The sequence below is a fragment of the Ovis canadensis genome, chromosome X (assembly GCF_042477335.2).
Source record: "Ovis canadensis isolate MfBH-ARS-UI-01 breed Bighorn chromosome X, ARS-UI_OviCan_v2, whole genome shotgun sequence".
Lineage (NCBI taxonomy): Eukaryota > Metazoa > Chordata > Mammalia > Artiodactyla > Bovidae > Ovis > Ovis canadensis.
The window spans coordinates 120642284-120714372 of NC_091727.1; the positions used below are offsets into that span (position 1 = coordinate 120642284).

Genomic DNA, 72089 nt, shown 5'->3' on the forward strand with positions numbered 1-72089 from the left:
TATACAGAGTGAAGTAAGCCAGAAAGAAAAACACCAATACAGTATACTAACACATATATATGGAATTTAGGAAGATGGCAATGACGACCCTGTATGCAAGACAGGGAAAGAGACACAGATGTGTATAACGGACTTTTGGATTCAGAGGGAGAGGGAGAGGGTGGGATGATTTGGGAGAATGACATTCTAACATGTATACTATCATGTGAATTGAATCGCCAGTCTATGTCTGACGCAGGATGCAGCATGCTTGGGGCTGGTGCATGGGGATGACCCAGAAAGATGTTCTGGGGAGGGAGGTGGGAGGGGGGTTCATGTTTGGGAATGCATGTAAGAATTAAAGATTTTAAAATTTAAAAAATAAAAAACTAAAATTAAAAAAAAAAAGAAAGAAACAAGGAAAATCTCAAATAAGCAACCTAACCTACCACCTAAATGAATTTGAAAAAAAAAAAAAAGACCAAAAATTTCCAGAGTCAGCAGAAGGAAGGAAATATTAAAACTCAGAGAGGAAATAAATAAAGTAGAAATTAAAAAAATAGAAAGGATCAATAAAATCAAGAACTGGTTTGTTTGTTTGCATAAAATACACATAATTGACAAACCTCCAGCCAGGTTCACCAAGAACATAAGAGAGAGGACCAAAACAAAACAAACAAACAAATAAGAAACAAATTAATAAATAAAAACAAACAAACAAATAAAAAGAGGATAAATAACCAATAACATGAATATGCCAAACGAGGGTAGAGCATGAATATCAATATTTTGTAGAATTGAATAATTAAAATTCAATGAGGAAAATGTGTCCAAATGGATCAGTGGACACTGAAAAACTACTAAAAACATTTTTTTTTTTAGTGTTGGTATTAACATAGGTGTTAGTTTCCTAGGGTTTCCATAACAAATTACCACACACTCTGTGGCTTAAACAGAGAAATTTATTTTCTCACAGTCCTGGAGCCCAGAAGTCTAAAATCAATGTGTCAGCACATGTCTCCCTCTCAGGGAACTAGGAAAGAAATATATATAAGAATGCTTTCTTATAGCAGCATAAATACAGTCCTAGCATGATATTCTCCCCATGTACTGTCTGTGTTCAAATTTCTCCTTTTTATAAGGACACCAGTGTTAGATTAAGGGTTCTCTCTAGTACAATGCAACCTCATAACTAATTATGGACAGGGAGGCCTGGTGTGCTGCGATTCATGGGGCCACAAAGAGTCGGACACGACTGAGAGACTGAACTGAACCAAACCAATATATCTTAGTTGCATATAGTTAGATATGTATCTTAACTAATTATATCTGCAACGACCTTATTTTCAAATAAGATCATATTCTGGGACACTGGGTGTTAGAACTTGTGAATTTTGGGTTTCACATTTCACTCTGTAACAGGAAGCATCAAGTAAGAAGGGGAATGTCTTTCAGACTCTAAGAGAAAAAGAATACAGAAATAATAGTTTGTTGCAAGAGCAGTAGTTTGTATAAATGTCAGAGGGAAGTGGCCAAACAATGGTTTAAAGTCATTTATTCATACTGAAATACTAAATACTTAATAATTGTTTTATCCATTAATACTTGAATCCTTGGAAAATGTGCCACAGTGGATGATCCAAATCTTCTCTAGTTTCATTAAATTTCAAACCTTCCCCAGAGCTATCATGATCAATGATCTGATTTCCTAGTCCACTGTGAAGATGTCAGCTTGTTCAACTTCACTTCAGTTGAGTCCAACTCTCTGTGAACCTATGGACCATAGCCAGGCTCCTCTGCCCATGGGACTCCCCAGGCAAGAATACCGGAGTGGGTTGCCATGCTCTCCTCCAGGGAATCTTTCCAACCCAGGGATCAAACCTGCGTCTCTTAGGTTTACCTGCACTGGCAGGCAGGTTCTTTACCACAAGCACCACCCTGTTCAATTTTACTACTATTAATGTCATGATTTCTCTGAATCCACATTCCCAGCTCCCCTCCTGAAATTAGCTTCTCCCCTGGGCCTCTTGAGCATAGCGTCTACACAAGCACACTGTCCACAACTTTCTAATGTAAACGTTTCATCGCTACCTTTGCAGAGAAGCACACAATCGTTCTGCTTGCAATTTAAAACTAACCACACATAGAATCACACAAGCCTGAAATATGTAAGTGGGAAGAGGTCTTCTTAGAAGTCCACTAATCTTGTCCTCCACATTTAATGATGAAGAAGCTAAGATCTAAGGAGTGTGACTTACTTAAAGCCAAGTCAATTAGTAACATTGCTGAGATCAGATCTTACTGCTTGTCATTCTGTAACTATTACTATCGCTACTTCTTTTGCTTTTTACTGCTTCTTTAAATTATTCAGGACAATAAAGGGGTACAAATAATCTCTGGGAGAACATAGATGGTTTCACTCTAAATATTGGTGAAGAGAATAAAGCATCAAACACTGTAATAACTTTGCTATTATTTTTAAGTGCTCCTTTCCCCAAAATATATCCTTACAGAAGCTTTGGGAGACACAGTCACAATTTACTCCAGTCTTTGTGACTGGTCAAATTGCCTAAAATTAAGCAGATTCTAATATTCTCAAAGTGAGTGTTGAATGTGCTACTTAAAATAAATGCTGGAGAGGGTGTGGAGAAAAGGGAACCCTCCTACACTGTTGGTGGGAATGCAAACTAGTACAGCCACTATGGAGAACAGTGTGGAGATTCCTTAAAAAATTGCAAATAGAACTCCCTTATGACCCAGCAATCCCACTTCTGGGCATACACACCGAGGAAACCAGAATTGAAAGAGACACATGTACCCCAATGTTCATCGCAGCACTGTTTATAATAGCCAGGACATGGAAACAACCTAGATGTCCATCAGCAGATGAATGGATAAGAAAGCTGTGGTACATATACACAATGGAGTATTACTCAGCGGTTAAAAAGAATTCATTTGAATCAGTTCTGATGAGATGGATGAAACTGGAGCCGATTATACAGAGTGAAGTAAGCCAGAAAGAAAAACACCAATACAGTATACTAACACATGTATATGGAATTTAGGAAGATGGCAATGACGACCCTGTATGCAAGACAGGGAAAGAGACACAGATGTGTATAACGGACTTTTGGACTCAGAGGGAGAGGGAGAGGGTGGGATGATTTGGGAGAATGACATTCTAACATGTATACTATCATGTGAATTGAATCGCCAGTCTATGTCTGACGCAGGATGCAGCATGCTTGGGGCTGGTGCATGGGGATGACCCAGAAAGATGTTATGGGGAGGGAGGTGGGAGGGGGGTTCATGTTTGGGAATGCATGTAAGAATTAAAGATTTTAAAATGTAAAAAATAAAAAACTAAAAATAAAAAAAAAAATAAACAGACCTTAAAAAAAAAAAGAACAATAGATACATAAAGGTCTATTAATCTGAAAGCTTGCATTTTTTATCACCAATAAAACTGACAGCTTCATGCAAACATGTGATGCTCAAGTTGTTAGAATTTATTCTCATGACAGAAAAATCAAAGACATTTTCTTCAGAAACCCTTAAGTAACTTTTGCGGGGCTCTGTAATGTCTTGAGTGATAGAGGAAAAGTGATCATTTAATCTCCATGAAAAGTAAAATTTGAAGAAATAGCAAGATGAAAGCACTTTAGTCAGACAGATGAAAGCTAGAGTTTTTGGCTTCTGCTTCAATCCTTTTCCCTTCCACCAACAGGAAAGAAATATTATATTAAAGATTCATAGTATATAGAAAGAAAAGGCATGAAACTTTCAGTAGGATCTAATATAACTGTAGCTATGCTTTCATGAAACAAGCAAAAGACAATCTGGGTATTTACAAAGCTGGCAAATACTCAAAAGCATTTGTGTAAGACATTAACATTTACAAGAAAAGACAACCTCAAATTTCACCAAGCCTTATGAACTAGGAATATCATTTTGAAATGTGCAGTAGAAAATCCGAAGAAGCTGAATAAGCTCACTCTAAGAAGAGGGGGTGGGGGGACTTGGCTTTCATTGCTATCAAGAAGAAGACCACAGAACATAGAACTAGACAGTCATCTCTCAGATCTCCAAGGATCTACCCACTGTAAGCAAGTGAAAGCTGAAGGAATGCAATAGGGATGTATTGAGGTTGATTGCTTCTAATCATATCCTTTCGACAACCTACTTTTATTTCATTTCATTATTACTTTAATACGGCTAGTGTTTGTCTTTTGTAAGTATTGAAGGTGAAGAGGAAGGTATATAGATTACAGTAAGTTTAATTTATAGGGAAAAGAAATTTCAGAGGTTATATTTTGGGTCCAGAAGTATAAAGTACTGCATAACTGAAACAATATTTAAAAGGTCTTGCAAAAGAGAAAGGAGAAGAGGTGTGATAAAATTTAGACTATCTTAATCTAACATTTAATAATTCTTATCATTTTTTAAAATGTTTATTTCCTTCAAATTTTGACTAGTCCAAAAAAGAATTCATTAAAATTAAACAAAAGTGATTAGAAATTATAACATTAAATCCTACCCCTTAGGTGGCTGCCACCATCCTATATATCATTTGTTTTACTGTGGTAAAGTATATTGATGGGAGTTTAGGACATGATATCCTAAAATACGACACACTGACAATATTGAATATTTTAAGTTGAAGAGGTTTGAGAAAAGGTAGAAACAAAATGGCCTCTTTGACCTCTCTGACATGCTTTTCTCCCCTGAAACAGGTAATAAAACCTTTATGTGACAGGTACCCTTCTTATACTTAGAGGAAGTGTTAGTCAGTTGTGGCTGACTCTCTGTGACCCCATGGACTGTAAACTCCTCTGTTCAGGAGGAATTCTCCAGGCAAGAATACTGGAGTGGGTAGCCAATCCCTTCTCCAGAGGATCTTCCCAAACCAGGGATCGAACCTGGGTCTCCTGAATTGCAGGTGGATTCTTTACCATCTGAGCCACCAGGGAAGCCCATACCTGGAGGAAAGGAGCATCTTTATCCCAATTAGAAGGGACACCAAGAAGAATCCAAACAAAGAGGCCTTGATGAAACAACCCCCATTTACTAGAGTTACCTCATTTTCCTTAACCTATTATATTCCTCCATGATTTTCCATTCTTTCTCATACCCAGCATAAACTGCACAAATCTAACCATTTCCTCAGGTCTTCATTTTCTTATGAAGACTCTCATCTCACATAAACCTTCTGCCAAATAAATCTGTATGCTTTTCTCCTGTCCATCTATCTTTATCAGTTTCATTTTCAGACCTAGCCAGGGACCCTAAGAAGGTTGAAAAAAACTTTTTTATTTTCCAACAATACATGACATAAAATTGACTGTTTTGTAGATGATCATGTTATATCTATTGCCATTAAAGAGAAATGGTCCTATGCCACACACAAATCATAAGCTACCACATACTCTTTCCTTAGCCAACTTGTTGAATTCAACTTTAGGCTTGTTGAGGACCATAAACAAGCATCCATAAATATATTTTAAGCACATTTTACCATTTTAAAATGATTAAGTATTTTTCAACTTTTATGAACACAAAATTCTATACAATTTCTTTTAAGATTTATTATGGGTAGAAATATGCCAGGGACTCCAAACTTACTAGGATTAACATTCAAAATACCTAAAATGAAAGCATTGATAGGAGAATATATCATAACACTCATTAATATGAGAATCCTACAAAAGATTTTACTTGAGTAATATTTGATCTGGGGTGTAAAGTATCAAAAACATAAGAAAGAAATTTCTCAGACATATTCAAATAAACCAGGATCAAGTTTTTTCCCAACATATGTAATTTTCATAACAATAAAGTATCCCTAGTTCAGCATGAAACAAAGAACTAGAGAACCTCTCTGTAGGAAAATTTAGTTCTCTTTACATTTATACCAAGGGAAGCAAAAAGTTTTTTGGGGTGTTTTGGATGTGTTTATTATTCTTAGGGTGGTAGTCACATCTCAGGTGAAATGTGTCAATAGTTATCAAATTCTACAGTTCAAACAGGACACTTTATCTTCTGTCAATTATACTCCTACTAATAAAGCCCAAAAGGAACAAACCTGTGTGTCCAGGGCAAAGTAACCAAGAAGGAAAGAGGTTAAGTAATCAGGGCAAAGAGTAGCCAAATGTTGTTCATTGCTGGCCATGCTTGGTAAATATTTTCATTCTCATTTCAGTGAGAAGTTATTGGGGAGTTCCAGGCATGGGTCGGATATGACTTGAATTATGGAAGGCACTAAAATGACAGATGTGTGAAACTGGAAAAGACAGTGACCTCCCTAAGTCCAGGTGCTCTTAAGAGAGGGCCATAGGTCCTTCAAATTCCTAAAGTAGCTGCTAATTGTATACATATGTACAGATACACATTTTTAAAAATTAATTTCCATACTATTCATCAGCTTCTCAAAAAGGAATTTGACCACAAAACGTAGGAATTTTTCATTTACTTACTCATAAATTAGGTGAAGATATCGAAACCTGGAGAAGTAAAAGGATTTGTTCAAAATCTGAGGTCACAGGTTGATGAGGTCATAAGGGGTTTATGAAGCTGACCACCTTCTCTCTCCTCCCCTCATCTCTCCCAACTGCTGATTCACAGAACATAGATGTCATATAAAGCTAGGATACAACATATGAAGTCAAAGTCTGCTGAATGCTCACCCTCACCCACATCAACAGGAGAGTGTGCCTATGATATGGTCCATAAGAGGTGATAGGCCAGTACAACTACTGGAAAACAGTCCCTTAAGACTCCCCCATTAAATGAGTATAACTTTCTAAATCACCTGTGAGTGTAGTACTATTAGAATCACAAACAGTACATCATAAATAAAACCTATTCCTCTTTCAATAATACTGAGCATGCCCTAAGCTATAAACCAGAAGAATAATACAGAACAGGCATTTGACAATTCTAGTTTCTTCCTATAGGAAAAGGAAAAGTGAAGTTGCTCAGTCGTGTCTGACTCTTTGCAACGCCATGGACTGTAGCCTACCAGACTCCTCAGTCCATGGAATTTTCCAGGCAAGAGTACTGGAGTGGGTTGCCATTTCCTTCTCCAGGGGATCTTCCCAATCCACTAATCGAACCCGGGTCTCCCGCACTGCAGGCAGATGTTTTACCATCCGAGCTACCAGGGAAGCCCTGTTTCTTCCTATAAGGAAACAACAAATGAATTTCTGTTGTATCCTTCCTAGTAGAGATTTCAATAATATATAAACAATGCTTCTTAACTAGGAGGCACTACAGCAAAGTACATTTTACATGTGAAATTTCACAACATCCTTCAGAGATTCCAACATAGAATGACAGGTCCTTTCTTCAGCAACCCAGGGAACAAACAGCTTAACCTCTAATTTCTTACTAACTCTAGGATTTGTGAAACTATCAGGGTATTTTGACAGCTTTAAAAGGTCTCAGGTTACTGAAATAACCCTGCCTTTGTTCAGTCTAAGCATTAAGAATGCACCACCATGGAACCAGTATAAATTGGATTAAAACACTTCAGAAAGTCATCTTTGGAAAAAGCATGGGAATAAAACAAAAAGTACACCTGGGAGTTCGTTTCCATACCTATCAGATGTGTGAAATTGGCTACAGTAAAATAATGGCCTTTTCTGGGCTTTGAGTTGAAACTGAGTTCAAGGGTGTTGGAACTTACAAATAGGCTGATATTTGAACCACACAGGTAGAAAGAACTCTTCTGATCATTACAATGAATAATTACAGCCACTAAGTATACATGAATACCCCTGGAGAAGGAAATGGCAACACACTCCAGTATTCTTGCCTGGAGAATCCCATGGACGGGGGAGCCTGGTGGGCTACAGTCCATGTGGTCACAAAGAGTCAGACACGACTGAAGTAACTTAGCACATACATGAACACACTACTAACCAGACACTAACCGAGGAAATTTGGTTAGAGACCTACCTTAAGACAGGAGCCTACTATAGAGAAGGGGGAAACAGAATCGAAGCACAACTGAGGCCTGTATTACATACCTATCAGAAGTGTAAAGTCAGTGTCTGCTCTTCATCTGTGCTTGCACTGAGTCCAAACCAAGGCAATGTATGAGCTGTTGATCAAGCCCTTTGATTTTCTTAACTGCACCTGAAAAGAAAGAAAATACTGTGGAATACCTTTGCAACAGATACAAATTAATTTCCCTCAGTAGGAATTCAGCAAGAAAAACATAACAAAAACAAAATAAAAACACACCAGTCTTCTAGTTCCATTAAAAATAATCCAACTGGAAACTACCTACCGTTAGGAGAAATAAGCCTAAATGTACAGATGGTCTGGACTTTATACTACAAACTCATTGTGATATAACCCACTGTGACCATTTAGTCACTCCATAGAGTAATTTTCTGGGATTGAGTTTGCGGTCATACTGATGAACCTTTCTGCTTACCTAAACTACTGGCCCTGAGGTTCCTGAAATGAATAACCTGTTAGTCCTGCATCCACAGATACACAAACATTCTCCTGCTTATAACTTATTGATTCCCATGAGGGATGACTGTCCTCACACAAGGGACAAATGACTGAGGTTTGTGCAGCACTCTCAGTCATTTAGCTAGAAACAAGTTATAAAACTGGAAGAAGTCACTTAAGTAAGATGCTCTGTAGAGACCAATCTCTACACCTGGTTCAAAAGGATCCATATTACAGGAGTATACACATTGTATGCATGGCTAGAACCTGGATTCATTTAAAGTGGCAAAGATCTTCAACCATACCCTAATTAAGTGAATCATCAAGATAATTCAGGCCCTAACCCTGACCAATAACAAACTGACAGAATACATCATAGCTCCTCTTGCTTCAAAACTGGAGGGTAAATGACTATTTGTATTCATAACTATCTAAATGATTTAACAGCATAACTTCATAAGCGGCACACAGGATATGATCCTCACAGGATGATGCCCCAGATTTCCACAGGGACATCCCCACACCACCTGGTCACTTCCTCAGGCCTTTATGTCTCCTTCTCAGGGAGGCCCTGGCCAAACAACCTACCTGCAAGTGCAGGTCCCTCCCCCTCCTCATGCCCAATTCCCCTGCTCTGCTTTTCTGTGGTGACAGCAGGCATCATTATCTATCAGAATACACCTGTATCTCATTGAGCTTACTTTTCAGTATCCCCCACTAGAATGTGAGCCCCATGTGAGCAGGCATATATGTCTCTTTTGTGTCTGTATTTCCAGCATGAGGAAGAGTAGCTGGCCCATAGTAGGTACTCAGCAAATGATGAAGGTTACCTTTGGCCACCAGCCCTAAAAGTTCATGCCATTCTCAGAGCTGACCCTGTTAAATGTACAGTATGTATTCTCCAGAATTTCTTCTCCATATTTACATTCTCACACAGGGATAATTAGAAATAGATACTCTACACTATAATTAAGCAGTTGAATAATTCTACTCTATTTAAAAATCACCTGTTTCCAGTCCTAACTGGAGATACAGCCAACTACATCTTGGTAATGCAACCAGAATCAACTCTTTCAGGTTGGTATTTTCACCCATATTACTCAATAGCATACTCAAAACACAATGACTTATCAGTTTTGTTTGCATAGTTGCTTTTGGATAGTTTTAGCTCTTTATCATGAATCATTTCAAACAAAAAATATATGAATTCTATATGTCAGTCAAGCAGTTTTAACAATCAACATTTGGTCAAGTTTTTTTTTTCTTGCATATTCCAAAGCATATTCCCAGTATTTTATGATACCATGTCTAAACCTAAAGAAGTTATTTCCTCCACATGTGGTGGTGGTGGCTTAGTCACTAAGTTGTGTCCGACTTTTGTGACCCCATGGACTGTAGCCTGCCAGTCTCCTCTGTCCATGGGATTCTCTAGACAAGAATACTGGAGTGGGTTGCCATTTCCTTTTCCAGGGAATGTTTCCGACCCAGGAATCGAACCAGGGTCTCCTGCATTGCAGGCATATTCTTTACCAACTAAGTACGAGAGAAGCCCTTCCTCCACATACTCTACTGTAACATAAATTACAACAAATAGGACTTTAAAATATATAACCAAAATACTATTACTACATCTAAGAAAAATTACAATTATTCCCTAATGCTACATGAAACTATCCATGTCCAATATAGCTATTTCACCTAAATATCTCTCTTAAATTCTATTTGTTCTTAGGATCTGAACAGGTAACTTACATAGCACTAACTGAAATAGGACTTAGTCTTCTTTTCACCAATAACAGCCCCTGCTCCTCTTTTTTTTGCTATCCTTTTGATGAAAAGACTGAATTATTTGTCCAATAGAATTACTCACATTCTGTATTTATATGCATCCTATCCTGAACGGGTTCCATTAGAAACAGAACATCCTGTTGTAAGATCTATGAACTTGGTAAAATTCAGGCTCAGTTATTTTAGCAAGAACATTTTAGATGATGCTTCGTATCCCTATTGTATCATATCTGAACACCCACGTTGTACCCCACACTTTGATGTAAAGGTTGATCAGTGGGTTGTAGTATTCTAACCTTAATTCACTCACATTATAAAATTTCCCATCGATCTTTTACTGAAATTTTATTAAATGTACACATTGATTTACTATGTAAATTTTTGATACGCTCGTCACATACCATATGGACTTCCCTGGTGGCTCAGATGGTAAAGCATCTGCCTATAATGCAGGAGGCCCAGGTTCAATCGCTGGGTCGGGAAGATCCTCTGGAGAAGGAAATGGCAACCCACTCCAGTATTCTTGCCTGGAAAATCCCATGGATGGAAGAGCCTGGTAGGCTACAGTCCATGGGGTTGCTAGGAGTCAGACACGACTGAGCGACTGAGCGACTTCACTTTCACATACCATATAATTCACAATATTAAAATGTACTGGTTACTAATTTTTAGTATTTTCAGAAAATTGTGGATCCATGACCACAGTAAAGTTTAGGGCATTTTCAACATCCCCCAAAGAAAGTCTATGAGTGGGTGGGTTAGACACCTAGTCTATGAGTGGGTGGGTTAGACACCTAGTCGTGTCTGACTCTTTGCAACCCCACGAACTGTAGCCCGTCAGGCTCCTCTATCCGTGGGATTCTCCAGGCAAGAATACTGAAGTGGATTGCCAGTCCCTTCTCCAGAGGATCTTCCTGACCCAGGGATCAAACCCAGGTCTCCTGCATTGCAGGCAGATTCTTTACCATCTGAGCTACAGGGAAGATCTCTGCCAGGGTGAAAGTGAAAGTGAAGTTGCTCAGCCAGGGTGAAAGTGAAAGTGAAGTTGTTCAGCCGTGCCTGACTCTTTGCGAGCCCATGGACTGTAGGCTACCAGGTTCCTCCATCCATGGGATTTTCTAGGCAAGAATACTGGAGTGGGTTGTCATTTTCTTCTCCAAAGAAAGTCTATACTTATTATGAATGACTGCCTATTCTCCTGATGGGACTGATAACCCACTGAATAATACAAAGATTAAGTTCAAATTGAAAACATCTGAGCTACAAGAGAGCCAGTGAAGTGAAGTGAAAGTTGCTCAGTTGTGTCTGACTCTTTGTGACCCCGTGGACTATACAGTCCATGGAATCCTCTATGCCAGAATGGAATGGGTAGCCTTTCCCTTCTCCAACCCAGGGATTTAACCCAGGTCTCCCACATTGCAGGCAGATTCTTTACCAGCTGAGCCACAAGGGAAGCCCAAGAATACTGAAATGGGTAGACTATCCCTTCTCCAGCAGATCTTCCCGACCCAGGAATCGAACCGGGGTCTCCTGAATTGCATTCAGATTCTTTACCAACTGAGCTATCAGGAAGCCCTTGAGAGAGGCAGAAATAGTGTGTTGCCATCTCCTTCTCCAAGGGATCTTTCTGACCCAGGGATCAGACTCAGGTTTCTTGCATTGAAGGTGGAGTCTTTACCGACTGAGCCACGAGGGAACATTTCAAGATTGCATAAATAAGCCTCATCAGATGCTTCCATCCTTTGAAGTTCTAATCCACCAAGCCCCTTGAGAACTTGGTATATAAATTCCTAACTCTAGCCCATTAGGGAGCCTCTTCATCTGAAAGTTCCTACATACTTAATAAATGTTTCTCCTATTACTTTACTGTTAATTAATTTTCAGGCCCCAAGCCAGTTGAGTCTAAGATGGTAGAGAAAATGTTTTCTTCCCAACAGTCCCTCTCACAAGCCCCTGAAAACCACAAGTTGATTTTTTAATTTCTGTAGATGCGTCTGTTCTGGATATTTTAAGTGAATGAAATCTTACAAAATGTGTTCTTTGCAGTCTAGCTTTTTTCATCTATCATTCATATTTCAGTATGTATCACTACTTCATTTCATATTATAGCTAAATAAAAATCCATGGTAAGGGTATATAGCACATTTTGCATAAAAATTCAACAGTCAGTGGACATGTGGGTTATTTCCATTTTGCCTTTGTGAATAATGCAGCCATAAACATTCACATACAAGTTTCTGTTTGAACATTTGTTTTAAATTCTCTGGGATATATATCTAGGAGTGAAATTGCTGTTGATGTGGTCACTCTAGGTTGAAATTTTGGTGGAAGTGCCAAACTACTTTCTATAGTGTCCCCATCATTTTACATTCTCCTATGGTGGTGTATGAGGGTTTCAATTTCTGCATATCCTTATTTCACTTATTTCCATCTTTAAAATTAGAGCTGCCCTGAATATAAAATTAACACACAGAAATCCTTTGCATTCCTATACACTAACAATGAGAAAACAGGAAGAGCAATTAAGGAAACAATTCCATTCACCATTGCAATGAAAAGAATAAAATACTTAGGAATAAATCTACCTAATGAAACAAACGACCTATATATAGAAAACTATAAAACAATGATGAAAGAAATCAACATGACACAAATAGATGGAGAAATATACCATGATCATGGATCGGAAAAATCAATATAGTGAAAATGAATATACTACCCAAAGCAATCCATAGATTCAATGCAATCCCTATCAAGCTATCAATGGCATTTTTCACAGAACTAGAACAAATAATTTCACAATTTGTATGGAAATACAACAAACCTCGAATAGCCAAAGCAATCTTGAGAAAGAAGAATGGAAGTTGGAGGAATCAACCTGCCTGACTTCAGACTATACCACAAAGCTACAGTCATCAAGACAATATGGTACTGGCACAAAGACAGAAATCTAGATCAGTGGAACAAAATAGAAAGCCCAGAGATAAATCCATGCACCTATGGACACTTTATCTTTGACTAAGGAGGCAAGAGTATACAATGGAGAAAAGACAATCTCTTTAACAAGTGGTGCTGGGAAAACTGGTCAACCACTTATAAAAGAATGAAACTAGAACAGTTTCTAACACCATACACAAAAATAAACTCAAAATGGATTAAAGATCTCAACATAAGACCAGAAACCATAAAGCTCTTGGAGGAAAACACAGGCAAAACACCCTCTGACATAAATCACAGCAGGATCCTCTATGATCCACCTCCCAGAGTAATGGAAATAAAAGTAAAAATAAACAAATGAGACCTAATTAAACATAAAACCTTTTGCACAATGAAGGGAACTATAAGCAAAGTGAAAAGACAGTCTTCACAATGGGAGAAAATAATAGCAAATGAAGCAACTGAAAAAGAATTAATCTCAAAAATATACAAGCAGCTCCTGCAGCTCAATTCCAGAAAAATAAATGACCCAATCAAAAAATGGGCTAAAGAACTAAACAGACATTTCTCTAAAGAAGACATAGAGATGGCTAACAAACACATGAAAAGATGCTCAACATCACTCACTATCAGAGAAGTGCAAATCAAAACCACAATGAGGTACCATCTCAAGCCAGTCAAAATGGCTGCTATCAAAAAGTCTACAAACAATAAATGCTGGAGAGGGTGTGGAGAAAAGAAACCCTCTTACACTGTTGGTGGGAATGCAAACTAGTACAGCCACTATGGAGAAGAGGGTGGAGATTCCTTAAAAACTGGAAATAGAACTGCCATACGACCCAGCAATCCCACTGCTGGGCATCCACACCAAGGAAACCAAAATTGAAAGAGACACATGTGTCCAAATGCTCATCGCAGCACTGTTTACAATAGCCATGACATGGAAGCAACCTAGATATGCATCAGTAGATGAATGGATAAGGAAATTGTGATACATATACACAATGGAATATTACTCAGCCATTAAAAAGAATGCATTTGAATCAGTTCTAATGAGGTGGATGAAACAGGAGCCTATTATACAGAGTGAAGTAAGCCAGAAACAAAAACACCAATACAGTGTAATAATGCATATATATGGAATTTAGAAAGATGGTAAAGATGACCCTATATGTGAGACAGCAAAAGAGACACAGATGTAAAGATCAGTCTTTTGGACTCTGTGGGAGAAGGTGAGGGTGGGATGATTTGAGAGGGTAGTGTTGAAACATCTATATTATCATATGTGAAGGAGATCACCGCTCCAAGTTTGAGGCATGAGACAGGGTGCTGAGGGCTGGTGCACTGGGATGACCCTGGGGGATGAGATGGGGAGGGAGGTGGGAGGGGGGTTCTGGATGGGGAACACATGTGCGCCCATGGCTGATTCATGCCGATGTTTGGTAAAAACCACTACAGTATTGTAAAGTAATTAGCCTCCATATAAAATAAATTAATTAATTTTCTAAAAAAAGAAAAAATAATAACATGAAAGAAGCCTGAAAAAAAATAATTAGAGCTGCCCTGGTAGATATGAAGTTGTATCTCTTGGGATTTTCATGTTGATTTCTCCAATGATTATTGATGTTGAACATCTTCTCTTGCACTCAGTGGCCATTTGTGTGGAGAGAGCAGTGGATCTGCATCATGAGAGACCCCCGTGTGTGAACTAGGTGGCAAAGCCACATAGCCTCTTTGGACCTCGATTTCCAGGCACAATGAGTAGTTATTTAATCTGTGTTTATGCAGGGAAGGGACACAGAAAAAAAGAATTTGACTTGGATTTCCGTGTGGAGAAACAGCCACTTCTACCTAGAGTGAAGGAAAAAAAAACTCACAGAGGAATCCAGAGGGGCAGCTGAGATCCAGAGCTCAGAGGCTGGTCAGGTAATTCCACCTGGAGAGGACGTGGACACTTCCTTCCCTTTCCACCCTCATCAAGGTGGGTAAATTGAAGAAGGGCATGAACCCCTCCCTTCACTCCTTAGGAGTTGAAAGTGGCTGGGTTTTGTGAAATTTCCTTTGTTGACCTGAAACGCAAGGAGGAAGCTGCCTGGGCAGAACTAAGCACCTCAGGGTCCTCATTGTCCTTCTCCTTTCTGCCCTGGAAATTCCCACCACCTCTGCCCAAAAAACAGGGAATGGGGGCGTAAAGGGGCCAAGAGTCAGATCCTGAGCTAAGATTGGGACTAGCCAGACAGCAGGTGGTCTTGGGGACCCTGAGCCTGTGCAGGTCCTGTGTGGGGAGCAGAATGGGGGCAGGAAATCCTGAGGCATTAGGGGTAGGCAGCAGGTCAGTTGTGCTGCCCTGCAGTGGGTGCAGAGCTCATGGGTTTACTTCGATTGTTTCTTTGAAGGGTGGTTACACTGGGGAATAGATCTGGGTAAGGATGACTTCAGTTCTCCCTTGAAAAACTTCTGAATTTGTTAAGATGTTTTTCCTTAAAGAATAATCAAGCTTGAATTACATTTGTCGATGGAATGAACCTTTTAATAAGACCGTCTTCACAGTCTTGATCATTTTAGCCACCAAAATGCTGCAGGCTACTCAAGCTCCAAGAGACCATTGTTTCTAAAGACAATCTTTATTTGTATCAATCTCCCGCTTTCTAAACCCCATTAACACCTCTGTAAGGAACAAGGTACCAGGTGGACACAAGCCCAAATTTAATATCTGTCATCTCTGAGTGGAGGCATTATCTGTTACCTTCCTTTTCTTATCTGTGCTACTTGTGTTTCCTCTGCCTTGCTTAAGTCGCTTCAGTCGTGTGGGACTCTGTGCAACACCATGGACTGTAGCCCGCCAGGCTCCTCTGTCCATGGGATTCTTCAGAAAAGGAGGCTGGAGTGGGTCGCCACTTCCTTCTCCAAGTGATCTTCCCAACTCAGGGATCGAACTCCCGTCTCCTGCACTGAAGGCGAATTGTATACCGCTGAGCCACCGGGAAGCCCATGTCTCCTTTATTTGAAAGTTATTTCGCTAGAGGAGAATGTAACTTTGCACCACAGGAAAAATTAGTCAAGGCACCCGTCAGGCAGGAATAACCTGTTTGTCTCTGCGATTCTCAGACACAAAACATCCCCCGCACCAAGCCGGTGTGGACACCACCTGAGGTAACCCTGGGAAAAGGCGCTTAAGAGGTAGTGGCTCCCTAACAGGCCCTTGACAAAGAGCAGGAGGTGACCGGGCACAAGGAGCGTCTCCTCTTGGGACTCTGCCTCTCACTTGAGGAGGGATAATTCAAGTAATAACCTCAAGCATATGAAGTATACAAACTTTTAACATCATTTGATATTGTACTTACTTAAACTTTTTTCCTCTAAATAGTTTTGCGACTGTCGAACGGTAAAATTTCCGTTTTTACCATTCCTTCACTTTCGTCGCTGGCGGCATGGACCCTACAAGGGAGACAAATGGGCTCTCGTGAGGTTTCCTGTCACCTTCCTAATCTCACCTCTCGCACTCGCACTCCTGGGACCAACTGAGGCTGTCTCAGCCCTCCCCTGGGCGGGGTCAACAGCTAGGAATCGGATTCCCAACCCCTCCTTCTTCAGCGCCCCACCTCCAGTGCGCCGCCAAGGAGATGCCCACGACTAGGGGCGAGGATGAACCCATCCCACCTCAGCACTCTACCTCCGTTGCGTCTCCTCGGAGACGCCCACGACGGTGGTGGTGGGGGGATGGGGTCATATTGACGAGGTAACGCGGGCGACACTTTACGGCAGGGGTGAGCTGGGTCGCAGTCGAACCTCACCAGCTATCGCGCGAAGGTCAGAGGGGACCGGTTCTTTCCCGCCGAAGCGTGGCCTTAGCCACTTTGGTCCACTCAGCCTCCTTTGTGTCCTTTCCCTGGGGCGACGCGGGGCGACGCGGGGCCGGGACCAGCAGCCTTTCTGGCTGGAGGGACCCTCCCCATCTTCTAACGTCTGAGCAGCCTGTACCCTGCATGCAAGGTAGGCCAGTGTTGGCTGCAGCCCGGCCGGCCGGGGGAAGCGGAGACGGGCAGGGGGGCGCCGCATGGGCCGGGCCGTGGTTTGGCGTTTAGGCTGGGCTGGGTGAGCGTGAGCACCGGGATTGTATTGCCGTGTGTGTTCTGTGCCCTCGCGCCAGTAGGGACAGGGTCCAAGTAGAGCCCCTCGGGCCTCCCGGTCGGTGGGCCTGGAAGCGGTCCCCAGTGGGCAGAGGGCGGGGCGGGCCGGAGGAGTGTGGGAGGCTCGCCAGCTGCTACTCCCTCCCCATTTATGTGGCTGCCCTGGAGTCCCCTTCATCGAGTGAGATTGACGTGCTGACCACGGGGACTGGGCATCTCGAATACAACCCTAGAGAAGTAACATTTCCTTTCATGAGTTTTTGACCTAAAAAAAAAAAAATGTAGCTCCATTCTCACGTATCATTGAACCACGTGGAAGAATGTGCTGTGCTTAGTCGCTCAGTCGTGTCCGACTCTTTGTGACCCCATGGACTGTGCCTGCTAGTCTCCTCTGTCCATGGGATTCTACAGACAAGAATACTGTAGTGGGTTGCCATGCCTTCCTCCAGGGGATCCTCCCAACCCAGGGATCGAACCGGGTCTCCCGCATTGCAGGCAGATTCTTTACCGACTGAGCCACCAGGGAAGGAGGGCAATCGAAATAAAAGGGTCAGGGATTTTCTTGTAAAGGACTGTACATTGTTTACAGTGGGATTATAAGCATTTCATGGGTAAAAAGGTTTTGGGGCCACTTGAGACAGTTCTAGAGGTGAGGGAATGTCTGGTAATACAGGCGGAACATGGACCTGGATCCCCTCGCTGGTTGCGGATGGTGACGCCCAACTCAGCATACCGCTCAGGGGCCAGTTTCTTCCCACTGTGAGTGGGTATGGATACCGTGTCATACAGTACAGGAAGGGCCTCACGGGATCCTGTAGGGCATGGGACCCAGACTTTCTTTGGCAGTAGCAAAAGTAAACAAAAACTCAACTCCAAGCCGGATATAAAGTGCATGTGCATTTGTCTGGGTCTGGGACCAAGCCTTCATCAGGCAAAATTACACATCCTGTCTGCTGGATGTTCACCCTTATCAGGGTGGCCACCTCTTCCCGTTAACGGCTTTGTGCATGGTGGCGAGGCACTGTGCCTCCACCGGGGCAATAGATCCTGGATCCCCAGTAGCCCTGAGACCCCAAGGTCTACACTGGGGGACCTTGCTCCTGCAGGACAGGTGAGAATCCCCTGACCAGAGGCCCTGGGGCAGTAGCTTCAGCTCCTTGTTCCTGAAAATAGCAGCTGCCTAGGCCACGCCCCTGAGGGCCTGCTGCCTTGGTATCCTTGGTGGGCCTGCGAGCCCACACTCAACACCACTGCCTGTCCCTTCCACACCTGCTCTAGAGGGGTGCACCATGGCCAGGTTCTCCCAGAATCCTCTGTGTGCTCCAAACCCTCCCTTCTTATCATCACAGGCCTTCCCCAGTGGGATCCAGAGGCAGGACCCAGGAGTTCAGTTTACTTCAGTTGCTCTTCGAGACTCCATGAACTGTAGCACACCAGGCCTCCCTGTCCATCACCAACTCCTGGAGACTGCCCAAACTCATGTCCATTGAGCTGGTGATGCCATCCAACCATCGCATCCTCTGTTTTCCCCTTCTCCTCCTGCCTTTATATTTCTCAGCATCAGGGTCTTTTCCAGTGAGTCAGTTCTTCGAATCAAGTGGCCAAAGTATTAGAGTTTCAGCTTCAGCATCAATCCTTCCAATGAATATTCAGGACTGATTTCCTGTAAGACTGACCAAAGGACTAGGAGGCCAGGCTCAAAAAGTTTCCGCTTGATGACACTCTTGCCCCAGAAATGCTATCCACACTCTGGAGCCTGGCCTCTCCCTCCACACTTTGCAGGTGAAAAAAGGCCCATGGGGGCCAAGAGTCTTCCAAGCCATCCACTGGAGTGTTGTGGGAAGAGATGTCTCCTCTTCTGCTCTGCAGTAAGAATGTACAGATAAGGAAAAGCAAAGGAAGCCATCCATCTCTGGGTCCATGTCCATAGCATTCTAAGAGATTCTGAGTCCAAATGGCCAGATCCCCATTTCCTGGTGACTGGGATGTGATGTATTCTGTCACTTTGTTATTACTGGTCAGGGTTAGGGCCAGAATTAACCTTGATGATTTACATAAGTAGTGGCTGGTTGAAGACCTATGCTACTTGGAATAAATCCAGGTTCTAGCCAGACATACAAAGGCTGTGTTCCTGTAATATGGATCCTTATGGAATAGGTATAGAGATTGGTCCCTACACAACATTCTTACTTAAGTGGCTCCATTCTAACTTCTTTCTAGCTAGGTGACTGAGTGCTGAACAAACCCCAAACTGTCATTTCTCCCTTGTGCCAGGACACTCATCCCTCGTGGTAATCAAACAGTTGAATGTGGGAGAAGGTTTGTATATCTGTGGATTCAGGGCTAACAGGTTATTTATTTCAGGAGCCTCGGGGCCAATAGTTTAGGTAAGCAGAAAGGCTCATCACTGTGTTAAACCAAAAGCTTCAGTCCCAGCAAATTACTGTATGGTGTAACTAAATGGTCACAGTGGGTTACATCACAGATGGTTTGCAGTGAAAAGTCCAGACAATCTGTATGTTTAGGCTTATTTCTTTTAAGAATAGGTAGTGACTGGCTGGATTTTTTTGTTTTTAATGGAACTAGAAAAAGACTGAAGTGTTTTTTGTCTTATTTCTCATATTTTTCATGCTGAATTCTTACTGAGGGAAAGTAATTTGCATTGAGGGAAAGGTATTCAACATATTTTCTTTCCTTTGCAGGTCGTGGTAAGAAAATCAAAGGGCTTGATCAACGGCTCATATATTGCCTTGTTGTGGACCCAGAGTGCAAGGACAGACGAAGCCAGACACTGACTTTACATTTTTGATAGGTAGGTAATACAGCCCTCAGTTGTACTTTGATTCTTCTACCCACTTCTGTACAGTAGGCTTCTCTCTCAAGGAACAACTCTCACAGAAATTCCTTGGGTCAGTGTCTGGTACTAGCACGTTCAGGTATACTTAGTTGCTACAGTTGTTCATCGTAATGACCAGAAGAGTTCTGCCTGGGGGATGCAAATATCAACAACCTTGATCCAAGAACCTTGAATTCAGTTTAAACTCAAACCCGAAAAAGACCAGTATTTTACTGGAGCCAATTTCACACCTCTGATAGGTATGGAATAGAACTCTCAGGTATACGTTGTGTTTTAATCCTTTGTCTTCTGCAAATATTACTTTCTGAACTGTTTTAATCCAGTGTATACTGGTGCCATGGAGATGTGTTCTTAATGCCAAGACTGAGCAAAGGAAGCGTTATTTCAGTAACCTGAGACCTCTTAAACCTATCAAACCAGCCTTCCTGCATAAGGGCAAGGATCCCCAGGCAAGAGGCTCTGGAGCAGGAGATTCAGCACCTTGTTCCTGAACATAGCCACTGCCTACACCACGCCCCCGAGGGCCTGACAGCCAGGGGCTCCTTGGTGGGGAAGCCAGGCCCCAGAACCTGTTGCTCCCACACCTGCTCTGGTGAGGTGGCAGGCTGCCAGGTTCTCTCAGGATCTTCGGAGTGCTGGAAACTCTCACTTCCTCCCGTCACAGGCCTTCCCCCCTCCTTCTCCCGTCGGCAGGATCCACAGGAAGGGCCTGCACGCCATGCACAAAAGGTTTCCGCTTGATGGCACTGTTGCTCCAGAAATGCCAACCACCCTCTGTAGCTGGGCCTCTCGCTCCACCCTTTGCATGTTGAAAAAGGCACACGGTAGCCAAAAAAGCCTTCCAAACCCTCACAGCTAGGTTGGCTCCACTGGAATGTTGGGGGAAGAGGTGTTTCCTGTTTGAGGGCCTCTCCTGGGCAGTAAGCCCCTAGGAAAAAGGACATCCAGAGGAGCCGTCCAGCTCTGGGTCCAGGTCCACAGCAGTCTCTGAGACTCTGAGCTGTGTGGCTTGGCCACTGCTTCCTCGGAGGACCGGGATGTGATGGATTCTGTCACTTTGTTGTTACTGATCTGGATTAGGACCAGAATTACCTCAATGATTCACATATTAGGGTTTGGTTGAAAACCCTTGCCACTTGGAATAAATCCAGGTTCTAGCCGAGCATCATAGTGTGCACTCCTGTAATAATGGATCCTTCTGGAACAGGTGTAGAGATTGGTCCCCACAGAACATTCTTACTTAAGTGGCTCCGTCCACTTTGGTAACTTGTTTCTAGCTAGGTGACTGAGAGTGCTGAACAAACCCTAGATACATCATATGTCCCTTGTGCCAGGACACTCGTCCCACATGGGAATCAGTAGGTGGTAAGTGGGAGAACGTTTGTGTATCTGTGGAGGCAGGGCTAACAGGTTATTCATTTCACACACCTCAGGGCTGGTAGTTTAGGTAAGCAGGAAAGGTCATCAGCATGTTAAACCACAACCTCAGTCCCAGCAAGTGACTATACAGGCGACTAAATGGTCACAGTGAGTTACATCACAGTGGGTTTGCAGTATAAAGTCCAGACCATCTGGACGTTTAGGCTGACTTCTCCTAAGGGTACGTAGTGCGGTTTGACCGGGTTTTTTTGTTTGTTTGTTTTCTGTTAATGGAACTAGGAAGTGCCTGGTGTGTGTTTTGTTTTGTTTCTTATATTTTTCAAGCTAAATTCTTACTGAAGGATGTTGATCTGCATCTGTGGCAAAGGAATTCAACGGTATTTTCTTTCCTTTCCAGGTCGCGGCTTGCTAAAATAATAAAAGAGTGTGATGAACGGCTCGTACGTTGCCTTAGTGTGGAGCCAGCATTGAGGCATAGACGCAGAACAGACACTGATTCCACACTTCTCGTAGGTACATAATACATCCCTGAGTGGTGCTTTGGTTCTGTTACCTGCTTCTGTAGAGTAGGCACCTCTCTCAAGGCAGGTCCCTCACCGAATTTCTCGGGTTACTGTCTGGTGAGTAGCGTGTTCAGGTAGACTTAGTCACTACAAGCTGTATCATTGTAATGATCAGAAAAGTTTTCCCTGCTTGATTCAACTAAAACTGGAGCCCGGCAAGGGCCATTATTTTCCTGGAGCCTATTTCATACGTCTGATGGGTGTCGAAGAAAACTCCCCGGTGTACTTTGTCTTTTACTCCTTTGCCTTTCAGAAAGATGATTTTCTGAAGTGTTTTAATCCAGTTTATACTGGTTCTGTGGAGGTATGTCCTTAATGCTAAGACTGAGCAAAGGCAGGATTAGTTCAGCGACCTGAGTCCTTCTGAATCTATCAAAAGTAGCCTTCTTGCAGGATGGGCCAGGTGGCCGGGGGCAGGAGCTTCAGCGCCTTGTTCCTGAACATGGCCGCTCCTGACGCCATGCCCCCGAGGGCCTGACAGCAAGGGGCTCCTTGGTGGGGTAGCCAGGCCCTGGAACACCACTACCTGTTGCTCCCACACCTGCTCTGGTGAGGTGGCAGGCCGCCAGGTTCGCTCAGGATATTCGGAGTGCTGGAAACCCTCACTTCCTCCCGTCACAGGCCTTCCCCCAGCAGGATCCACAGGAAGGGCCTGCACGCCATGCTGAAAAAGTTTCCCCTTCATGGCACTGTTTTCCCAGAAATGCTATTGCCCTCTCCTGCTGGGCCATTCCCTCTGCCCTATGTTGGTGAAAAAAGGCTCTGGTTGTGCCCGAGAGCCTTCTAAGTGCTATAACGGGGCATTGCTCTGGATTGTTAAAGAGGTGTCTCCTCATTAGGGGGCTGCTTCTTGGCAGTAAGGTCATACCTTTGTGTATATCTAAAGCATCCTGTCCACCTGTAGTTCATGTTCATAGCAGTCTAGGAGATTCTGAGTCCACACGGCCTGGATCCTCCGTTTTCTGGCGATCACTATGTGATATGTTCTGTCAGTTTGTTATTGGTCAAGTTTCAGGCCAGAATTCCCTTGATGATATAATAATTAGGTTTTGGTTGAAGGCCTTTGCCACTTGGAATAAATCCAGGTTGTAACCATGCATACAAAGTGTGTACTTGTGTTACATGAATCCTTTTGGAATAGGTGTAGAGATGCCGTAATTATCATCACTATAAATGTCTGCATAGTTTTAGGAAATTTTTAAATATACTATATATTCAATAAGTACCCATTTTTACCTCCCAAGGTTTCTGACAGTCTTAATTTCAAAGAGTTGCTGGTTATTTTTATGAAAGTACCCCTGTGGAGGTGTCGGTAGAGGACTCTTGGTGGTAGTCATAGTAAAGTGAAATATGCCCCTGACTTCATGGTAAAAATGACATCAACCCCAAATGTTAATGAAGTTGTTAATCAAGATGAACTCATTCATTGCCAGTAGGAATACAAAATATTCTAACCACTCTGTGTAATAAATGAAAACTTAATGTGGTCTATTTTGAAGGGTAGCTATCTTTGAGGAAAAAAGAAAATTTACTAGCACGCAAACAAAGGGAAAGTGGGATGCTCAGGGTTTCACGCTGGCTCCTTCTGGTGGTGAATTCAAAACATAAGGACAGTAATAAATGTGAGCAAAAGTGGAAATAAGTTGTTAGGAAAGGTCCAGCCCATAAAGAAGGAAATATACTTAGGCAACCTCTGGAAAGATTATTTATCTACCCTATAGTACTCAGCCATTGAGCAACTGGGGAAGGGACTCGAGTGCTAGAAAATAAATTGCTTGTTGTAACTGCCCTGGGTGTGCCTGCCCACCAGACACATCTTGCAAGACCTTCGCTAAAGCCTTGCTTCCCATTGCACCTTGTGTCTCCAAGTCCATTCTTTTGGTTTGGGCCAGTGGGCTTTATTTCCCACACTTTGGAAGTTTGGCAATCACAGAGAAACATGTACACAAATGTTTATAGTTTTTTTCATAATTTCCAAACCTTGTAAGCAACCAAGATGTCCTTGAGTCGGTGAATAGATGAACAAATATAGTGTGGAATAAAAGAAAGGAGCTATCAAGCTGCAAACGTACTTGGAGGAATCCTAAATCCACATTGCTAAGTGTAAGAAGCCAACCTGGGGGAAAAAAGAGTTTACTGATAAGGTTCCAACTGTATGACATTCAAGAAAAGGCAAAAACTGGGGACAGTTAAAAGATAAGTGGTTATCAAGGATTCCACGGAGGGATGGAGAGATGAATAGGTGGGACACAGGATTTTTTTTTTTAGGACAATAAGAGTCTATCTAATGTACTATAATGGTGGACACATATCATTATGTATTTGTCAAAACCTATAGAAGTGTGACACAAATATTGAACCCCAATGTAAACTAGAGTTCATTACAGACTAGAGTTGTAACAAATGTGTAACACTGTCAGAAGCTGTTAAGAGGGAAAGCTGGAGTGCAGAGTAGGCAAACGGTCATATTCTCTGTACTTTCCACTCATTTTTCTGTAAACCTAAAACTACTAAAAATGTATTAAATTAAAAAAAAATACTCTGACAGTTCATTTCTTAACTGTATAACCTTGAAAAGAGGTTGCATTGTACAAAATACAAACTGGAATCTTTTTACAACCTTAATTGAGCATCCAAAATGAGAGGCTCCCCAAAATCTGAGTGTTGAATGATATATGCTTTATGATGATTAACTGAAACACTTGTATAGAAAGTTACGAGAGTGAAGGTGAGAAGTTAAACTATGGGTGCTAGGTAGAAGACACCCATCTGAATAGGAGTTCAGAGTATGCCACCCCAAAACCTGCCTCTTTGTAATATTTTCAGGTAAAGGCCCCAACACATGAAAAGCTCCAAAAATAGCACAGGCTTTCCTTCTACAAAGGAAATTTCCATTTACAAGGGAAATTTTCATTTGTAAAATGTGTCTCTCCTTTAAAAGGAAGAGGTACTCTTATTTAACTTTGACCTCTAACACTGTGTGGGTATACAATTATGATGATCTCTATACATATATCCTGCAAAGTGATTACCACAATAAGATTAGTTAATATCACCTCACATAGTTAGCTAAGATTTGCTGTTAGCGACTCAAGTGTACAAAAAATTCACTGTGCTGTACATTAAACCTCCAGCACTTATTCATCACTTATAAGAAGAAATTTGTACTTTATGACCATTTTCACCTACTTCCCCTGTCCCTAGCAGATCCCACATACAAAGAAGTATATGATTTGTCTCTGACTTTTTTCACATAGCATAATGCCTTTAAGATTTATCCATGTTGCTGCAAGTAGTAGAATTCCTTCTTTTCTGTGACTGAAGAGTAATTCATTGTGTGTGTGTGTGTGTGTGTGTGTATCACATTATCTTTGCTACTTTGTTGAAGGGGGGCACCACACAACTTGTGGGATCTTAGTTCTCTGACCAAGGATTGAATCTAGGCCCTTGGCAGTGAAAATGCAGAGTCCTAAACACTGGACTATTGGGGAAGTCCCTATATCACATTTTCTTTATCCATTCTCCCCACAGTAGACACCTACGTTGTTTCTGTGTTTTGGTTATTGTAAATAATGCTGCAGTGAACATGGGAGTGCAGGTATCTGTTCAAGATAATGGTTTCTTTTCTTTCAGATATACATCCAGAAGTGGGGGTTACTGATGAACACTCCCATGTTTACTTGGGCAGTACATATGTTAATAAACTTCTATTTGTTTTTCTCCACATAATCTGTCTTTAGCCAGTCAAATTTATAGGGTTCTGGGTGTAGAACCCAGGATTTTTTTCCTCTTTTAAAAGGGACATTGATCTGGTGAATCCTGTCCCAGTTTTACCTAATCACTCTAAATAGGTTCAAACAAGCCAGAATACTTATACTGAACACACCTTAAGTCTAGCTACGTATAGATAATATTTCCATTTCTTTGTCCTTTCCTGCAAATGTCACCTCAAGTCAGACATTTTAGAAAGCTATATATATATATATATATATATGCATCATTTATTTCTAAAAGTGATATACACTGCTAACTATATTTGTCTTTAGAGTCTGAAGTAAAATGTATTCATGGCTAAATATTCATTCCCAGAGCATATTTGAACATGAGAAGTCCATTGTGAACCTAAATAAGAAAATTGCTTGAATTCTCCTTTTGTCTAATATTTTCCTAGTCTAAAATAAATAAATATAAAATAAATAGACATAAATATAAAATAAACATGTCATTAGCACAAAAAAGCAAGAAATGTACATTAAAATGATGTATAACATAATCACATTTATTAAACAATGTATGCCAATATAAAGGGCAAAGTTCAACAATGCAAAAGTACAAATATTTTTGCATCAACCTAATATTACAATTACAAATAATAACCTATTTCTCTTTCATATTACTGAGCCTACCCTGTGTTATAACCAGAATAATAATACAGAACAGGCATTTGACAGAACTAGTTTTCTTCCTGTAAAGAAACTACAAATGAGTTTCTGCTGGAACCTTCTCAACAGAGATTTCAATAAGGTATAAACAAAGTTTCTTAACTAGAAGGGGCTATATAACAAAGTACATTTCACATGCGAAGTTTCATATCGTTCTTCAGATATTCCAGCATAGAAAGACAGAAGATATTTCCTTCAGCAACCCAGGGGATAAACAAGATCATTTCAAAATCCTTCCTAGCTCTAAGGTGTAAGGTGTCGTCACTCAGTCGTGTCCGACTCTTTGTGACCCTATGTACTGTAGCCTACCAGGCTCCTCCATCCATGGGATTTTCCAGGCAAGAGTACTGGAGTGGGGTGCCATTTCCTTCTCCAGGGGATCTTCCCGACCCAGGGATTGAACCCTGGTCTCCTGCACTGAAAGCAGATGCTTTACCCTCTAAGCCACCAGGGAAGCTAGCTCTAGGGTTTGTGAAAATATCATGCTATTTTGATAGATTTAAAAGGTTTCAGGTTACTGAAGTAACCCTGTCTTTGCTCACTCAGTTCAGTTCAGTTCAGTCGCTCAGTCGTGTCAGACTCTTTGTAACCCCATGAACCGCAGCACACCAGGCCTCCCTGTCCATCACCAACTGCCGGAGTCCACCTAAACCCTTTTCCATTGAGTCGGTGATGCCATCCAACCATCTCATCCTCTGTCATCCCCTTCTCCTCCTGCCCTCAATCTTTATCAGCATCAGGGTCTTTTCAGATGAGTCAGCTCTTCGCATCAGGTGGCCAAAGTATTGGAGTTTCAGCTTCAACATCAGTCCTTCCAGTGAACACCCAGGGCTGATCTCCTTCACGATGGACTGGTTGGATCTCCTTGCAGTCCAAGGGACTCTCAAGAGTCTTCTCCAACACCACAGTTCAAAAGCATCAATTCCTCATTCAGCACTCAGCTTTCTTTATAGTCCAACTCTCACATCCATACATGACTACTGGAAAAACCATAGCTTTAACTAGACGGACCTTTGTTGACAAAGTAATGTCTCTGCTTTTTAATATGCTGTCTAGGTTGGTCATAACTTTCCTTCCAAGGAGTACACATCTTTTCATTTCATGGCTGCAGTCATCATCTGCAGTGATTTTGGAGCCCAGAAAAATAAAGTCAGCCACTGTTTCCTCATCTATTTGCCATGAAGTGATGGGATTGGATGCCATGATCTTAGTTTTCTGAATGTTGAGCTTTAAACCAACTTTTTCACTCTCTTCTTTCACTTTTATCAAGAGGCTCTTTAGCTATTCTTCACTTTCTGCCATAAGGGTGGTGTCATCTTCATATCTGAGGTTATTGATATTTCTCCCGGCAATCTTGATTCCAGCTTGTGCTTCTTCCAGTCCAGCGTTTCTCATGATGTACTCTGCATAGAAGTTAAATAAGCAGGGTGACAATATACAGCCTTGACGTACTCCTTTTCCTATTTGGAACCAGTCTGTTGTTCCATGTCCAGTTCTAACTGTTGTTTCTTGACCTGCATACAGGTTTCTCAAGAGGCAGGTCAGGTGGTCTGGTATTCCCATCTCTTTAAGAATTTTCCACAGTTTATTCTGATTCATACAGTCAAAGCCTTTGCTCACTAATAGTATTAATAACGCATTTCCATGGCACCAGTATAAATTCATTTAGAACACTTAGGAAACTCATCTTTGTAAAAGGGAAAGGAGTAAAACAAAGTACACAAGGGAGTTCTGTTGCATACCTATCAGATGTGTGAAGTTAGATCCAGTAAACTAATGGCCTTTCTGGGCTTGAGTTTTAAACTGAGTTCAGGGGTGTTGGAACTTATAAATAGGTTGATATGTGAATTGCACAGGCAGAACTCTTCTCATCACTACAGTGAACAACTATAGTAACCAAGTATACCTGAAAGATTGAAGGCAGGAGGAGAAGGGGACAACAGAGGATGAGATGGTTGAATAGCATCACAAACACAATGGACAGGAGGAGTTTGAGCAAGCTCTGAGAGATAGAGAAGGATAGGGAAGGCTGATGGGCTGCAGTCCATTGGGTCACAAAGAGTTGGACAGGAATGAGCAGATGTACCAGAACACACTACTATCCAGACACTGACCAAAGGAAATTCAGTGAGAGACCTGCCTTGAGAGAGGAGCCTACTGTACAGAAGGGACAATAGAATCAAAACACAACTGAGGGCTGTATTAAATACCCATCAGAAGTGTGAAGTCAGTGTCTGCTCTTCATCTCTGTTTGTACTTTGGGACCACACCAGGCTAAATGAGCTGTTGATAACGCCCTTTGATTTTCTGACTGAACCTAGAAAGAAAGAAAATACTGTTGAATACATTTGCCACAGGTGCAAATTAACTTCCCTCAGAAGGAATTCAGCAAGAAAAGCAAGAAATAAAATAACACACCAGTCTTCTAGTTCCAGTAAAAGAAAAATCCAGCCAGCAACTACCTATCCTTAGGAGAAATAAGCCTAAAGGTACAGATGGGCTGGACTTTATACTGCAAACCCATTGTGATGTAACCCACTGTGACCATTTAGTCACTTCAAAGAGTAACCTCTTCTGGCAAGACTCCAGTAGAGCCAACCCTCTTGTAGGGCTTGGTAGGTTCTTGGGCCTCCAAGTGCCTTTTTCGACCCACAAAGGGTGGAGGGAGAGAGAATGCTAGAGATAATGGTAGCATTTCTGGAGCAACAGTGCCATCAAGTGGATGCATTTGAACATGGCCTCCCACCCCTGCCTGTGGTCCTGCTAGGAAAGGCCTGTGAGGGGTGGAAAGGAGGTACCAGAACACTCAGAGGATTCTGGGCAAACCTCCCTGTGGGACACGCCTCCAGAGCAGGTGTGGAAGGGATAGGTCATCCTGCTTGGGCCCAGGATGGCACACCAAGGAATCTTATGACTGTCAAACCACTGGGGGCATGGCCTTGGCAATTGCCATGTTCAAGAACAAGGAGCTGAAGCTCCAGTTCCCAGTATTGTAAGTCCCCACTTTCTGAGACTATGTGACCTAAGTGATCCAGACTTTTCAAGGAGCAAGCTGAGTTACAGAAGCAGAAGGAACAGGAGGTTGTGTAAAATTTTAACTTTTCCTCTTAACACTACTTAGGAGAAATAAGCCTAAATGCAGAGATACTCTTGACTTTGTACTGCAAAGCTATTGTGATGTAACTCACTGTGACCATTTAGTCACTTCATAGAGTACTTTGCTGGGACTGAGGCTTGTGCACAAACACTGATGAGCCTTTCTGCTTACCTAAGTTACTGGCCTTGAGGTTACTAAAATAAATAACCTGTTAGCCCTGCATCCACAGATACAGAAACTTTCTCCCAGTTATAATTTACTGAGAACTTCCAAATGTTCAAGCTGGATTTAGAAAAGACAGAGGAACCAGAGATCAAATTGCCAACATCCGCTGGATCATTGAAAAAGCAAAAGGGTTCCAGAAAAACTACTTTTGCTTTACTGACTACTCCAAAGCCTCTGACTGTGTGGATCACAACGAACTGTGGAAAATTCTTAAAGAGATGGGAATACCAGACCACCTGACCTGCCTCCTGAGAAATCTGTATGCAGATCAAGAAGCAACAGTTAGAACTATACATAGAATACAGACTGGTTCCAAATCAGGAAAGGAGTACGTCAAGGCTATATATTGTCACCTTGCTTATTTAACTTATATGCAGAGTACATCATGTGAAATGCCAGGCTGGATGAAGCACAAGCTGGAGTCAAGATTGCCAGGACAAAATATTAGTAACCTCAGATATGCAGATGATACCACCCTTATGGCAGAAAGTGAAGAAGAACTAAAGAGCTTCTTGATGAAAGTGAAAGAGGAAAGTGAAAAAGTTGGCTTAAAACTCAACATTCAGAAAACTAAGGTCATGGCATCCAGTCACATCACGTCATGGCAAATAGATGGGGGAAACAATGGAAACAGTGACTATTCTTTTGGGCTCCAAAATCACTGCAGATGGTGACTGCAGCAATTAAATTACAAGACGCTTGCTCCTGGGAAGAAAAGCTATGACCAACCTAGACAGCATATTAAAAAGCAGAGACATTACTTTGCCAACAAAGGTCCATCTAGTCAAAGCTATGGTTTTTCCAGTAGTGATGTATGGATGTTTTAGTTGCACTATAAAGAAAGCTGAGCACCAAATAATTGATGCTTTTGAACTGTGGTATTGGAAAAGACTCTTGAGAGTCTTCTCAAGGAGACCAACAAGGAGCAAGGAGATCCAACCAATCCATCCTAAAGGAAATCAGTCCTGAATATTCATTGGAAGGACTGATGCTGAACCTGAAACTCATACTTTGGCCACCTGATGCGAAGAACAGACTCACTGGAAAAGACCCTGATGCTGGGAAAGCTTGAAGGCAGGGGGAGAAGGGGATGACAGGATGAGATGGTTGGATGGCATCACCAACACGATGGACATGAGTTTGAGCAAGCTCCAGGAGTTGATGATGGACAGGGAAGTCTGGCATGCTGCAATCCATGGGGTCACAAAGAGTTGGACATGACTGAGCAACTGAACTGAACTGATGAGGGATGAGTGCCCTCACACAAGGGACATGTGATTTTTGGGGGGTTGTTCAGCACTCTCATTCAGTCACCTAGCTAGAAACAAGTTCCAAAACTAGATGGAGTCACTTAAGTAAGAATGCTCCTTAGGGACCAATCTTTACTCATATTCCAAAATGATCCATTATTACAGGAGAAACACTGTGTGTGCATGGCTGGAACCTGGATTTATTTGAGGTGGCAAGGGTCTTCAACCAATCCCTAGTAGGTGAATCATCAAGGTACTTCTGGCCCTAACCCTGACCAATAATAACTAAGTTGACAGAATACATCACATCCTGGTTCCCAGGAAAGAGGGGCCTGGCCACATGACTCAGAAAATCCTAGAGTGCTGTGGACATGTAACCAGAGATGGAGGGCTCCTCTGAATGTCCTTTTCAGTATGTTATTACCGCCAAGGAGAAGATCCCAAAGGAGGACACACCTCTTTTCCCAGCACTCCACTGGCTAACATAGTTTGGAGGGTTTGGAAGGTTCTTTGGCCACCATGGGCCTTTTTTGATACACAAAGGGTGGAGAGAGAGGCCCAGCTCCAGAGGATGATTGGCATTTCTGGCGCAAGAGTGCCATCAAGTGGAAGCTTTTGGAGCATGGCATCAGTCCCTTCCTGTGGATCCTACTGAGGAAGATCTGTGAGGAGAGGAAGGGAGGGTTTGTGTCACTCAGAGGATTCTGGGGAAACCTCGTTGCCTGGCACCCTACCAGAATAGGTGTGGAAGCAAAAGGTAGAGGTGTTCTGGGGTCTCTCTTGCCCACCAAGGAGCCCCTGGCTGCCAGGCCTTCAGGGGTGTGGCCTCGACAGTGGCCATATTCAGGAACAAGGAGTTGAAGCTCCTGCCCCAGGGCCTCTGGCTAGGGAATCCTTGCCCTTCATGCAGGAAGGCTACTTTGATAGCTTTAAAAGGTCTCAGGTTACTGAAGTAACCTTGCCTTTGCTCAGTGTTAGCATTAACAGCACACCTCCATGGCACTAGTATAAACACCATTAAAACACTTCAGAAAATCATCTTTGTAAAAGGCAAAGGAGTAAAACACAAAGTACACCTGGGAGTTTTTTTCCGTACCTATCAGATGTCTGAAATCGGCACCAGTAAAATATTGGCCTTTTCTTGGCTTTGAGTTTTAACTGAGTTCAGGACTGTTGGAACTTACGAATAGTTTGATATCTGGACCCCACAGGCAGAACTCCTCTGATCATTAATATGAACAACTATAGCGACCAAGTATATCTGAAAATGCGACTAACCAGACACTAACCTGAGGAAATTGGGTGAGACACTTGCCTTGAGAGAGGAGCCTACTCTACAGAAGGAGGAAACAATCAAAGTACAACTGAGGACTGTATGACATACCTATCAGAAGTGTGAGGTCAGTGTCTGCTCTTCGTCTGTGCTCTCGGGTCCACACCAATATAATGTACGAGCTGTTGATCACATGCTTTGATTTTATTACCAAACTGGTTCCTGAAAAGCAAAGAAAATACTGTTGAATACCTTTGCCACTCATGCAGATCAATATCCTTCATGAAACATGAAGAACATGAAAAACATAAGAACTAAAACATAACACCACACCAGTCTTCTTGTTTCATTAAAAAAAGAAAGATCCAGCCACACTACCTACCCTTGCTGCTGCTGCTGCTGTTGCTGCTAAGTCGCTTCAGTCGTGTCCAACTCTGTGCAACCTCATAGACGGCAGCCCACCAAGCTCCCCTGTTCCTGGGATTCTCCAGGCAAGAACACTGGAATGGGTTGCCATTTCCTTCTCCAATGCATGAAAGTGAAAAGCAAAAGTGAAGCCGCTCAGTCGTGGCCGACTCTTCGTGATCCCATGGACTGCAGCCTACCAGGCTCCTCCACCCATGGAATTTTCCAGGCAAGAGCACTGGAGTGGGGTGCCATCGCCTTTTCCACTACCTACCCTTAGGAGAAGTAAATGTACAGATGGCCTGGACTTTATACCGTAAAGCCATTGTGATGTAACCCACTGTGACCATTTACTCATTTGCTAGAGTACTTTGCTGGGTTTGAGAGGTGTAGTTTAACACAATGAGCCTTTTTGCTTACCTGAAATAGTAGCCCTGAAGTTCCTGAAATAAATAACCTGTTAGCCCTGCATCCACAGATACACATTCTCCCACTTTTAATTTATTGATTCCCATGAGGGATGAATGTCCTGGTACAAGGGACAAATGACAGTTTGGGGTTTGTTCAGCACTCTCAGTCACGTAGCTAGAAACAAGTTAGAAAACACAACAGAGCCACTAAAGAGTCTCTGAAGGGACCAATCTCTCCACATATTCCAAAAGGATCCATATTACAGGAGCACACCCTCTGTATGCATGGCTAGAACCTGGATTCATTCCAAGAAGCATAGGTCTTCAACAAACCACTAATTATGTAAATCATCAAGGGAATTCTGGCCCTAATCCTGACCAATAATAATAAAGTGACAGAATCCATCACATCCCAGTCTCCAGGAAATGGGGATCAGGCCATGTGGACTCAGAATCTCCTAGAGTGCTGTGGACATGGACCCAGAGATGGATGGCTTCCTTTGCATGTCCTTTTGTTGTAGCCAAACGCTCCGGGAAGCAGTCATTCAGAAGGACAACGTGGACAGCAGAGTGCAGTTTATCACAACGGCAGGTCTGAGGCAGAGTTTCCTCTTTAGCCAGGGACCCCAACCAATCTGAGGCAGAGTTTCCTCTTTAGCCAGGGACCCCAACCAATTTTTGTGAAAACCTTATATACCCTAAGTGTACGTGCACAAGCCCACATCCCCAAATTCCTCAATCCTGCTCTGGAAAATGTCAAAGGGAGATACAATCAAGTTACAGTCATGATTCATAATCAGAAGGGTCAGCTGGTTATATATTGTAGCCTACATCAATGGGTGCCATAAAGATTACAAAGGTGACTGACTACATAGGGGCTTATTACATTCTTTCTGGTGACAAGAAATCTTGGTATGGAATCTGGTGTTTATCAGTTCGGGAGGCCTGTTCGGCTGCACCTATGTTGTCTCCATGGCTACCAGGTATATTGTCCAGAGTTCACCGAGAATGCAAGAGGGAGTTTCCTTCTCAAGGTGGAGTCAGTGCAGCCTGTTCTTTCCTCTTTCACCTTTAGCTATGTCCTTACTCTCAAGGAGCAGCCTCCAAAGGAGGAGACACCTCTTTTCACAAAATTCCTGTGGACCACTTGGAAGACTCTTGGGCCTCCATGGGCCTTTTTTTCACCTGCAAAGTACAGAGGGAGAGGCCATGCTCCAGAGGGTGGATGGCATTTCTGCAGCAACAGTGCCATTGAAGAGGAAAGGTTAAAATTTTACATAACCTCCTACTCCTGCCTCTGTAACTCAGCTTGCTCCTTGCAAAGTCTGTATCACGTAGGTCTCAGAAAGTGGGGACTCACAGTACTAGGAACTGAAGCTTATCTCACTCACCCTTGTCCTGCTGTTTGCAATCGCCCAGCCCCTGCAAACCCACAAACCCGCTTAATCATGCCTGTCCATGTATAAGAACTCTGTAACCCCTTTGTTCGGGGCTCAGAGCTTGGAATGTTAACTCCTCTGGGCCCACCGGCATAATAAACCTGAGTTCTCCAACTCTGCAAGTGTGGTGCTTGGTTTTTTGAGTACTGGTTTCTGCAACACCATCAAGTGGAAGATTTTTGAGCCTGGCCTCCAGGCCCTGGCTGTGGATCCTGCTGGGGAAGGCCTGTGAGGGGAGCAAGGGGGTGTCTGGAGCACTTAGAGGATTCTGGGCTAACTTGGCCACCAGGCACCCCTCCAGAGCAGTTGTGGAAGCAACAGGCAGTGGTGTTCTGGGGCCTGGCTCTCCCATGGAGGAGCCCATGGCTACCAGACCCTTGGGGGCTTGACCTCAGCAGCCACCATATTCAAGAACAAGGAGCTGAAGCTCCAGCCCAGGGCCTGTGGCCAGGGGATCCTTGACGATCCTAAGGAGGGAGGTACACCAGTGGGGTCCCTGAGTCTCAGGGCCACTGGCGACCCAGGAACTGTTGGCCAGGCAGAGGCACTGTGCCTGGCCACCATGGAAAAGGCCAAAAGGGGAAGAGGTGGCCACCCTGTATACATTTGCTTATGCCAAAGAGTCTGGGTCCCATGCCCCACAAGATCCCGTTAAGTCCTTCCTCTGCCTTATGACACAGAATATCCAGACCCACTCATGGTGGGATGAAACTGGCCCCAGAGCAGTATGCTGAAGCTGAGTTGGGCGAAACCGTCCTCAGCCAGCGAGGGGATCCAGGTCTGTTTTCCTTGGCATTCTATTTCAGGAACGGAACTGTGAAACCAAGGAGCCCCTATTCCTCGCCTCCACTGCCCCACCATGGAGGACCCAGGTCCTCTTCTTGGGGAGGACTGCTGTGATTTTTCACGAGGGGCTCCGTGTTCGGCATGTGCAGACATTGGTCCTGGGCACAGGGGCACAAGGAGACCACCTGTGCCAGCTGACCCATCAGATCCCATAGGCTGGTCAGGGCCCAGTCCTAAGGGAGGCTCTGCCCGCATAACCTCACCTGACAACATTTCAGGCAACTCAGTAAGGTGAAAGAAGGGGCATGGGGTGGGATTCAGCACCCTTCGAGGAGGGGTGAAAGTGAGGGGGTATGTTTGGAAGAGGTAGTGTTCCCGCATGGAAATTTCCTTCCAGTTGGAAGCCACCCCGCCTCAGCCCTGTCCCTTACCACAAAAACACCCCACCCCCCCACCCCTCAGACAGGCTAGAGCCAGGGAAAGGGCAGGCATGAGCTGCCCCAGAGCTTGCTCCAGAAGTGGCACTTTGGGTCAGCCGGGGACTAGAAGGCAGAGCCCTGTGCCCAGCAGGATGCACCAGGCTCCTGGCCTTGGCAGACAAGCTGGAAGAGTGGTGGTCTTGAAAGAGAGGGAAGTAGGAGGCATTTCTCTCAGTCCAATAGAGGTGAGCTTCAGGCAGCTTCTCCAGACCTCTTCTTCTTGATGTCCTGCCTGGGCTGCGGGTGCAAGCACAGGGTTGAGACCTGGAGAGCCAGGGCTGAGTGGAAGGTAGGGCCTGCCCTCCTCTCATCACTGAACTGAGGCTCAGGGCCTTTTGAGGAGAAAGCTGAAGCCTGCAAAGACGTGGCCTGGGGATCCACTTGGCTGAGCTCTTCTCTGCTCTCTGGGACGTGGCTCTGGGAGACCTGGGGACAAGACTGGCCAGAGCCAGAATCCTGGACACCCTGGAAGATGACATTGCACCTGCCAATGAGATTCTTCAGCTTAGGACAAGGGCGCCTTCTGCGGTGCCTCCTGTGTCCGGCGAGTACTGTTGCCTTTGGAGGTTGACTGGGAGCTATCCTTGGGCCTCAGGTTCCTTTGGCACGGGGTAGCCAGGATCCACATGCCATCTGCACTGGACAGAAGGTCACTAGGCCTGCCTCCGCCCCTGATGGCAGCGGAACTCCAGTTGTCCAGGATGGTCTCTGCCTGGGCCACACAGAGGCCCAGAGAGAGGCTTCTGGGGCTCTGGGCCCACCCAGGCCCATCCTGCTCTGGCTCCTGGGGGAAAGGGGCCTGTGGGCCAATGTCTGCAGCCCCGCACTGGGTTCCTTCAGAGCAGCTTCCTCTGGTCCCGCCCAGACATGGTGGCTACCAGGGTCCATGGAGACTCCACTTCCTGTACCCCACAGGGCAGGCACCCTGGCCATGCCCCTTGTCCTGGTGGCGTCCCTGGAGCTTTCTCGGCTCCACCCAGCCCTGGGGCCTGCTTCTCACACCTCCCTGGCAGAGGGAGGTGCACTTCCCAGGGGCCACTGTCCCTTGTCCCTTCAATCCCTTATAGTCCTCCCCAGGAAGGGACAGTACAGGGTTCGTGTATTTGGCAGATCCCTTGTCCTGTTGATGGCAGCACTGCTCCAGAAATGGCCACCTGCCCTTCCCCTTCCCTCACCCTAAGATGTCTCTCTTAGCCCTTTACTGAAGAAAAAAAGAAACACCAAGCCCTGTCCAACCTGGCCAAAGACAGATGTCTCAACATCATGGCCACTTCAGAGGGGCACTCCTCAAAGTCTGTCGCTCCAGTCTGTGGGGCCTGGTCTCCGTGGGGTCCTTTCAGTCAGCCCTCATCACAAAAGAGCGAAGACTCCCCATGCAGGTACCCAGCACTGGACCTGCAGCACTGTCTTTAGCACCTACATCTGCCTAAGACTTCGGGAAACATCCTGAGTGTGGGCACACAGATCGAGTCACACCTGGCCAGTGGCTGGAGAGCCCCATTCTCATGGGTCACAGAGGGACACAAAGGATGTTGGCCCGGTGGCACTGGTCAGGGGTCAACAGTGACGTTGAGTTACTGTGGTGTGATGATAGGTGCCCACTAAGGACCTGGCTCTTATACAAGAGCCCCGGGGTATTCAGGCATGGATGGTGGCACACATGGGTCAGTCCAGAGTGGCCATGGGTGCTGCCCCAGAGACCCCAGAGCAGGTCAGTTTTCCTACAACACCCAAAGTAAGTAAGGCCAGGGATGGGAGCCACCCAAGGAAGGGTGTGTGTCTATGGTTATGGTTGGTAGGCCCCTGGCAACTCAGTGTGATTTACACTTGGATGTGTGTGTTGTGTGTGTGTGTGTGTGTGCACTTGTGGTTGGTAGGCTCCTGCCAACTTAGTGTGGTTTACACTTCAAGTGGCTAGGAGCCAATGGGGACACACCTTGGTTTCTTTCAGCTGTCCTGGGGTATGTAGAGTAGGCACAAGCTCCTGCCCTTAAGTCCCCTCTCAACACCTGCCTCGTTGGGTACAGGGCAGGGGCTGCCATTGGAGGCACTGCCACCACCCCCTGTACCCACGCACACTGGCTGAAGGAACACACTCTGGATGCCAAGTGCTCCAGCTGGGAGGCTGTGGAAAGTGACTGGAGCTCTGGTCCACCACCGCCTCCAGAAGCACCTTGCATCTTCCTGTTTGATCGAACCGGCATGACATGACATGAGCAGGTTCTCTCCTTTTCCCTCAATTTTCTCTGAGCATGTCTTCCTCTCTTTCTGTAACTATGAATGTCCTGCGCTTCTGGGTATTGGCCAAACTCTCAAGCTGAGAGGAAAGCTCAAAAGAGCCCCATCATGTTGGGTGGAGGTCTTCCGCAGCAAAGGTGAGCCTGGCTCAGGGTTGTTTTCTCTATTCCGACTGCAGCCTGTGCAGACGCAGACATGCAGCTGTCTGCCTGCAGCCTTTATTGCCCACAGATGGGATCCATGCCACGCAGGACGGGCAACTTCACATATTGAGAGGCCTTTTCCTTTCCAGCACATGCAACTGGACAGGAGTTGTATGGCGACCCAAACCTGAGGGGTCCAATGCCTCCTGGTTCCCAGAGCAGAGCGCAGAGAGTATATGTATTCCATCCCTGTCCCTGGGCTGCCCTACAGGACAGCCAAGTGGGGTCGGGTGCAGGGGAGGGAAGGGAGAGTCGGTGGTCACAGCTGAACGCTCCTTTTGCAGGTGGCATGGCTGCTTCTTTCCTCCTGCCTAGAGACTAGAACCTAGTCCAAGGAGCTGACTCAACACCCAAATCTTCCCATGAAGGGCCCTTGGAATGGCCAAATGGGTTCCTCTTGAAGGCAGACGTGCCCCAAAAATGTCACTCTGCCCTTTCTGGGACCCTGCCTCTGCCCTTTCCTAACCACAAAATGTCAGCCAGGCTGCCGACCAGTGTCTGACACGTTGCTAAATCATGGTGCCACACCCTCACCAGCCCGCCTGGAGAGGCCTGCAAATATGCTGAGCCACAGCAGGAGGCATCCTCCTCATGGCAAGACTGTTTCAAGAGGAGACAAGAGGAAGAAGGAAGAAACAGAGATGGAAAGAAAACACCTCCAGTTGCTGGTGACGCGTACACACACCCAGGCCACATTTCCACACTGAGGAAGGGAAGTACATCTCCTAGAGGCTTCACACTTTCACATTCCTCGCTTTGTCCAGAGGCAGACTTGGGGAGCACAAGGAGATAGACCTACAGTGGGCTGCCTCGATGGGCATGCCACCACCACCACCCCCCCGACCAATGTTCCAAACCTCCATGCCACCCAGCCGGGACGCACCTTCTTAATAATCCTGCAAGAGTGGATTCCCAAGGCATACCTTGCTTGGCAGAGGGCCACAGTGGAAAGACTGGGCCTAAGAGTCATCAGGAGAGGATGCAACGAATAGGTGTAAAGGGCTCTACTCAAAGCAACAGAGGCCCAAAGCTCAAGAGGCCTGGCTCTCCTTAAAGGATCTCCAACCCCGACCCCTATGTCGGGCTGGGCTGGGACTGCTGCTGCTTGTGAGTGAGCACAGTGAACACGTCCCAGCCGGCTGGCTTCATGGAGGCTGGAGCTCAAACCAAGTCCTGGTACAGCTACCAGAGGCCCAGGCCCAATCCTTTTCCACTCCCCCCAGGCCCGCAGGATGCTGACTGCAACTTCTATGTACCCATCGCCTAGGGTAATGCTACACAGATGATCTAGATGCTCACCCATGTGTCTCCTTCTTCCAGCTCCTCAATCAGGCCCTGACTCAAGAGCCTTTTCAATTGTGGCTGAGAATTTTGGCACAGTACACCGGTGTCCCCATGCCACAGCCCTACCTACAGTCCCTCCTTGAGGCTTGCTGAACCAGCATCACTGACTTTCTCCTATGATGAAACAGATTATTTTGGAAGAGGGTAGGGAAGTACTCTTGCCTGGAAAATCCCATGGATGGTAGGCTGTAGTCCATGGAGTCGCTAAGAGTTGGACAGGACTGAGCGACTTCACTTTCACTTTTCACTTTCATGCACTGGAGAAGGAAATGGCAGCCCACTCCAGTGTTCTTGCCTGGAGAATCCCAGGGACGGGGGAGCCTGGTGGGCTGCCATCTATGGGGTCGCACAGAGTTGGACATGACTGAAGTGATTTAGCAGCAGCAGCAGGGAAGTGAACAAAGAGCACTCACTCACCCAACACTAGCACCCAGAGATGACTGATGTACCGATTTCCCTCCTCATCCTCTCCTTCACTCTGACTCCTCTGCAATGAAAAGAGCCACACGCCCTTCACTCAGTGTGGGACCAACCTGGTGCAGCTTATTAACAAGGGGCCCTGCATACACCCCTGTCCAGGCAACCTCGAGAGTATCTTTGGTTACTATTCATACCAGCACCCTGGGTCAACCAAAACTTCTGAATAAAGCACAAGTGTGAAAAGCCATCTCCACCCATCCTTCGGAAATTGCACAGGTGCCATCCCAGGCCATGAGACAGAAGCAGTTCATACAGAAAGAAGCATGTTGGGTGAAACCCTTGATGGTACCTTCCCCCACAGTCTCTTTTCAGTGGGAACCACAGCTACTGCCATGGCATTTACAGGCGCTCTCAGCTCTGCACCCATGGGACTATGCTGGGATACCAACAGACATCTTGCGTGAGTCCTCCACAAGTGACCAGCAGCTCCTATGAGACACAGGTATATGGGCACTGACACATTTCCTGTCTTGCTGTACACAGATCCATCATATTGACTTTTCGGGGATAAGGGCGTGTGCTCTGGGATGTGGCCAAGTGATCATTCACCCTTGTGTTCTCCTCTGGGCAGATGCTGATGCTAGAAAATGAATCCGGTCACCCACAGTGGCACTCCAGCAACCACGATTCTGTGGCTCATCCCTTGTAGCCAGTTCTGTGAAAGACAGAAGATGGGAGAAAGGAACAAGAAGGGAGCCCCCCTCATCCAAAGGGAAGGGACACGTGAAATACCCCGTGCTCCTACCGCCAAGCACAAACAAGGGCACCTGACCCTGGGCAAGTGTCAGAAAAGAAATGGAGGGGACCAACCAGCACAGGATGCAGCCTCTGCACACACATGCCCAGGCCAGAGGAACCTATAATGCTGTGAGAACAGACATACACAAGAGGGTACACATCACTACATGAGCCTGCTACAGCCTGAGAGCAGGCAAAATGAATGCAGCCCTCTGCGTTCCCTTGCTTTAACCTACATTCAACCCCGGAAGCACACACACAGCAAAGTTACATGTGTTTCCCCACTGCAGGGTGGGTTGGGGGGGATGTTTGGAAGGCAGAGGGACAACTTGGAAGCAGCCATCGGGCAAAGGTGAGGGCCTTGGCTTTGACCGCCAGAAATTTCTATCCATGGTGGCACCGCTGAGGTGGTTACCCAGAACATAGGAGAAGGGACATTATATGTACATGCTATCTAAGTGTACATATGTATGTTTACATGTGACATACATATAACATGCTCACATGTACATGCTATCTAAGTGTACACATGTTTATATACGACATACATATAACACACTCACATCTGGGTTCATTTGTATGTACGAATGGAGGAAGGAACAAGTGAAGGAACTGACCAACAAGTGGGGGGTTTGAAGCTAGAGCACTAACAGACTCCCATGGAGAGCTCCCCAAAAGGGTCTGCTGAACAACTGGCCCTCATCAAGGACCAAATTTCTGTGTGGATGGCAGGAGCCACTGGGATCTACGCCTGTCCCATGAACTCCAATCCACCAACGCCCCCCACCAACCCTGCAAAGTGACTGCCTGGAGACCCCTGGAGGGGAGCAATCTATGACAGTTCCCTGGGTCCCTGTCAGTTTCTCCAGCTGCCATAGTGGTCTAGACCCTCTCTTGGGCCTGCTCCTAAGTCTGTAAGCCACATGAGGTAGCTGGATGAGAATAGTAGAGAGGCAATCAAGTAGCAAAGAGGACAAACTCAGGTCCTTGTGCCACCTCCAGCTCTGAATCAGTGTCCTGGGAGAGCTAGGATTCTACCCGAGATGACACAGATGGATGCACCTCCCCAAGGGTGCAGAAACAGGGTCCTGGTTGCAAGGAAACAGCGCAGGGGTGTGTGTGGAAGGACATGAGGACTCAAAATCTCCTAGAGGGCTGTGGAGATGGACACACAGATGGACAGCTTCCTTTGGATGTCCTTATCAGCACATTTCTCCTGCCAAGGTGAAGCCCCAAAGGAGGAGATACTGCTTCCCCCAACACACCAGGGGGGCCAACACAGCTTGGCACGCTTGGAAGGCTCCTGCACTTCCATTGGCTTTTTTGACCTACAAGGGTGGAGGCAGAGGGCATGCTGGAGAGGGTGGTTGGCATTTCTGGAGCAACAGTGCCATCGAGCAGATGCTTCCAGCCCCTGCCTGTGGATCCCACTGGGGAAGGCCTATGAGGGGAGGAAGGGAAAGTTTGGAGCACTCAGAAGATTCTGGGCGAATCTGGCCGGCCACCTCTCCATAGCAGGTGCAGAAGGGACAGGCAATGATGTTCTGGGACGGGGCTCGCCCACCAAAGAGCTCCTGGCTGCCAGGCCCTCGGGGGCGTGGCCTCGGCAGCTGCCATATTCAGGAACAAGGAGCTGAAGCTCCTGCCCCAGGGCCTCTGGCTAGGGGATCCTTGCCCTTCCTGCAGGAAGGCTACTTTGATAGCTTTAAAAGGTCTCAGGTTACTGAAGTAACCCTGCCTTTGCTCCACCTTAGCATTAAGTATAGGAGAAGGCAATGGCGACCCACTCCAGTACTCTTGCCTGGAGACTCCCATGGATGGAGGAGCCTGGGTGTCTGCAGTCCATGGGGTTGCTAGGAGTCGGACACAACTGAGCGACTTCACTTTCACTTTTCACTTTCATGCACTGGAGAAGGAAATGGCAACCCACTCCAGTGTTCTTGCCTGGAGAATCCCAGGAACAGGGGAGCCTGGTGGGTTGCCGTCTATGGGGTCGCACAGAGTGGGACACGACTGAAGCAACTTAGCAGCAGCAGCAGCAGCAGCATTAAGTATAAACTCGAGTAAAACACTTCAGAAACTCATCTTTGTATAAAACACAGGAGTAAAACACAACACCTGGGAGTTCTGTTCCATACCTATCAGATGTGTGAAATCGGCTCAAGTAAAATAATAGCCTTTTCTGGGCTTTGAGTCTAAACTGAGTTCAGAACTTACAAATAACTTGATATTTGAATTGCACAAGCAGAACTCTTCTGATCATTTTGATGAACAACCACAGTGACTACGTGGGAACCATGTTTTGCTGCTTTCTCAGAAATGTCACCTAGAATTTAATCTTATTCATTCCCTCTTCCTTGCTTGCTTTCCCCTCCGCCCCACCACCACCATCCCCAGCCTTAAGCTAGACATTCTGGGTGACACATTAGCATTAATTAGATGCTTTTCTGCACGCAGAACAAACGCCCGTATCTACCAAGTCCTTTCTTTACAACTCTCATATGATTACCTGTGAACCTCCAGGAGGAAACCTGCTTAATCCCAGAGTTCTGGTCTCTATCTTGCTTTACTGCTCTTAAAGATTACAAGATAAGTTACCAATAAAATATGCGCTCAGCGTAATCTTGGGGAACTGCTTTTCCATGAGCTCTCCCTGCACTGTCTCTCATAATCCTGGGTGTTTGTGAGAATTATTCAGTGCAAAACTGGCACAGATGGCACCCAAACAGGCACCACCTGAAGGTCTGCTTTGCACCCATTTCTCAAGCCCGAGAGAAAGGGGAAAGTAGGTCCGCTCATCCAGGTGGGAACTACAGCCTTGAAGGCTAGCAAGGGAACGAAATCTTCTAGAGGTGCAGTATTTTCGCTTTCACTTTCCCATACAAGTAACTCTCCTCAACAGCTTGCGCATAAGCATCAGCTTTCTTGTCTGCTTGTTGCTGCTGGTGGTAAGGTGTCTGACTCAGACTTAACTAAACTTCTTACGGTGATTTATACCCGTTGTCCTTGGTATCCACAAGAAAGTTCTGTGAAAGTGTATCATTGGGAGCGAACAGCTCATTAGTTAAGAAATGGTGTAGGTGTTGTTAATGTACAGCAACTAAATACTTGGAATTTATGTTGTATTGTGGTTTCTGCCATAGAAGAGCAAGAGACTCCTTGGGCTGATCTTATTCCTCCTCCGGAGGCACCTCCACCTTCTCCTCCTATTACATCTAAGCCCATTTGGTCTAAGACTCCAGCTGTAAGCAAATTAGTAGAACTTCAACCCAAGAGAGAAAAAAAAAAAAGGGCAGAGACATTTTAATTCTCAAGTGAAAAACTGTAAGATTTCTGTTTGTCTGTCTGGATTTATGTATGTCTCAGTGTGTATCTTTGTTTTTTGTTAATGCTGAAGTTAAGTTGTGAATGAGCTCTAATTTAATTGGTCTAAAAGAAAGGTAAGCGCTTATAAATCATACAAGAGAAAGAAATTAACCTAAATGAATTTCAGGTTGACATGAACTAGGAAATATCTAATATTAACATGTGTTTGCTAATCTAATATAGACATGTCTAAGAGTCATTAAGAATAATATTTTTTTCATTGTGCCTAGGTTTAACATAAGTTAAATATTGTTATATCTGTTACAAGTTTGTCAGCAAGGAAAGAACTCTGAAGAAAGTTCTGAAAGAAAAAAGTAAATGAGATATGAACTTTCAGATAAACTCTATTAAGAATAATTATGCTTCATGTTGAAGTTTGGCAAAACCAATACAATATTGTAACGTAATTAACCTCCAATTAAAATAAATAAATTTATATTTAAAAAAATAATATCTGTCTAAAATAGTCTCTCCAGGTTTTGGTAACGTGAATTTCTAGGGTTATACTAAACTAGGTGATGAAAGTTTATTGAATAGCTAGGTCATTTCCAAATAAAATATGATTCTAAAAACATTCATTACTGAACACTAATTTCCTCATACAGAGAAACTAAGAGATTTTGGACTATTAATATGTTTGGTGCCATCCTGAAATGTTTTCTATAAGAAAGCAAAGGTCTTTTTAGAAATTATCACTGGTATTTATGTTCACCAATCTAGAATGCTAATATAAAGATCAGTTCCTGGTTGCTTAAGTAAAATAGGATGTATGTTTTTAATAAAGAAGGTATGAGATTTGAAATTACATTTTATGAAGGGAAAATGAAGTATGTCTGACTTACATGTGGCTATTTCAAGATGAGAGAACAGAGTGATGGGTACAGAAAGTGATTAGAAGGTTTGTGGAATGTGGACCCTGAGAAAAGAGTTTTTGTGCATGACTAGGACTGACTAAAATAAATTTAATTAAGTTTACCTAAATGAGTTTAAAAGTAAGCTGGTACAAAAACTTGAATTTGGCTTTTCTCTCTATTAAGAAGCCAGACTATCTTCAAATGTTGAACTGCTTCTAATAATTGATTTAAGTTTTTCTACCTCTTAATTGAGCTGTTCCATATTTACATTTGAAATTCTGTTACTTTGGCTAAGTGAATAGCTGTTGTTTCACAGTGAGCGACCTATATGAGCCTATTTGCTGCTGCTGCTGCTAAGTCGCTTCAGTCATGTCCGACCCTGTGCGACCCCACAGACAGCAGCCCACCAGGCTCCCCCGTCCCTGGGATTCTCCAGGCAAGAACACTGGAGTGGGCTGCCATTTCCTTCTCCAGTGCATGAAAGTGAAAAGTGAAAGTGAAGTCGCTCAGTCGTGTCCGACTCTTCGCAACCCCATGGACTGTAGCCTACCAGACTCCTCCATCCATGGGATTTTCCAGGCAAGAGTACTGGAGTGGGCTGCCATTTCCTTCTCCAGTGCATGAAAGTGAAAAGTGAAAGTGAAGTCGCTCAGTCGTGTCCGACTCTTCGCAACCCCATGGACTGTAGCCTACCAGACTCCTCCATCCATGGGATTTTCCAGGCAAGAGTACTGGAGTGGGGTGCCATTGCCTTCTCTGAAACCCTTTTGAATTCCTAAATAACTTGACTTCTAGCTAACTTTGGGATGCTTCAGAGGGCCCCTGAGACATCCCAAAGAGAGATACTAAACTACCTAAGTTCATTTGACATGTTAAACTATATGGGAAGTATTGTTGGAGGAATGATGAATCTTCTCAAGTTATCTTGTATGGTTGAAGTTACTAATGAAGATATCCTAAAAATTATGTGGAATTCATGAAAATCTGATATGTCCTGTTGTCAGTTTTAATTCTAATTATCGTGTTAAAGTGTTACAAGTCACAGCAATGACTAGGTTACTCTGTCAATCACAATTTAATCAGATTCTAGTTATGGTGTTAAAGTATTACAAGTCACAGCAATGACCAGGTTACTCTGTCAATCGCAATTTAATCAGATTTTAAATGTGCCTTCTATGGTTTCACTCTTGATGCCTTTGCAAGAATACTGCTACTTCAAGATTTATGCAAAAGACTTTTCTAAGATTAACGAATTTTGTTTGTTTGTTATCTGGTAAGCTGGTACCAGACTGGAATTTGGTTTTCTCTCCCTGATAAAAAAACAAAGTTTTCTTAAAATGTGCCTAAGACACTAAGACAAAGCTCTTTCTGCTCCCACAAAGTTAACCCCTCATCAGGAAATTCAAAATGGATCAACAATGGCTATAAATCAAACAGTCAGGGCTATGGGCAGTCCAAGACAGCTGCTTGGCTTTTCCCAGCTCCCTGACAAACTTCACTTCTATTTGAAGTTAAATTTTAAATATTAAATATTTAAAGCCTTTCCTGGCTACAGTGTTAGTGTCTCACAATGGTGGAAAAAAAGGCTAAAATGTGTTTTCTACAATCTCCAGTGACTGGGGCACCCACTTTGCAGGACAGGTTGTACAGATATTGACAAAAAACTTCATGAGCTTCTTGGAGACTATCACTTTCACTGACGCCCTCAGTCCTCAGGCAAGGACAACAGAACAAAGGGGTCAGTTACATGGGATTAAACAGACTGCTAAGTATGATCACAATTTTCATGACTTTGTCTGACATATTACTGGCTTCTAATCTTTGTTTTCAGATATAAAGAAGCTCTTCTCAAGTTACTGATGGTTTAAAATAATTTAATGATTTACACCTATGGGTAAATCACTTTTCTTTTCTCTCTACCTCATCCCTCCAGAAATTAAAGACGCTTGGGTTCTAAATAGCCTTATCAAGGTAAAAAAGACTGTTCCCCCACAAATGAAAAACTCTCAAAGTATACTGGGGAGCTCTAAAAGAAAAATCCACCCAACTGATGTCAGACCCACAGCATCTATTATGTTTCACTAAATATTTGTTTTGTTAATTAAGGTCCCTGTCTACCAAGCTTATCCGCCCATGGGATTTTCCAGGCAAGAGTACTGGAGTGGGTTGCGATTGCCTTCTCCGATTTACTAGGACTCACTTCTGAGATAGTTCCTTGTTGTTATGCTGTATCACTGAGGGGTTTAATTAAGTTATTAAAAAGGACACTCTAGGTTTGTTTCTAAAGCTTATCTAAATGACCAATCTTTAAATAAAGATCAGATGCTCCAAGATGTATAACCAGGAGGTTAACAGCAGGCTATAGTCATTTAACAAACTAAATCAGATAACCTGAAGATATCACTGGATTATATCTAATGGAAGTTCTTGACTTAAGTTCTTTCTTATGCTTTTACTATTACTGCTAACTATATTATATTGTTTTCTATATCACCTGTTTCAAAAGGTGTTGTCCCTTACACTGCCAAATGTGTGACTGAACTACTGATATAATGATGGTATACAGGTCCATATAAAATCAATGATTATAATAGTGTGATTCTATATATATTTTAAAAAAAGAGTAAATATTTTTCCTGGACCAAGAGGCTAATAAGACAGGTGTGGTCCAGAGGCCTTTACTACTCACAGGGCCTAATCCAATAACAGCACAATGAATGGCCTGTCAGTATAGTCTTCAACAGACCTGGGAATGAGCCTTCCCAACACCACATGACACAACAGCTATAAAATGCCCCCAAACTATGGTCAAACTCATGGCCATAAAGGGGCCCTGTTACTAAAGGTGCCCTGTGACTAAAAACGAACTTGCCATCTCCCTCTACAAGGATTAAATCATTACAACATCCCCTGAAAAGAATTCAGGATGGAAGTAAAAAATTAGGCACTCACTCTGCGTTCTGGGAAAATGGACAAAACAGACCTACAGATGGTCAGATATTTTCAGAAAAATTATTTCTTAAGCCTAAATTCTTACATCTTCTCATACCTAGGAAAACACTAACATTTTTAATGGTGACAACTGGCTACCTAAAATACCTGTCTGCATTGGGTTTCAGACTCATTTTTCTAAAAGAAATGCTTGCTTGGACTGCTGATTACAATAATTCTGTCTTTTTACTTTTTAAGGGACACAACAACATAGAGTCGGCGCCACTCACATACAGAAAACAATCAGAGACAGATTTCTCTGCCCCTTTCCCCTCAACAACAATATTCTCCTAAAGAAAAAAGGGGGAAATGAGAGAGTTAACAGAGGCAGGTTGTTAAGGATTCTAAGCCTAAGGCTCCATTAAGGAGTAGGTAAACATTCTTTCTTTTGTCTTAGACAGGTAGGCCTCATAGACAACAGTATCTCTTGTTCAAGGACTTGCTTTTTTTGAGCTAAAAATGTATATTATGGGAAAAGGTTTAAGTAAAGCTGCCAAAGCCTTAAGTTCTGTGTTAACCCATCCCTCCTGGCTCAGTTCAGTTCAATCACCCAGTCACGTCCAACTCTTTGCAATCCCATGGACTGCAGCATGCCAGGCCTCCCTGTCCATCACCAACTCCTGGAGTTTACTCCAACGCCATCCAACCATCTCATCATCTGTTGTCCCCTTCTCCTGCCTTCAATCTTTCCCAGCATCAGGGTCTTTTCAAATGAGTCAGCTCTTCGCATCATGTGGCCATATTGGAGTTTCAGCTTCCAACATCAGTCCTTTCAATGAACAATCAGGACTGATCCCTTTAGGATAGACTGGTTGGATCTCCTTGCAGTCTAAATGACTCTCAAGAGTCTTCTCCAACACCACAGTTCAAAAGCATCAATTCTTCGGTGTTCAGCTTTCTTTATAGTCCAACTCTCACATCCATACATGACTACTGGAAAAATCATACCCTTGACTAGATGGACCTTTGTTGGCAAAGTAATATCTCTGCTTTTTAATATGCTGTCTAAGTTGGTTGTAACTTTTCTTCCAAGGGGTAAGCGTCTTTTCATGTAATGGCTGCAGTCACCATCTGCAGTGATTTTGGAGCCTAAAAAAATAAAGTCTGACACTGTTTCCACTGTTTTCCCATCTATTTTCCATGAAGTGACAGGACCAGATGCCATGATCTTTGTTTTTCTGAATGTTGAGCTTTAAGCCAACTTTTTCACTCTCTTTCACTTTCATCAAGAGGCTCTTTAGTTCTTCTTCACTTTCTGCCATAAGGGTAGTGTCATCTGCATATCTGAGGTTATTGATATTTCTCCCGGCAATCTTGATTGCAGATTGTGCTTCTTCCAGTCCAGCGTTTCTCATGATGTACTCTGCATATAAGTTAAATAAGCACGGTGACAATATACAGCCTTGACGTACTCCTTTTCCCATTTGGAACTAGTCTGTTCTTCCATGTCCAGTTCTAACTGTTGCTTCCTGACCTGCATACAGATTTCTCAAGAGGCAGGTCAGGTGGTCTGGTATTCCCATCTCTTTCAGAATTTTCCACAGTTTATTGTGATCTACACACTCAAAGCTTTGGCATAGCCAATAAAGCAGAAGTAGATGTTTTTCTGGAACTGTCTTGCTTTTTCCATGATCCAGCGGATGTTGGCAATTTGATCTCTGGTTCACGTGCCTTTTCTAAATCAAGCTTGAACATCTGGAAGTTCACAGTTCACATACTGTTGAAGCCTGGCTTGGAGAATTTTGAGCATTACTTCGCTAGTGTGTGAGATGAGTGCAATTGTGCAGTAGTTTGAGCATTCTTTGGTATTGCTTTTCTTAGGGGTTGGAATGAAAACCGACCTTTTCCAGTCCTGTGGCCACTGCTGAGTTTTCCAAATTTGCTGGCATATTGAGTGCAGCACTTTCACAGCATCATCTTTCAGGATTTCAAACAGCTCAACTGGAATTCCATCACCTCCACTAGCTTTGTTCATAGTGATGCTTCATAAGGCCCACTTGACTTCACATTCCAGGATGTCTGGCTCTAGGTGAGTGATCACACCATCATGATTATCTGGGTCATGAAGACCTTTTTTGTGCAGTTCTTCTGTGTGTTCTTGCCACCTCTTAATATCTTCTGCTTCTGTTAGGTCCCTACCATTTCTGTCCTTTATTGGGCCCACCTTTGCATGAAATGTTCCCTTTGTGTCTCTAATTTTCTTGAAGAGATCTCTAGTCTTTCCCATTCTGTTGTTTTCCTCTTTATTTTCATTGATCACTGAGGAAGGCTTTCTCATCTCTCCTTCCTCTTCTTTGTAACTCTGCATTCAAATGGGTGTATCTTTCCTTTTCTTTTGCTTTTGGCTTCTCTTCTTTTCACAACTATTTGTAAGACCTCCTCAAACAGCCCCTTTGCTTTTTTTTGCATTTCTTTTTCATAGGGATGGTCTTGCTTCCTGTCTCGCGCAATGTCACAAACCTCCGACCATAGTTCACCAGGCACTCTGTCTATCAGATCTAGGCCCTTAAATCTATTTTTCACTTCCACTGTATAATCATTAGGGATTTGCTTTAGGTCATACCTGAATGGTCTAGTGGTTTTCCCTACTTTCTTCAATTTAAATCTGAATTTGGCAATAAGGAGTTCATGATCTGAGCCCACAGTCAACTCCCAGTCTTGTTTTTGCTGAGTGTATAGAGCTCCTCCATCTTTGGCAGCAAAGAATATAATCAATCTAATTTTGGTGTTGACCATCTGGTGATGTCCATGTGTAGTCTTCTCTTGTGTTGTTGGAAGAGGGTGTTTGCTATGACCAGTGTGTTCTCTTGGCAAAACTCTATGAGCCTTTGCCCTGCTTCATTCAGTATTCCAAGGCCAAATTTGCCTGCTACTCCAGGTGTTTCTTGACTTCCTACTTTTGCATTCCAGTCCCCTAAAATGAAAAGGACATCTTTTTGGGGTATTAATTCTAGAAGGTCTTGTAGATCTTCAACTTCTGGCTAATCTCATGCTAATGTCATTCCAGAATGTATGTTATGGAAAAGGGTCTAAATATTTTTTTCACAACCTTGAGGTGTTTTTTTTTTTTCTATTCTCAACAGGTAACAAAAAATTATATAACGTCCTGCTTAAAACTAACAAAACAGATTCTCTTCTTAACAACTCTGTTACACATTTACAAAATGTTCTCCAAGACCAGATCAGATCTCTTCATCAGCATACTTCTGATGCCACTATTCAGACTCTCTCTGACATTACTACCAGGCTTAATCCTAAGAATTGGTCTTCCAGTCTCAATTTGAAGTCATAGATTTTCCTTTTAATATTATTCATAATTATTCTTTGTGTTCTATTCTTAGTCTGAGAACTGATTGTTTTCTTGCCTTACACATAATGAGGCCATACTAACCCTATTTCTACAGCAAGAACAACAATGGCAAGAACAATGAGATGCCATTTAAAACAAGAGAAAAAGAGGGGAACTGTAGGAACCATATTTTACTGCTTTCTCAGAAATGTCTTCTAGAATTTAATCTTATTCATTCCCTCTCCCTTGCCTGCTCTTCCTCTCCTCCACTTGGCCTTAATCTAGAAATTATGGCTGACACGTCAGCATTAGTTAGATGCTGTTCTGCACACAGAACAAACCCCCTTATCTTCAAAGACCTAGCTTTACAACTCTCATGTGATTACCTGCAGACCTCCAGGAGGAAGCCTACTTAATCCCAGAGTTCTGGTCTCTATCTTGCTTTACTGCTCTTAGTTAAGGACAAGATAAGCTACCAATAAAACGTGTGCTCAGCCTGTTCTCCAGGAGTTGCTTTTCCATGAGCTCTCCCTGCTCTCTTATAATCCTGTGTGTTTGTGAGAATTATTCAGTGCAAAACTACCACACAACTAAGTATACCTGAAAGACTGAAGGGAGGAAGAGAAGGTGACGACAGAGGATGAGACGGTTGGATGGCATCACCAACTTCAATGGACATGAATTTGAGCAAGCTTTGGGAGATGGTGAAGGACCAGGAACTCTGGTGGGCTACAGTCCATGGGGTCACAAATAGTCGGACACAACTGAGTCTGGACGGGATTCAGTGACTGAATAACAACAACAAATACTTGAACACACTACTAACCAGAGACAAACCTGAGGAAATTCGATGACAGACCTGCCTTGAGACAGGAGCCTACTATAGAGAAGGGGGAAACAGAATCGAAGCACAACTGAGGCCTATATTACATACCTATCAGAAGTACGAAGTCAGTGTCTGCTCTTCCTCTGTGCGTTCACTCTGGGTCCACACCAAGGCAATGTATGAGCTATTGATCATGCCCTTTTATTGTTTTAACAAACTGTGACCTGCAAAGGAAAGAAAATACTGTTGAATACCTTTGCCAAAGATGTGAATTAAGTTCCCTCAGTAAGAATACAGCAGGAAAAATATGGGAAACAAAACAAAATATAAACAAATCAGTCTTCTATTTCCATTAAAAAAAAAAAAAAACCACCCATCCAGCCACACTACCTACCCTTAGTAGAAACAAGGCTAAATGTACAGATGCTCTGGACTTTATACTGCAAAGCCATTGTGATGTAACCCACTGTGACCATTTAGTCACTTCATAGAGTAATTTTCTGGGATTGAGGATTGTGGCTTAACACAATGATGAGCCTTTCTGCTTACTTAAACTACTGGCCCTGAGGTTCCTAAAATAAATAACCTGCTAGCCTGCCATCCACAGATACAGAAACGTTCTCCCACTTTTAACTTAACAGATGAACAGAATCCTTTACATGTACTAATCTGTATATTCCTACTGTTGAGGAAAAGTCCCCAAAGAGGAGACTCTGCATCCCACAACACCCCTGTGAAGCCAACCAGGCTTGGAGGGCTTAGAAGGCTCTTGGGCCTCTAATGGCGTTTTTCAACACCCAAAAGGCAGAAGGAGAGGCCACTCTAAAGAGGGTGGTTGGCATTTCAAGAGCAACAGTGCCATCAAGCAGATGCATTTGGAGCATGGTCTCCGGGCCTTGCCTGTGGATCCCTCCGTGGAAGGCCTGTGAGACTAGGAAGGGAGGACTAGCGCACTCAGAGGATTCTGGGTGAATCTGGATGCTGGGCACCCCTCCAGGATAGGTGTGGAAGCAATAGGTGGTGGTGTTCTGGGACCAGCTCGCCTACCTAGGAGCCCATGCAAGCCAGGACTAAAGGGGGGTGGCCACGGCAGAGGGCATGTTCAGGAACAAGGAGTTGAGGCTCCTCCTCCAGGGCCTCTGGCTAGGGGATCCTTAGCCCTTCATGCAGGAAGGCTACTTTTATAGCTTTAAAAGGTCTCAGGTTACTGAAGTAAACCTGCCTTTGCTCCCTTTTAGCATTAAGGAAACACCTCCTAGGCACCAGTATAAACTTGATTAAAACACTTCAGAAAATCATCTTTGTAAAGCACTGGAGTAAAACACAAAGTACATCTGAGAGTTCTCTTCCATACCTATGAGATGTGTGAAATTGATTCCAATAAAATAATGGCCTTTTCTGGGCTTTAAGTTTAACCTGAGTTCAGGGCTGCTGGAACTTACAAATAGGTTGATATTTGAATCACACAGGCAGAAATCTTCTAATCATTACGATGAACAACTATGAGCAACTAAGTACACCTGAACATAGTACTAACCAGGCACTAACCCAAGGAAATTTGGTGAGAGACCTGCCTTGAGAGAGGAGGCTACCATACAGAAGGGGGTAACACAATCAAAGTACAACTGAGGGCTGTATTACATACCTTTTAGAAGTGTGAAGTCAGTGTCTGCTCTTCATCTGTGCTTGCACTCTGGGTCCACATGAAGGCAATGCATGAGCTGTTGATAATATGCTTTTATTATTTCTGCAAACTGCAACCTGAAAAGGAAAGAAAATACTGTTGAATACCTTTTCCACAGATGCAGATCAATATCCTTCAGTAAGAACTCAGCTTGAAAAACATAAGAAACAAAACAAAAAACACACCAGTCTTTTTCTAGTTCCATTAAAAAAAAAAAAAACCGCAATCCAGCCACACTACCTACCCTTAGGAGCAATAAGCCTGAATGTACATATGGTCTGGACTTTATACGGCAAACCCATTTTGATGTAACCCACTGTGACCATTTAGTCACTTCAGAGAATACTTTACTGGGATTGTTGTTTGTGGTTTAACCCAATGATGAGCCTTTTTGCTTACCTAAACCATTGCCCCTGAGGTTCCTGAAATAACCTGTTAGCCCTGCATCCACAGATACAGAAACATTTTCCTGCTTAAAACTTATTGATTCCCATGCCGGATGAGTGTCCTGGCACAAGAGACAAATGGCAGTTTGGGGTTTGTTCAGCACTCTCAGTCACGTAGCTAGAAACAACTTACAAAACTCAATAGAGCCACTTAAGTAAGAATTCTCTGTAAGGACCAATCTTGACACATAATCCAAAAACAATCCATTATTACAGGAGCACACACTTTGTATGCATGGCTAGAACCTGGATTTAATCAAAGTGGCAAGGGTCTTCAACAAAACCCTAATATGTGAATTATCAAGGTAATTCTGGCCCTAACCCTGACCAATAATTACAAAGTGACAGAATACATCACATCCTGGTCCCCAGTGAGAGGGTAACAGTTAGGAAGCCTTGGGGCCCCCAAAGGGAGGAATTAGGTTGCAAGTGTTAAGACATTTTTTATCCCTCTCTTAAGCAGCAGGAGGAAACAAACTAGAAGTGTCAGATTTTTTTATCTTCTCTACACAAAATAAAAGGTTTCCTTTAAAATGCAGTGTTACCATAGCAACATCTGGTTCCACCTGAGCTTAACTTTTCTCAAACCTTGAACTAACCAATGCATTTTTCTTATGGAAATGTTCTCCTTAAGCTTTGCTAATGAACTATGTATATACCTTAGACAGTCTTTCTTCAAGTCTGTTCTGCCTGACTCAGAACTGACTTGACAAACGCATGTTTTACTCAGCAAACATTATGTTTCACTCCTGCAAATGTTCTCTTAAGGTATGTTAATGAGACTAGGTATTTGCTTGGAAACCTGCCTTTCTTCCAGATTCAAGTCAATTGTTTTCTAGTGCCAGTTTTATCTCAAAATGCATGTTGTGGGTCAGGGGCCTGGTGCCACTCTCTGAGTTTTGAGACATTTCCTTTCTCTAATTAGCAGCCTGCTAGTAGATATACAACTTCCTGCTAAAGACTCTTTCTGGCCCCCTCTGATGTCTATGTCAGAAGGTTTCACTATCTCTTTTATACGTTAATAAAACTTTATTACACAAAAGCTCTGAGGGATCAAGACTCGTCACTGGCCCGAGATTGAATTTCTTTCCTCCAGAGGCCAAGAATACCAGCATCTCACAGTTCAGCAACAACCAAGAAGCAGTGGCCAGGCCAAATGGCTCAGAATCTCATAGAGTGCTGTGGACATGGACCCAGAGATGGACGGCTCCTTTGGATGTCCTTTTCAGTATGTTCATACTGCCAAGGAAAAGCCCCCAAAGGGGAGACACTTCTTCCCCAGTACTCCAGTGGAGCCAACACAGCTTTGAGGGTTTGAAAGTTTCTTGGGCCATCATGGGCCTTTTTTGACACGGCAAAGGAGGGAAAGGCCCACCTTCAGAGGGTGGTTGGCATTTCTGGAGCAACAGTGCCATCAAGCGGCAGTTTTTTGAGCACGGTGTCCAGACCCTTCCTGTGGAATCTGCTGAGGAAGACCTGTGAGGGGAGGAAGGGAGGGTTTGGAGAACTCAGAGGATTCAAGGCTAAACTGGCCCCCTGGCACCCCACCAAAGCAAGAGCGGAAGGGACAGGCAACAGTGTTCTGGGGCCTGGCTTGCCCACCAAGGAGCCTCTGGCTGCCAGGCCATCAGAGGTGTGGCCTTGGCAGCAGCCATGTTCAGGAACAAGGAGCTGAAGTTCCTTTAAAAGGTCTCAGGTTACTGAAGTAACCCTGCATTTGCTCAGTGTTAGCATTATTGATACACCTCCATGGAATCAGTATAAAGTGGATTAAAATACTTCAGTCATCTTTGTAAAAAGCACTGGAGTAAAACACAGAGTACACCTGAGAGTTTTGTTCCATACCTATCAGATGTGTGAAATTGGCTCCACTAAAAAAAAATGGCCTTTTCGAGGCTCTGAGTTTTAACTGAGTTCAGGGCTGTTGGAACTTACAAATAGGTTAATATTTGAATCACACAGGCAAAACTCTTCTCATCATTTGGATGAATAACTATAGCAATTAAGTAAGTATACATGAACACACTACTAACCACACACTAATCCAAGGAATTTTGGCGAGAAACCTGCCTTGAGAGATGAGCCTACTGTACAGAAGAGGGAAACAGAATCAAAGCATAAGTGAGGGCTGTGTTACATATCTATCAGAAGTGTGAAGTCAGCGTCTGCTCTTCATCTGTGCTTGAACTCTGGGTCCACACCAAGACATTGTATATATGAGCTGTTGATCACACCCTTTGATTTTCTTACCAAACTGACCTGAAAAGAAAATACTGTTGAATACCTTTGCCACAGATGCAGATCAATATCCATCAGTAAGAATTCAGCATGAAAAACATAAGAAACAAAACAACAACACATATCATCTTCTAGTTTCATTAAAAAGAAAAAATAGCCAGCCAGCCACTACCTACTCTTGAAAGAAATAAGCCTAAATATACTGATGGACTGGAGTTTATACTGCAAACCATTTGTGATGTAACCCACTGTGAGCATTTAGTATCATACAGCAATTTGCTGGGATTGAACACGATGATGAGCTTTTCTGCTTACCTAAACTACTGGTGCTGAGGTTCCCGAAATAAATAACCTGTTAGCCCTGCATCCATAGATACAGAAATGTTCTCCCACTTACAACTTATTGATTCCCATGAGGGATGAGTGTCCTGGCACAAGGGACAAATAACAGTTTGGGGTTTGTTCAGCATTCTCAGTCACCTAGCTAGAAACAAGTTACAAAACTGGATGGAGACAGTAAGTAGGAATGTTCTGTAGGGACCAATTTCGACACATATTCCAAAAGGATCCATATTACGGGAGACACACTTTGTATGCATGGCTAGAACCTAGATTTATTCCAAGTAGCACCGGTCTTCAACCAATTATTAATTATGTAAAACGTCAAGGTAATTCTATCCTAATCCTGACCAATAAAAATAAAGTGACAAAATAAATCACGTCTGGGTCTCCAGGAAATGGGGATCAGGCCATGCGGACTCAGAATCTCTTAAGAGTGTTGTGGACATGCACCCAGAGATGGATGGCTTCCTTTGCTTGTCCTTATCTTCACATTCTTACTGCAGAGTGGAAGCCCCCAATGGAGACACCTCTTCCCATAACACTCCAGTGGATGGCTTGCAACTCTTGGGCCTCCATGGGCCTTTTTTGACCTGCAAAGGGTTGAGGGTGAGGGCAGGCTCCAGAGGGTGGATGGCATTTCTGGAGCAACAGTGCCATCAAGCAGAAGCTTTTTTGAGCTTGGTCTCTAGGTCTTGCCTCTGGATCATGCTAGGGAAGGCATTTAGGGGAGGAAGGGAGGGTTTGGAGAACACAGAGGCTTCTGGGAGAACCTGGACACCAGGCATACCTCCAGAGCTGGTGTGGAAGCAAAAGTGGTGTTCTGGGTCAGGGCTCACCCACCGAGGAGCCCATGGCTGTCAGGGCCTCCGGGGCATGGCCTCAGCATCAGTTATTTTTAAGAACAAGGAACTGAAGCTCTAGCCCCAGGGCCTCTGGCCAGGATATCCTCACCATTCCTACAGAAGCAATGTCTGCCAGTGGGGTAACTCAGGTCTCAGGGCCACTGGTGACCCAGGAACTATTGCCCTGGTGGAGCCACTGTTCCTGGCCATATGGACAAAGCCAAAAGGGGAAGAGGTGGCAACCCTGTCAGGGGCGAACATCCAGCAGACAGGATGTGGAATTTTGCCTGACGAAGGCTAGGTCCCAGACCCAGACAAATGCAGGTGCACTTTATGTCCGGGTAGAAGTTGAGTTTTTGTTAACTTTTGCTACTGCCAAAGAGTCTGGGTCCCATGCCCCACAGGATCCCGTGAGGCCCTTACTGTGCCCTATGACACAGGGTATCCAGGCAGTGGGATGAAACTGGCCCCAGAGTGGTACGCTGAGTTGGGTGTCACCATCTGCAGCCAGCAAGGGGATCCAGGTCTGTTTTCCTTGGCGTTCTATTTCAGGAATGGAACTGTGAAACCAGGGGAGCCCCTATTCCTCGCCTCCACTGCCCCACCGCCCCAACCGTGGAGGACCCAGGTCCTCTTCTTGGGGAGGACTGCTGTGATTTTTCATGAGGAGCTCCGTGTTCTGCATGTGCAGACATTGGTCCTGGGCACAGGGGCACAAGGAGACCACCTGTGCCAGCTGACCCATCAGACCCCCTAGGTTGGTCAGGGCCCAGTCCTAAGGGAGGTTCTAGCCACATAACCTCGCTTGACAACATTTCGGGCAACTCAGTAGTATGAAAGAAGGGGCATGGGGTGGGATTCAGCACCCTTCAAGGAGGGGTGAAAGTGAGGGGGTACGTTTGAAAGAGGTAGTGTTCCCGCATGGAAATTTCCTTCCAGTTGGAAGCCACCCCGCCTCAGCCCTGTCCCTTACCACAAAAACACCCCACCCCCACCCCTCAGACAGGCTAGAGCCAAGTAAAGGGCAAGCATGAGCTGCCCCAGAGCTTGCTCCAGAAGTGGCACTTTGGGTCAGCCGGGGACTAGAAGGCAGAGCCCTGTGCCCAGCAGGATGCACCAGGCTCCTGGCCTTGGCAGACAAGCTGGAAGAGTGGTGGTCTTGAAAGAGAGGGAAGTAGGAGGCATTTCTCTCAGTCCAATAGAGGTGAGCTTCAGGCAGCTTCTCCAGACCTCTTCTTCTTGATGTCCTGCCTGGGCTGCGGGTGCAAGCACAGGGTTGAGACCTGGAGAGCCAGGGCTGAGTGGAAGGTAGGGCCTGCCCTCCTCTCATCACTGAACTGAGGCTCAGGGCCTTTTGAGGAGAAAGCTGAAGCCTGCAAAGACGTGGCCTGGGGATCCACTTGGCTGGGCTCTTCTCTGCTCTCTGGGACGTGGCTCTGGGAGGCCTGGAGACAAGACTGCTGCTGCTGCTAAGTTGTGTCAGTCGTGTCTGACTCTGTGCGACCCCATAGACGGCAGCCCACCAAGCTCCCCTGTTCCTGGGATTCTCCAGGCAAGAACACTGGAGTGGGTTGCCATTTCCTTCTCCAATGCATGAAAGTGAAAAGTGAAAGTGAAGTTGCTCAGTCGTGTCCGACTCTTAGCGACCCCGTGGACTGTAGCCTACCAGGCTCCTCCACCCATGGGATTTCCCAGGCAAGAGTACTGGAGTGGGGTGCCATTGCCTTCTCCGGGGGACAAGACTGGCCAGAGCCAGAATCCTGGACACCCTGGAAGATGACATTGCACCTGCCAATGAGATTCTTCAGCTTAGGACAAGGGCGCCTTCTGCGGTGCCTCCTGTGTCTGGCGAGTACTGTTGCCTTTGGAGGTTGACTGGGAGCTATCCTTGGGCCTCGGGTTCCTTTGGCACGGGGTAGCCAGGATCCACATGCCATCTGCACTGGACAGAAGGTCACTAGGCCTGCCTCCACCCCTGATGGCAGCGGAACTCCAGTTGTCCAGGATGGTCTCTGCCTGGGCCACACAGCGGCCCAGAGAGAGGCTTCTGGGGCTCTGGGCCCACCCAGGCCCATCCTGCTCTGGCTCCTGGGGGAAAGGGGCCTGTGGGCCAATGTCTGCAGCCCTGCACTGGGTTCCTTCAGAGCAGCTTCCTCTGGTCCCGCCCAGACATGGTGGCTACCAGGGTCCATGGAGACTCCACTTCCTGTACCCCACAGGGCAGGCACCCTGGCCGTGCCCCTTGTCCTGGTGGCATCCCTGGAGCTTTCACGGCTCCACCCAGCCCTGGGGCCTGCTTCTCGCACCTCTCTGGCAGAGCTTTGCACTTCCCAGGGGCCACTGTCCCTTGTCCCTTCAATCCCTTATCAGTCCTCCCCAGGAAGGGACTGTACAGGGTTCGTGTATTTGGCAGATCCCTTGTCCTGTTGATGGCAGCATTGCTCCAGAAATGGCCACCTGCCCTTCCCCTTCCCTCACCCTAAGATGTCTCTCTTAGCCCTTTACTGAAGAAAAAAAGAAACACCAAGCCCTGTCCAACCTGGCCAAAGACAGATGTCTCAACAGCATGGCCACTTCAGAGGGGCACTCCTCAAAGTCTGTCGCTCCAGTCTGTGGGGCCTGGTCTCCGTGGGGTCCTTTCAGTCTGCCCTCATCACAAAAGAGCAAAGACTCCCCATGCAGGCACACAGCACTGGACCTGCAGCACTGTCTTTAGCACCTACATCTGCCTAAGACTTCGGGAAACATCCTGAGTGTGGGCACACAGATCGAGTCACACCTGGCCAGTGGCTGGAGAGCCCCATTCTCATGGGTCACAGAGGGACACAAATGATGGCAGCCCAGAGGCACTGGACAGGTGTCAACAGCTGACGTCAACTTTCTTTGGTCGGACGATGGATGGATGGCCACCAAGGACCTGGCTCTTCTCCTACAGGGGCCCAGGGAGATTCAGGTATGGATGGCGGCACACACGGGTCAGTCCAGAGTGGCACTGGGCATTGCAAAACAGCAGTTTCCACTAGTCTCGCCCAGACATGGTGGCCACCAGGGTCCAATGACTTCACCTCTGGCTATGTGTTATGCGGTAGCACAGTTGGTCATTTTCCTGGAGCCCGGAATTTTCCCAGTTTTGGCTGCTCTTGGCCTAAACTTTACCAGGCCAGGCCAAGCTTGGACCCTGGGGGTGTGGAGGCAGAGCTGGTCCCTTATCCTGCCTGGGACTCTGACTTCATTCTGCATAGTTTCTAAAAGACAGTACTGTGTGCGTGGGATGTGAGGATGAGTTCCTCACGATGGCAGCAGTGCACAAAAAATGCCATCCTGCCCTTCTCCACCCCACCTCCCAATCCCTAAGACCTGTCCCTTTGCCCTGTGCGAGGGGGGAAAAACCTGTCTAACCCCAGTCCAAATTGACTCCAACATGGCAGCTCACTGTCTTGGCCACATTTGGGGAGCCTTTCCATATGTCAATGAGTGGAGCCTCATCCCTGTTGGGTCCTCGGCCTGACTGGTGACCAGAAAAGCAAAGGTTCCTCATCCAGGAAGGTAGCAGTAGATCTGAACCTATCCCCTTTCCGTTCCTGTGCCTTTAGCACTGGGGCGGCGCAAGAGACCTCAAGAGACGCACCATGCATGGGCCTACCCCCATTTACTAGTGCAGCTGAGGCGCTGTCTCTAGAGTCACAGACATGCCAGGCTGACGGTTGTACACATGGTCCGTCCAGATAAGGTAGGTTCATATCAGAGACAGCAAAGGAACCAGAGTTGCTGCAGGGTCACTTTGTTTCCCACTGTTTAACACAGTGCCAGAAATTAAATACAAATTCCTCTAAATGAGTGACAAAAGCTCCATCCTTAGGTAATGCAAGGTTCTAGCATTTCCTGTTTGAAAATATTTTATGTTTCCCCCCTCTATCCACCCCTAATCACTAATGTAGAGTCTGTGTATCATAAAAAGAGATAATATTAATGGAAGTCTTTTAAGAAGAAAATCACCAGTATTTGGTAATTTGTTTCAATAGAGAAGATTTTTACCCCTTTTTCTTGGCAATGCAAAGGAAGGGTAACGCAAATATATCAAGGTAATTTTGTTTGGACCTTTTCAATGTCTGGGTCTTAGTCTCCAGAGTTTCTTGGCCCATCTTGTGATGTACTGGGTAGGATGTCTCTATGCTTTCATTATACATTTATTGAGATATTCATCCTTTTCTGGAATCACTGGATCAAAGTCTGTTATCAATACTTCTTGTCCATAATAATCAACTGAGTGCCTAATTCCTTGTTTCCGACTGATTTCAAGATCCTCCTGTTTGGAAAGACATCTGGGACCTCAAGCAGGTGGTCTATCTGGTGTAATTTTATATGCCTAGGTGTTAACTTTGGTCAAAAAGGCACACCTTGTTCACAGCCTTGGGTAGGAAGTTTATGTGGCTCCAGACTTCTTTCAAATCATTGATTAGAACACAATAATATACCATTCAGTAAAACTGAGAAAGTTAATAAAATTGCTAACAATTAAGTGCCTTATGGATGGTTTTTATAAGCCAATTTAATAAACAAATATCCAGCTAGTAACATTTACAGGGTTCTAAGTGACCAATGACAAAAGATGCTTAGGATAATGTAAAATCACAATAGGAAAATCTACAAGAGGAAAACTTTAAAATTCCTGTAAGACAGAAAAGTAGACTCAAACAGGAATAAAGATGTACTATATTCTCAGATAAACACACTTAGGCTCAAGAACATATCGATTCATCAGTAAATCAAGCAATCCATTTGAATCTCAAAGAAAATCTAAAGGCTTTTCAACACTTAGTCATTTTCCATTGTAAACAAGGCAAAATAAATAGGCAGGGATATCCAAGAGAGTTATGACAAAGAATAGCCACGCTGTGTGAGAACTACTCATACCATACGTGAAAATATGTAGTAGAACGCAAAGTTCAAGAACAGACCTGAAAACATACCAGAATTGAGTATACAATGAGGCAGCCTCCCAAATCAATGAGAACACAGTCAGCTGTGGGACAAAGTGATACCCATTTAGAATAGGTTCATAGTGCCACACCTCTCACAATAAACCAGGATAGGCTGTACAGGGATCCAAGAATTAAACGGACAATACACAGAACCATACAACTATTCGCAGAAATAATGGGCAACATTCCTTTATAGCTGTGGAGCAAGAAAAGCCTATTATACGTATGACTCAAAAACCCGTTAAAAAAAAAAAAAGATAAATGTGAACACATAAAATTTACCATGCTAACAACAACAAAAGCATACTCTAAGTTAGAAAAGCACTGACAAATGGGAAAAATATTTAATTCACTTCAGTAGTCTTTCTAACATATAGAGAACTAGCGTCTAGATATCCGTTTAGACAGTAACAACCAAGAGAAAAAGAATTAATAGTTCACAAAAAAAGAGCCACAAAAGGCTCTTAAATATATAAAAATATTCCCCAGCCACATATATGAATATATATTATTTAACATGTTAATATAAAGGAAATACAAACAAAAACTACACTATGGTATAATTTCATACAAAGTATGAATTCCCAACCAAGACCTCCCCTTTCAGACGGGCCTGTATTACCTGACAATCCCTCACCTCTAGAACTGTCTCAAGTGGCCCCAAAACCTTTTTACCCATGAAATGCTTATAATCCAACTGTAAACAATGTACAGTCCTTTACATGAAAATCCCTGACCATTTTATTTCGATTGCCCTCCTTCCCTGGTTGGCTCAGTCGGTAAAGAATCTGCCTGCAATGTGGGAGACCCAGGTTCGATCTCTAGGTTGGGAAGATCCCCTGGAGGAAGGCATGACAACCCACTGCAGTGTTCTTGCCTGTAGAATCCCATGGACAGAGGAGCCTAGCGGGCACAGTCCATGGGGTCGCAAAGAGTCGGACACAACTGAGCGACTAAGCACAGCACATTCTTCCACGTGGTTCAATGATACGTGAGAATGGAGCTACATTTTTTTTTTTTAGGTCAAAAACTCATGAAAGGAAATGTTACTTCTCTAGGGATGCATTCCGAAATGCCCAGTCCCCGTGGTTAGCACATCAGTCTCACTCGATGAAGGTGACTCCAGGGCGGCCACGTAAATGGGGAGGAAGGGAGAAGTGCTGGCGAGCCTCCCACACTCCTCCGGCCCGCCCCGCCCTCTGCCCACTGGGGACCGCTTCCAGGCCCACCGACCGGGAGGCCCAAGGGGCTCTACTTGGACCCTGTCCCTACTGGCGCGAGGGCACAGAACACACACGGCAATACAATCCCGGTGCCCACGCTCACCCAGCCCAGCCTAAACGCCAAACCACGGCCCAGCCCACTCGGCGCCCCCCTGCCCGTCTCCGCTTTCCCCGGCCGGCCGGGCTGCAGCCAACCCTACCTTGCATGCAGGGTACAGGCTGCTCAGACGTTAGAAGATGGGGAGGGTCCCTCCAGCCAGAAAGGCTGCCGGTCCCGGCCCCGCGTCGCCCCGCGTCGCCCCAGGAAAAGGACACGAAGGAGGCCGAGGGGACCAACGTGGCTAAGGCCACGCTTCGGCGAGAAACACCCGGTCCCCTCATTTTCGCGCGGGAGCCAGCGAGGCTCAACTGCAACCCCCGACTGCGACCCCGCTCGCCCTTGCCGTAAAGCGTCGCCTGCGTTTTCCCGCGAATACGACCCCCGCCCCCCGTTGTGGGCGTCTCCTCTGGAGGTAGGGTGCTTAAGAGAGAGGGCATGGGAATCTGGGTTCCTCTCTGTTGGCCCCGCCCAGGGGAGGGCTGAGACAGCCTCTAGCCGGAACCGCGAGTGCAAGAGGTGAGATTGGGGATGTGATAGGAAACATCATGAGAGCCAACTTGTCCCCCTTGTAGGGTCTCTGCCTCCAACAACAGAAGTGAATGAATGGTAAAACGGAAATTTTACTGTTCAACGGTCTCAAAACTTTTTTTTAGAGAAAAAAGTTTAAATAAGTATACTTTCAGACGATTTTACAAGTTTGTATACTCCATCAGTCGCTCAGTCCATGCTGCTGTCCAAACAGCAGCATGCCAGGCTTGCCTGTCCATCACCATCTCCCAGAGTTTGCTCAAGCTCAAGTCCATTAAGTCGGTGTTGCCATCCAACCATCTCATTCTCTGTGGTCCCTTTCTCCTCCCACCTTCAATCTTTCCCAGCATGAGGGTCTTTTCCAGTGAGTCACCTCTTCGCATCAGGTGAACAAAGTATCGGAGCTTCAGCTTCAGCATCATTCCTTCCAATGAATATTCAGGATTTCCTTTAGGATTGACTGGTTTGATCTCCTTGCAGTCCTAGGAACTCTCAAGAGTCTTCTCCAACACTGTAGTTCAAAGGCATCTATTCTTCTGTTGTCAGCTTTCTTTATGGTCCAACTCTCACATCCCTACGTGACTACTGGAAAAACCACAGCTTTGACTAGACGGACCTTTGTCGGCAAAGTAATGTCTCTGCTTTTTAATATGCTGTCTATGTTGGTCGTAACTTTTCTTCCAAGGAGCAAGTGTCTTTTCATTTCATGGCTGCAGTCACCATCTGCAGGGATTTTGGAGCCCCCCAAAATAACGTCTGTCACTGTTTCCATTTTTTCCCCATCTACTTGCCATGAAGTAATGGGACTAGATGCCATGATCTTTGTTTTTTCAATGCTGAGTTTTAAGCCAGTTTTTTCACTCTCCTCTTTCACTTTCATCAGAGGCTCTTTAGTTCCTCTTCGCTTTCTGCCATAAGGATGGTGTCATCTGCCTATCTGAGGTTATTGATATTTCTCCCAGCAAACTTGATTCCAGCTTGGGATTCATCCCAAGTACAGGTATTTCACATGATGTACTCTGCATATAAGTTAAATAAGCGGGGTGACAATATACAGCCTTGACATACTCCTTTCCCAATTTGGAACCAGTTTATTGTTCCACGTCTGGTTCTATTGCTTATTGACCTGCATACAGATTTCTCAGGCGGCAGGTAAGGTGGTCTGGTATTCCCATCTCTTTAAGAATTTTCCACAGTTTGTTGTGATCCACACAGTCAAAGGCTTTAGTGAAGTCAGTGAAACAGAAGTAGATGTTTTTTCTTGAATTCTCTTACTTTTTCTATGATCCAAAGGATGTTGACAACTTGATCTCTGGTTCCTCTACCTTTTCTAAATCCAGCTTGAACATCTGGAAGTTTTTGGTTCACGTTCTGAACCAAAGCCTAGCATGGTGGAGTTTGAGCATTAATTTGCTGCTTTGCAAATTTGCTTAATTTACTGGCGTGTGAGATGAGTATAATTGTGCAGAAGTTTGAACATTCTTTGGCATTGCCCTTCATTAGGAGTGGAATGAAAACTGACCTTTTGCAGTTCTGTGGCCACTGCTGAGTTTTCCAAATTTGCTGGCATATTGAGTGCAGCACTTTCACAGCATCATCTTTTAGGATTTGAAATAGCTCAGCTGGAATTCCATCACCTTCAGCAGCTTTTTCATAGTGATGCTTCCTAAGGCCCACTTGACCTCGCACTTCAGGATGTCTGACTCTAGGTGAGTGATCACATTATTGTGGTTATCTGGGTCATTAAAATCTTTTTTGAATCGTTCTACCATGTATTCTTCCCACCTTTCTGCTTTTGTTAGATCCATACCATTGCTGTACTTTATTGTGTCCCTGTTTGTCTTTTATTGTATCCTTCATATAGTTGAGGTTATTAATACTTGAATTACTCTGACCTTAGGTGAAAGGAAGTGTCCCAAGAGCAGAAACTCCTTGGCTTCTGTCACCTCCCACTCTTTGTCATGGGCCTGCTAGGGAGCTGCTGCCTCTTAAGTGGGTTTTCCTGGCGTTTTCTCAGGTGGTGTCCACACCGCCTTGGTTGGGGAGACGTCCTGGGTCCTAAAGAGTCACAGTGACAAACATGTTTCTCCTGCCTGACGAGTGCCTTGTCTAGTTTTTTCCTGTGGAAGAAAAGAACATTCTCCTCTAGTGAAATAATATTCAAATAAAGGAAACATGGGCTTCCCCATAGCTCAGCAGTAAAGAATCTACTTTCAAATCAGAAGATCAGGGTTCCATCCCTGGGTATGGAAGATCCCGTGGAGAAGGAAATGGCAACCCACTCCAGTATTTTTGCCTGAAGAATCCCATGGAAAAAGGAGCCTAGCGGGCTACAGTCCATGGTGTTGCAAAGAGTCAGATACAACTGAAATAACTTAGCAGGCAGAGGAGACACGTGTAGCACAAAGAAGAAAAGGAAGATAACAGATAATGCCTCCACTCAGAGATGGCAGATGTTAAATCTGGCCTTATGTCCACCGGATACCTCTGTGTCCACCTCTGTTCCTTACAGAGGTGTTAGTGGAGCTTAGAAAGCAGGAGATTGATACAAATAAAGATTGTCTCTAGGAGCATGAGTAACCTGCAGCATTTCGGTGGTTAAAATGATCAAGACTATAAAGATGTTTTTATTAACTGATTATTTCCATTGAAAAATGTAATTCAAGCTTGATTACTTTTTAAGAAGAAACATCATCACAAATGCAGTTTTTCAAGGGAGAACTGAAGTCATCCCTACCCAGATCTATTCCCCAGTGTAACCACCCTTCAAAGAAACAATTGAAGTAAACCCGTGGGCTCTGCACCCACTGCAGGGCAGCACAACTGGCTTGCTGCCTACCCCTAAGGCCTCAGGATTTCCTGCCCCCATTCTGCTCCCCCACACAGGACCTGCACAGGCTCAGGGCCTCCAAGACCACCTGCTGTCTGGCTAGTCCCAATCTTGACTCAGAATCTGACTCTCAGCCCTTTTTCTCCCCCATTCTGTTTTTTGGGCAGATGTGGTGGGAATTTCCAGAGCAGAAAGGAGAAGGACAATGAAGCCCCTCATGTGCTTAGTTTTGCCCAGGAAGTTGCCTCCAAGCATTTTAGGTCAACACAGGAAATTACACGAAACCCTGCAGCCTTCAACTCCTAAGGAGTGAAGGGAGGGTTCATGCCCTGCTACAATTTGCCCACCTTGTTGAGGGTGGAAAGGGAAGGGGGTGTCCATGTCCTCTCCAGGTGGAATTACCTGACCAGCCCCTGGGCTCTGGATCTCAGCTGCCCTCTAAATTCCTCCATGAGTTTCTTTTCCTTCACTCTAGTTCAGTTCAGTTCATTTCAGTTCAGTCGCTCAGTCGTGTCCAACTCTTTGCAACCCCATGAATCGCAGCACGCCAGGCCTCCTTGTCCATCACCAACTCCTGGAGTTCACTCAGGCTCTAGTTAGTAGTGGCTATTTCTCCACACAGAGATCCAAGTCAAAGTCTTTTTTTCTGTGTCCCTTCCCTGAATGAACACAGATTTAATAACTACTCATTGTGCCTGGAAATCGAGGTCCAAAGAGGCTACATGGTTTTGCCACCTGGTTCATGGTGGAGCTCTCATGGTGCAGATCCACTCCTCTCTCCATGCAAATGGCCACTGAGTGCAAGAGAAGATGTTCAACATCAGTAGTCATTAGAGAAATCAACATGAAAATCCCAAGAGATACCACTTTACATCTACCAGGACAGCTCTAATTTTAAAAATGAAAATAAGAAGCGTAATAAGGATATTCAGAAATTGAACTCCTCGTACACTGCTGGTGAGAATGTAAAATGATGGGGACACTCTAGAAAGTAGTTCAGCACTTCCACCAAAATTTCAGCCTAGAGTGACCACATGAGCAGCACTTCTACTCCTAGACGTATATCCCAGAGAATTGAAATCAAATATTCAAAAAAAGTTGTTCATGAATGTTTATGGAAGCATTATTCAAAGCCAAAAGGGAGGAAACAACTCAGATGTCCATTGACTTTTGAGTTTTTAGACAAACTAAATTCAAAGCCAAAAGGGAGGAAACAACCCAGATGTCCATTGACTTTTGAGTTTTTATGCAAACTATGCTATACCCCTACCATGGATTTTTATTTAACCATAATATGAAACAAAGCAGTGATACATGCTGAAATACAGATTAATCTTGGAAACATGATACATGAGAAAAGCTAGATACCAAAGAACACACATTGTAAGATCTCATTCACTTAAACTATCCAGAACAGGGAAATCTACAGAGATAAAACATCAACTCATGGTTGTCAAAGGCTGGTGAGAAGGGAATGTTGGGAAGAAACCATTTTCTCTACCATTTTAGGTTCAACTGGCTAGGAGCCTGAAAATTAATTAACAGTAAATTAACAGGAGAAAGGTTTATTAACTATGTAGGAACTTTCAGATGAAGAGTCTCCCTAAAGGGCTAGAGATAGAGGTTTATATACCAGCTTTTCAAGGGGCTTGGTGGATTAGAACTTCAGAGGATGAAAGCATTTGATGAGGCTTATTTATGCAGTCTTTTGAAATGTTCCCTGGTGGCTCAGTTGGTAAAGACTCCACGTGCAATGCAAGACCTGAGTCTGATCCCTGGGTCAGGAAGATCCCCTGGAGAAGAAGATGGCAACCCACTCCAGTATTCTTGCCTACAGAATCCAATGGACAGAGGAACCTGGCAGGCTACAGCCCATGGAGTCACAAAGAGTTGGATGGACTTAGCAACTAAACCACTAAACCAATGTCCAAGTTCAGGCCTCCCTGATCAGAGACATATATCCCACCCCCACCCCCACCTCCTGGCAATGTGGGTGAGGTTGTAACAGCTGTCTCTTACGAAGTTCAGCTTTAGTCAGATAAGGCAAATTCAGAAATGATTTATTTCTGCCTCTCTTGTAGCTCAGATGTTTTCAATTTGAACTTCTCTTTGTACCATTCAGTCATATCAGGAGAATAGGCAGTCATTGATAATAAGTATAGACTTTCTTTGGGGGTGCTGAAAATGTCCTAAAATTTATTGTGGTCATGGATCCACAATTTTCTGAATATACTAAAAGTCAGTAACCAGTACATTTTAATATTGTGAATTATATGGTATGTGAAGAGCATATCAAAAATTTATAGTAAGTCAGCACATACATTTAATAAAATTTCAGTAAAAGGTCGATGGAAAATTTTATAATGTGGGTGAATTAAGGTTAGAATACTACAACTCACTGATCAGCCTTTACATTAAAGTGTGGGTTACAACGTGGGTGTTCAGATATGATACAATAGGAGTACGAAGCATCACATCTAAAATGTTCTTGCTAAAATAACTGAGCCTGCATCTAACCAAGTTCATAGATCTCACTAGGGAATGTTCTGTTTCTAATGGAACCTGTTCAGGACGGGATACATATAGATGAATACAAAATGTGAGTGATTCTACAGGACAAATAATCCAATCTTTTCATCAAAAGAATAGCAAAAAAAAAAAAAAGAGGAGCAGGGGCTGTTATAGGTGAAAAGAGGACTAAGTCCTATTTCAATTAGTGCTATGTAAGCTACCTGTTCAGATCCTAATAAGAACAAATCTAATTTAAGAGAGATATTTAGACCAAATAGGGATATTGGGTATGGATGGCTTCATGTGGCACTAGGGAATAATTGTAATTTTTCTTAGATGTAGTAATAGTATTTTGGTTATATATTTTAAAGTCCTATTTGTTATAGTTTATGTTACAGTAGAGTATGTGGAGGAAATAACTTCTTTAAGTATACACATGGTATAGTAAAATACCAGGAATATGCTTTGGAATATGTTAGAAAAAAAAAAAAAACTTGACGACATGTTGATTGTTAAAACTGCTTAACTGACATAGAATTTTCGTTATATTGCTGTATAGGCTTTGTTTGAAGTGATTCATGATAAAGAGCTAAAACTGTCCAAAAGCAACTATGTAATCAAAACTGATAAGTCATAGCATTCTGCGTATGCTATTGAGTAATATGGGTGAAAATACCAACCTGAAAGAGTTGATTCTGGTTGCATTACCAAAATGTAGTTGGCTGTATCTCCAGTTAGGACTGGAAACAGGTGATTTTTAAATAGTGTAGAATTATTCAACTGCTTAATTATAGTGTAGAGTATCTATTTCTAATTATCCCTGTGTGAGAATGTAAATATGGAGAAGAAATTCTGGAGGATACATACTGTACATTTAACAGGGTCAGCTCTGAGAATGGCATGAACTTTTAGGGCTGGTGGCCAAAGGTAACCTTCATCATTTGCTGAGCACCTACTATGGGCCAGCTACTCTTCCTCATGCTGGAAATACAGACACAAAAGAGACATATATGCCTGCTCACATGGGGCTCACATTCTAGTGGGGGAAACTGAAAAGTAAGCTCAATGAGATACAGGTGTATTCTGATAGATAATGATGCCTGCTGTCACCACAGAAAAGCAGAGCAGGGGAATTGGGCATGAGGAGGGGGAGGGACCTGCACTTGCAGATAGGTTGTTTGGCCAGGGCCTCCCTGAGAAGGAGACATAAAGGCCTGAGGAAGTGACCAGGTGGTGTGGGGATGTCCCTGTGGAAATCTGGGGCATCATCCTGTGAGGATCATATCCTGTGTGCCGCTTATGAAGTTATGCTGTTAAATCATTTAGATAGTTATGAATACAAATAGTCATTTACCCTCCAGTTTTGAAGCAAGAGGAGCTGTGATGTATTCTGTCAGTTTGTTATTGGTCAGGGTTAGGGCCTGAGTTACCTTGATGATTCACATATTAGGGTTTGGGTGAAGACCATTGCCACTTTGAATAAACCCAGGTTCTTGCCATGTGTACAAAGAGCGTGCTCCTGTAATATGGATCCTTTTGGAATAGGTATAGAGACTGGTCCCCACAGAGCATCTTACTTAAGTGGCTCCATCGTGTTTTGTAACTTGTTTCTAGCTACGTGACTGAGAGTGCTGAACAAACCCTAAACTGTCATTTGTCCCTTGAGTGTCCCCAGAACACTCATCCCTCATGGGAATCAATAAGTTATAAGTGTGAGAATGTGTATCTGTGGATGCAAAGCTAATAGGTTATTTATTTCAGGAACCTCAGGGTCAGTATTTAAGTAAGCAGAAGGCTTATCAGTATGTTTCACCATAAACCTCAATCCCAGCAAATTACTCTATGAAGTTACTAAATGGTCACAGTGGGTTACAACACAATGTCTTTGCAGTATAAAGTCCAGACCATCTGTCCATTTAGGCTTATTTCTCCTCAGGATAGGTAGTGGCTGGCTGGATCTTTTTTTTTTTTTTTTGGGAACTAGAAGACTGGTGTGTTTTTGTTTTGTTTTTTATGTTTTTCTTGCTGAATTCCTACTGAGGGAAATTAATTTGCACCTGTGGCAAAGGTATTCAACCATATTTTCTTTCTTTTCAGGTGCAGTTAAGAGAATCAAAGGTGTGATCAATAG

At 44.2% G+C, this 72089-nt stretch overlaps 1 long non-coding RNA gene across 2 annotated transcripts; it reads left to right on the plus strand.

Annotated features, from left to right (window-relative positions):
* Window positions 1-16773: 16773 nt before the first annotated feature.
* On the plus strand, window positions 16774-34752 carry LOC138930519 (uncharacterized). Of its 2 annotated transcripts, none has more exons than XR_011446210.1 (4): window positions 16774-17160; window positions 20000-20109; window positions 21932-22043; window positions 32323-34752. It is a non-coding gene; the product is annotated as an uncharacterized lncRNA (long non-coding RNA). The 2 variants fall into 2 exon arrangements; XR_011446209.1 differs by having other exon boundaries at window positions 16779-17160; window positions 21932-22047.
* The last annotated feature ends 37337 nt before the right edge of the window (window positions 34753-72089 follow it).